General features: G+C 38.8%; 7 protein-coding genes and 1 pseudogene across 15 annotated transcripts; 5 read left to right on the top strand and 3 right to left on the bottom strand.

The window, feature by feature from the left end:
* The first annotated feature begins 6,375 nt into the window (after positions 1-6,375).
* On the top strand, positions 6,376-9,983 carry LOC121799612 (probable serine/threonine-protein kinase At1g54610). The gene is made up of 7 exons (XM_042199023.1): positions 6,376-7,365; positions 7,440-7,724; positions 7,818-8,135; positions 8,400-8,627; positions 8,758-8,858; positions 9,048-9,165; positions 9,392-9,983. Exons 1-7 carry the CDS (start codon positions 6,967-6,969, stop codon positions 9,665-9,667), a joined length of 1,725 nt encoding a protein of 574 aa, XP_042054957.1. The 5' UTR covers positions 6,376-6,966; the 3' UTR covers positions 9,668-9,983.
* A 5,046-nt stretch (positions 9,984-15,029) lies between these two features.
* On the top strand, positions 15,030-17,445 carry LOC121799615 (annotated as a pseudogene).
* Positions 17,090-25,343, bottom strand: LOC121799613. Of its 6 annotated transcripts, XM_042199027.1 has the most exons (16): positions 25,020-25,342; positions 23,833-23,945; positions 22,978-23,064; positions 22,725-22,771; positions 21,922-21,979; positions 21,580-21,693; positions 21,374-21,493; positions 20,818-20,926; positions 20,289-20,359; positions 19,702-19,907; positions 19,305-19,488; positions 18,562-18,644; positions 17,985-18,072; positions 17,708-17,837; positions 17,447-17,625; positions 17,090-17,230 (listed from the first exon to the last, which is right to left on the bottom strand). In XM_042199027.1, the coding sequence occupies exons 2-12, from the start codon at positions 23,885-23,887 to the stop codon at positions 18,637-18,639; spliced, it is 1,059 nt and encodes a 352-aa protein (XP_042054961.1). In that variant the 5' UTR covers positions 23,888-23,945; positions 25,020-25,342; the 3' UTR covers positions 17,090-17,230; positions 17,447-17,625; positions 17,708-17,837; positions 17,985-18,072; positions 18,562-18,636. The 6 variants fall into 6 exon arrangements, with proteins under 6 accessions (XP_042054961.1, XP_042054958.1, XP_042054959.1 ...); XM_042199024.1 differs by lacking the exon at positions 18,562-18,644 and having other exon boundaries at positions 25,020-25,338; XM_042199025.1 differs by lacking the exons at positions 17,090-17,230; positions 17,447-17,625; positions 17,708-17,837; positions 17,985-18,072 and having other exon boundaries at positions 18,629-18,748; positions 25,020-25,343.
* An 8,553-nt stretch (positions 25,344-33,896) lies between these two features.
* LOC121797672 (acyl carrier protein 1, chloroplastic-like) lies at positions 33,897-36,031 on the top strand. The gene is made up of 4 exons (XM_042196318.1): positions 33,897-34,116; positions 34,774-34,866; positions 34,980-35,102; positions 35,621-36,031. The coding sequence occupies exons 1-4, from the start codon at positions 34,051-34,053 to the stop codon at positions 35,741-35,743; spliced, it is 405 nt and encodes a 134-aa protein (XP_042052252.1). The 5' UTR covers positions 33,897-34,050; the 3' UTR covers positions 35,744-36,031.
* Positions 36,032-42,688: 6,657 nt separating this feature from the next.
* On the bottom strand, positions 42,689-43,832 carry LOC121801039. Its single transcript, XM_042200510.1, has 2 exons — positions 43,218-43,832; positions 42,689-43,138 (listed from the first exon to the last, which is right to left on the bottom strand). Exons 1-2 carry the CDS (start codon positions 43,830-43,832, stop codon positions 42,689-42,691), a joined length of 1,065 nt encoding a protein of 354 aa, XP_042056444.1.
* A 4,294-nt stretch (positions 43,833-48,126) lies between these two features.
* Positions 48,127-51,110, top strand: LOC121799610 (superoxide dismutase [Cu-Zn]-like). 3 transcript variants are annotated; one of them, XM_042199019.1, is made up of 8 exons: positions 48,127-48,284; positions 49,004-49,098; positions 49,183-49,284; positions 49,401-49,496; positions 49,826-49,857; positions 49,946-50,021; positions 50,454-50,507; positions 50,889-51,110. In XM_042199019.1, the coding sequence occupies exons 2-8, from the start codon at positions 49,023-49,025 to the stop codon at positions 50,909-50,911; spliced, it is 459 nt and encodes a 152-aa protein (XP_042054953.1). In that variant the 5' UTR covers positions 48,127-48,284; positions 49,004-49,022; the 3' UTR covers positions 50,912-51,110. The 3 variants fall into 3 exon arrangements, with proteins under 3 accessions (XP_042054953.1, XP_042054954.1, XP_042054955.1); XM_042199020.1 differs by having other exon boundaries at positions 48,179-48,324; XM_042199021.1 differs by having other exon boundaries at positions 48,185-48,385.
* Positions 51,111-51,974: 864 nt separating this feature from the next.
* Positions 51,975-54,586, top strand: LOC121799608 (pentatricopeptide repeat-containing protein At2g36980, mitochondrial). The gene is made up of 2 exons (XM_042199015.1): positions 51,975-54,095; positions 54,445-54,586. The coding sequence occupies exon 1, from the start codon at positions 52,139-52,141 to the stop codon at positions 54,020-54,022; it is 1,884 nt and encodes a 627-aa protein (XP_042054949.1). The 5' UTR covers positions 51,975-52,138; the 3' UTR covers positions 54,023-54,095; positions 54,445-54,586.
* Positions 54,227-58,084, bottom strand: LOC121799609. Of its 2 annotated transcripts, XM_042199017.1 has the most exons (8): positions 57,854-58,084; positions 56,643-56,978; positions 56,254-56,374; positions 55,821-56,115; positions 55,634-55,706; positions 55,355-55,445; positions 55,196-55,275; positions 54,227-54,658 (listed from the first exon to the last, which is right to left on the bottom strand). In XM_042199017.1, the coding sequence occupies exons 1-8, from the start codon at positions 57,938-57,940 to the stop codon at positions 54,524-54,526; spliced, it is 1,218 nt and encodes a 405-aa protein (XP_042054951.1). In that variant the 5' UTR covers positions 57,941-58,084; the 3' UTR covers positions 54,227-54,523. The 2 variants fall into 2 exon arrangements, with proteins under 2 accessions (XP_042054951.1, XP_042054952.1); XM_042199018.1 differs by lacking the exon at positions 56,643-56,978.
* Between the last annotated feature and the right edge of the window lie 8,934 nt (positions 58,085-67,018).

Genomic DNA, 67,018 nt, shown 5'->3' with positions numbered 1-67,018 from the left:
CATATGTGAGTTCTATTACGTTCATCCAACGTACAGTGATGGTTGTAGGGGCGTGGAAATAGGAGGCCCATTGCTGCCCATAACTGACGATGTACATCTGGGTCCTTTTCTCGAAGTCGCGGCTACTACCACAAAGCTAGTTCACATTTATGTTGTGGAGATAACACAGGCGGCCGCCTTGCTGAAGAAGCGAAAGGAAAAAGCGGAGGAGTTGTTAAAATTTGTGAATGCTAGTAAAAAACCCACTGTGGTCATTGAAGAACTTGACGAACCGAACCCAATTGTGCCGAAGAGTAAACCGAAAAGGAAGAAACAACAGCACGAGGAGCAGAGGAAACCATCGGCACCATTATTGTTGCTTGAGTGGTACCCTAGGGATGTTGAGTTTGAAGAGTATTTGACCAAAAGTTTAGAGACAAACGTCGCGAATGGAAGAGGGAAGAGGAGGCTGCCCGTAAGAATTTGATGGATGCATTTGCATCATGTAGTGCAGAGCAAGCAGAAGCTGTTGTGGTGGATGTTGAAGAGAATGAAGCAGTCGTTAGTGTTGTTTGACAAGGAGATGTCCATGCATGCGAATGTGGAGTTGAGGTTGAACACGGTATACAACCTGAGGTTGAGGTTGAAGCAGTTATAGACCACGCAGAGGTTAGTACACCACTGTGGTATATGTTTGTGATTTGTTTTTTATTGTTTGGTATTCATATGTGATTCATCCTTTGTTCAGATTGGGCATCATGAAAACGAAGCAATTGTAGACCCTGTTGATAGCGTGGCAGAGGTTAGTGCACACCTTTTGTAATAGAGTTGTGATTTATGATTGTATGCATGGTGTTAATTTGTGATTTTATGTTAAAGCAGATGGGACAATCTTCTTATAGTGAAGATGTTCAACATGTTGACGATAATGTGTACAAACCGACCCTGGATTTTCAGCCGAACCTCAACATCAAGTGCAGTCGGAAGTACCCATTATCGAGGAGATTCCGGATGAATTGCTAATGTCCGGACTTGAACCTCCGTCCATGGAACACGCTGGACAGGAAGTGCATGATGTGCCTGAAGTGCATGGTGGACCGGAAGTGCCATCTGGACCCGAAGTACAAGGTGGTCTGGAAATACATGATGGTCCTGGAGTAGAACCTCAGGAGCCGGTTTGCTAACCCTCACATTCCACTTGCAGCTATACGGCAGTGTGTAGATGAAGATTTTGGCCTGAAGATAGGTAGGATGAAGGCATATCGGGCCAGAGAGCAAGCACTGGACGGCATTTTCGGCTCTGCAGCGACCCAATACAGAAACTTGTTCTACTATAAAGCCGAATTGGAGCGGACGCACCCTGAATCCAGCATTCATATACATTATGAGAGTATGGGGGATTCTGGCGCCGTTGGTCCGAGATTCATGAGGTTCTACTGCTGTCTAGGGCCATTGAAAAAGGGATGGATGGAGTTATGTCGCCCGATTATCTTCTTCGACGCTTGTTTCTTGCGAGGCATGCTATCGCAACAATCAACAAGAATGGCGACGACGTGACGCGATTCGTTTCCCGATATTATTTGAAGTCAACAATGATCATGCTGTACGAGAATGTCCTCTACCCCATCAATGGGGTAGCCAGTTGGCCGAAGAGTACTGCGGATGGTTCAGTGGAATTGGCGCCCCCGAGGTCAAAGCGACAGCGTGGTAGGCCGAAGAAACTGAGACGTGAGGAGCCTCAGATTCGTCTTCATGCAGATGGAGGTGAGTCATTGCGTCGCACCTTCGTGATGAAATGTCGTCGGTGCGGTCAAGAAGGTCATAATAGGAGGACATGCAGCAATGATCCTCGGACAGATGCCCGTTCTCAGGTTGGGGAGACTTCGCGTGAACATGGTGACAGTACTTTACCTGAATCGTCAAACAATCCCCAACGCCAAGAGGTACTATGCAATAAGCATATGCAACTATATTATGTAATTGTACACAGTGCTTAAGCATGTATACTTACTACACTATTAATTGTTGCAGCCTAATGTTTCGAATCCGAGACCAAGCACTCGGAAAAGGACTCAGCCTCAGAGATGCGGCCACCGCGGTGATCAAGATTGATGGCCTTTACTTAATCTTAAAACGTTGTGTTTGTTTGAGATGGGTGAACAATTTGTGGCAGTGATGATGATATGATATGTATGTTTTGTATGGTACAGACTATTTTGTAACAGACTAGTATTTTGGCGGAAGTATAGTTCGGTGGAAAAATATCAGGAAAAATTTTGGTGGTATTTTTGTAGATAGCGTACTTCGTCGGTTTGTGATTTCAATCATATTTCAGTAACTTCATTCGTGTTTTCAGGCATAGATAAAAACAGAACGCTTTCATTCAATCAACATCAGGCGTTTGTGATTTCAATCATAGTCGGGTAGTATTCATTTGTGTACATGGTTTGTGATTTCAGTCATAGTTGTGTAACCTCATGCGTGATTTCAGACATAAATGAAAAATTTTGGTGGTATTTTTGTGGATAGCGTACTTCGTCGGTTTGTGATTTCAATCATATTTGAGTAACTTCATTCGTGTTTTCAGGCATAGATAAAAACAAAACGCTTTCATTCAATCAGCATCAGGCATTTGTGATTTCAGTCATAGTCGGGTATGACTCAACTTATTTTAACACAAGAAAATCCCGCAAGTGTACGGGGCTAGTGTAGCACAAAGCAAGCAAGAGTATCGTATCCCACAGAGACAAAATGTATAAACTCAAGTACCACCAACCGATTTTAACTACTATCTAGATGATTCAAAGGTTTGGTTTGAATCTTGGAAAAACAATTAAACATAAATAAGTTAAAAGCACGGGACAAAGGATAGGTTTCAAATAAGAGAAAGAAGTAGTGCTTTAGGTCCAACTACAACGAACACAATGTGAACAATTCAACAACTTCGATTACCCAATTGAAGTCTCTAGGATTACTAGGAAAGCCGCTAGCCTAGGCTAAGCCCTCTCTCGAGTGCACGGGCGAGCTTTCGAGAATAACGATTCCTTCACATCGCCCGGTCGGGCGATTCTGTCGTGGAAAAATGCCCGGTCGGGCGAATTCTCTGGACTCCGTCCCTCCATTGCACAAACGCCCGGTCGAGCGTTTATCTTAAGCACAAAAGTCCGGTCGGGCGATGTCTCTGTAATCCAGCTTCGAGCTCGTTTTCAAGTCATTTTCACCTATTTTATCTCCAAACACTCGACAAACTCATCAAAACACTTAAGTAGTGGATAATGGATGCAAACTCAAGTAATATGCTACAAAACACTGAAATATTCACGTTAAACATCCAAAATACTTGCTAAACCACGAGTTTATCAGGGTAGTATTCATTTGTGTACATGGTTTGTGATTTCAGTCATAGTTGTGTAACCTCATGCGTGATTTCAGACATAAATGAAAAACAACAAAGCAAAGCGTAGTCGGCCAGGATCAGAAATGAATGACGGAGTGAACACGACATTGCATTGTTATAACAGTAGAAAAATTACAATACATAACAACAAGATTGTGATTTTTAAGCGTCGGAGAGTTGTTGCCATCTGACCAATTTTCACCGCCAATGCGTCACACTCTTCAGTTTTCATACCCAGTTGTAGCTTCAAGTCTTCAAACTCCACGGTTTTCAAGCGCAATTTCTCGTGCAGCACACCTTCGAGTAGAGATTTGCTTCGAAGTTCAGCTTCGAATTGGTCTCGCTCAAGTTTCACTCTCTGAAAATAACTGTCTTGACTTGGGGATAGACTCGCATCAAACCATCGAAAAAACTTGCAGTCATCGTCCTGCATAATAATTTCTCATTAATCTTTATGCCAACAAAATTAATGGACAACACGATCAAAATACATGGTTTTAACCTTCCATACAGGGCAGCGATAGTAACGTCTACCCGGGTTAGCAGTCGTCCTAGATGTCACGAGCTCAGCCTCAAGATCGTGATTACACTTCACAATTTCGGGACGAGGCCAATTCCAATTGAAGCTTGAGCCGAACGATTGAGAAGAAGAAGAAGACATTGCGTAACGACCTGAAATCAATTGGACAGTACAAAATTCAAATCAGCAATGCAATTTCGCCGAAATATAGCAGATAGAACCTAGCACATTGCACAAAAACTAAAATCATTCTTCCACCCAAATGCATACTTCAACCAAGTAGGCGCAAAATTTTCCACACTTAAAATTCCATCTGAAATCGACCAAGAATTGCAAAATACTTTTTCAGATGTCCGACAGTAACCATACAACAAAAAAAATCAACCAACAATTGCAAAATCCTCGTTGATACCCTAAATTCAGCAAAATCCAAATGAAATACCCTAAATTCCAGATCCCGAACAGCTGGCGAAGATATGAAATCCCCTAAATTGCCTGATGCCGAAGAAGTCAAAATCGCCTATTATGTTTTGAGAGGGAAATATGAATCCAGTAGAAATTGAAAACGGTAGATGAAACAGAAATGGAGGGAAGAAATAATGAAACGGAATTGAAAACTATAAATGGAATTATGATTACAATTCAGCTTGACAAGACAGCACATGCAAATGCAGGCATAGGGGTGCAGTCTAATGCAATCAAAAGGTCTAAACTGCCCTTCAGCCCATTAGGGCATTTTCGTCCGAAAAAGGTAAAATATACACGATTTGTGATTATATGTTTTGCCAGATCCCTGTGGTGGTATTTTTAAAAGTTAGGGGCCTCTGATGTTACAAGGCGAAAAGTTAGGGCCCTTTAGTGCGGTTCACTCTCTTTCATTTTTATAAATCTCATACTCTATTAATTTTAAGAATCACATCTCATTATAAAATTAATTATATAAAAATAAGATCTACTTTCCATAAATATTTTATATCCACTTTCAATTTTAAGAATCAAATCTCATTATAAAATTAATCATACGAAGATCTATTTTCCAAAAAAAAATTTATATCCACTTTCCTTCGTTAGTCAAATACTATTTTTCTTAAAATATACCTTGAATCAAGTAAACTAATAATGTAAAATGAGACTCATATTTCACAAATTTTTTCATTTAACTTTTTATAGAGTCAAATAATTTTTTTAAATTATGACTAATAGCATCTCCAACCATTTACAACTTTACTTTCTTGTGTTTGGTAAATTATAAAGATTTTAAATTTTATATTTAATTTAAATACTAAACTAAAATTTTATAATTTAAATTTTTATTAAATATTACTCCCTCCGTCCCCCAATTTGAGTCACTCTTTTCCATTTTGGGTCGTCCCCCAATAAGAGTCACTCTTCCCACTTACCATTTTTGGACATCAAAATTACCCTTCATTACACCAAAAGTCAAAGGGGCCCCACATTTCACTACCTAACTCCATTTATTACACCACACATTCAAACTTTTCCTTAAAACTCGTGCCGAGTCAAAGAGTGACTCAAATTGGGGGACGGAGGGAGTAATTATTAATAATAATCATATATTCAATAAATATAAAATTATAATAAGATTTACTTATAAATTTAATACTAAAAAATATACGGGTGATAATCAATTATCATATTACTATTATAAGCATAATATAAATAACTAGATTAAGATTTTCTTAATAAGTTATGGAGTATTAGTTTGTAATATCATAATAGTAACATAAATATTATTATAATTATAATTATTTATTGATATTATAATTGAATATAATTTATACTTTCAAAATTTCATTTAGACTGATTAGTTATTAATTTAAAATAAAATAGTAGTAATAATAATTATTATTTAATATTATAAATTCATATTAAATAGTTATATTATAATTACTTAATAAATTATAAGTTATTAGGAGTATAATAATAATAATAATAATTACTAAATATAATTATTAGTACTATGATTCATAATTTTAAATTATGTAGTATTAAAAAGTAATTAATTATTATTTTATTACATAACAATAATAATAATAATAATAATTATTATTATTATTATAGTGGTTTAAATGATATAAATTATAGCATTTCAGTAAATACTTAAATATATACAAATTTTAAAATGGGAAAAAAGAATATCTAGAGTAAGTTGCAAATTAAAATCCTGGATAATTGTACTCATTTCCTTATTTTTCAGGATTCTGATAATTTTTTAAATTTAATTAAAAATTAAAACTTTTAATTAAAAGAAACACAGATTCTAAAAATTAAGGAATCAAATGCCTTTTTCAAACAAAATTCTGGCAAATAAACGCCAAAATAGGAGACGTAAACGTAGTTAATTTTAGATTTGGTGTAAATCAGAATGAAATTACAAATCGTGGACAAATATAGTTTTCAAAAAAATTATATATGTATATATATATATATATCCACAGCAGTGACAAACAGTGTTGACTAACTGCAAACGTAATCATTTTTCATTTCGATTCCTTCCAAAAAGTGTGTCTGCTTCAAGATCTGTTGTTTGATCGTTATTTCCACTTCATATTTTGATCAAACAGTAAACACTGACGAGTTTTCCTTCTTCCATAAGCTGCCTCTGATCTTTTCTTCAATCCAACACAAAGCAAAGCAGCGCAATCAAACTATTACAGATATTCTTCTACTCTATAGTAGTACTATAATATCACTGTCTTTGCTTTTGCTTGTTTGATTATTCTTGTTGGTTCCATAATCTGTGGGCTTTGTTCCAATCATAATTGTTGCTTCTGCTTTTTCGGCAGCAACCTAAGTAAGTTTCCTATTCCCTTTCCAAATACACTTCTAACTTTTCAATTTTATTCAATTTAGGACTCCCCATTTTTTCTCAAATTTGAAGTGTAATGTAGTGTCTCGTGATCAATTTCTTTCACCGATGCTAGATTGTGAATGTTCTATTTGATTGATCTGCGTTGAGAAATGAATACTTCTAGTTTTCTGTGAAACATTTGTGGGTTTTAAATGCTTATGTTATGTGATGAGATATGAGAGTTAGGGTTATTGCGAAATGGGGTGTGTATTCGGGAAACAGGAATCGTCGTCTGAGCGAGCCAGAGGCTATGTAGCTGGTAAAGGGGAAGGCAGAGATTCTAGGAGGAGAGATAAAGTAGTTGTTGGATCAGTAAATACTAGTAAGTCAGAAGGAGAGGCTGTTAGTGTTGTTGTTGATGGAAGTCAAGTTCCGAATGGCCGGGATAAGAATGATGAGAGGAAGGAAGAGAATGCTCGGCAGCCTAGAGGCGAGAGGAGACGTTCTTGGCCGAATCCGAGGCTGAGCAATCCTCCTAAGAATATCCATGGTGAGCAAGTGGCTGCTGGATGGCCTTCTTGGCTATCTTCTGTGGCAGGTGAGGCGATCAATGGGTGGACGCCTCGTCGTGCTGATTCATTTGTAAAGATTGATAAGGCAAGTGATTGCTGCTTTCAGTTTTTGTGTTACTTCATTTGATGTCTTAATTGTTTTGGTATTTCTGTCTTTAGATTGGGCAAGGTACTTATAGTAATGTGTATAAAGCGAAAGATGCCATAACGGGGAAAGTTGTAGCTCTAAAAAAGGTTAGATTTGATAAATTGGAGCCCGAGAGTGTGAGGTTCATGGCTAGGGAGATTTTGATCCTGCGCCGCCTGGATCATCCCAATGTGGTGAAGCTGCAAGGATTAGCGACATCAAGGATGTCGTGTAGTCTGTACCTTGTTTTTGATTATATGGAGCATGATCTGGCCGGTCTTGTTGCAAGCCCCGGAATTAAGTTTACAGAACCTCAGGTGTGATGATCTCTGTTTGTTTCTATATTTTGACTATTCGGAGGTTTGGAACTGTTTTCCCCTTATGTTTCCATAGTTTGATTGATCTGTTAGGTCAAGTGCTACATGAACCAGCTATTGTCCGGCCTTGAACACTGTCACAACCGCCACGTCCTGCATAGAGATATTAAGGGTTCGAATCTACTCATTGATGATGGAGGAGTTCTTAAGATAGCTGATTTTGGATTGGCTTCCACCTTTGATCCCAACAGCAAGCAGCCCATGACTAGCCGTGTGGTCACTCTGTGGTATAGGCCGCCCGAGCTGCTTCTTGGGGCCACCCATTATGGGGAAGGTATTGATTTGTGGAGTGCCGGCTGCATTTTAGCTGAGCTATTTGCCGGGAAGCCAATTATAACTGGCCGGACAGAGGTAACGTTTTCTTTAATCAATGTTTAAATGGATCATTCAAAACCATGCCTATTAACTGCTTGTTCAGTTGATCATCTGTGTGACTGATTGTTGTCTCCGGGAAATATATTGCTTTGATATTTTACGCAGGTTTTTGCATATGCAGAAACTATTATTGAATTTTGAATGTGATGAGTTTAGTTGTATTTCTTGAATCTGTAGATGAAATTTTGGAACCCCTATCTGTTTGAATAGCGATAACAACACATTATTTATTGTGCGTAGGTGGAACAACTTCACAGGATCTTCAAGCTATGCGGTTCTCCATCTGAAGAATATTGGAAGAAGTCGAAGCTTCCTCATGCGACCACATTCAAACCGCAGCAGTCTTACAAAAGATGCATAAGGGAAACGTTTAAGGATTTCCCTCAGTCAGCATTGTCTTTAATAGATACTCTACTGGCAATTGACCCGAGCGAACGTCAAACTGCTACAGCTGCTCTAAAGAGTGAAGTGAGCTCTCTGCCTCCCTATCTTCTCTCCACACATAATTTTCTTCTCAATGAAATTTAGAAACACTTCTCTGTTACTACTCAATGAAATTAAAGACAATAACATGGATTATCCATTTGCTTCCTTGCAGTTTTTCACAGCCAAGCCTTATGCGTGTGAGCCTTCCAGCCTTCCAAAGTACCCACCGAGTAAGGAGATGGATGCTAGGCGCCGTGATGAAGAAGCTCGAAGGTCTGGAAAACTAGCATTCTATACAAAATGTGGTCCTACCATTGTAGTTATCTTTTTATCTTCATTGAAGGGTCAAACTCGAGGATTTGATTTTGCTCAATTTGTTTAACTTTTATCCATGGAGAAGGTCAGTGTGATCTGTTAGAAAGGGCTTTCTCAAACCTAACAGTATGAGTTGCACGATTGTAGGCTGCGAGCTGCTGGTAAAACTCAAGCTGACGGGGCAAAGAAACCTCGGGCACGTGAAAGGGCAACGCGGGGTGCTCCTGCTCCTGAAGCCAATGCTGAGCTTCAGGCTAATATTGATGTAAGTTGTTAAATATTTATATATGTAATACCGTACCATCTGTTTCGTGATGCTGGATTGCATCGCTCTGATGTGATTTATAACCTTCTGTATATTTACATGGTTCTTCGACTTTTGTCAAATTTCTGTTGAACGCATCTTTATTTCTATTCGAGTGTGCCTCGTTCTGTTTCCAACGCATAGCTAAACTCCGATTTGGGAGTAACTTTGGGCTTTGTTGAAGCAGAGACGGCGTCTGATTTCCTACGCCAATGCAAAGAGCAAGAGCGAGAAGTTCCCCCCTCCGCACCAAGATGGCGGACTTGGCTACCCTGTGGGGGCGTCTCAGCACCTCGATCCGACCTATAATCCTCCCAACGTACCCTTGAGCTCAACTAACTTCTCTTACCCTAAAGACCCAATGCAGGCTTGGTCTGGGCCATTGGCCGATCCTGCTGCCGTGGGAGCCCCAAGAAGGAGGCCGAAGCCGACTAAGAAGGATAGCAGGGAAGACAAGGATTAGAGTGGGAATAAGGAGAGATGACTTGTAATGTAGTACACACTCTCACTCTCTCCTCACATACAAGAAGAAGTTGTGTTATAGCATCATATTTGGCGGGAAATATGTCCAATTTAAGAGGCACTTTTCATCTGTTTTCTTGTTGCTGTCATTTCTTTTTTGTAAACACAAGAAATTTTATTTTGAATTTCTTTGTTAAAATTTTCTTTTTTTCCTTTTTTAATTGATCAACTGTAGTTTCTATGTTTGAAACTTTTGCGACATCGCATTTCTTGATGAGGAAATTGATACTAGTACACTTGTGTTACATGGTTTAAAAGGATGTTTGTTTGTTTGAGCTTGATAGTATAATATAATCTCATTTATGTGTAACCAATTAACAAACAAACCAATGCAATTACTACTGACATGAAACGATAATGTTGTAGGACTTTTAACCCTAGACAACTATTTAAATTAATAAATTTATTCACGATTATTATATCTATTTTAATTATGTTAACTATTAGTACGATTAATTATCAACACGAATAAAGCTATCAAGTAGTCCATCAACTATTGAACCTCTATGACCCAACCCCCAACATAAGTAAATTATCCTTGGAGTAATCGGTAACTGATGATAATTAATGTTATACTACTACTATATAGTCCCATTTTAATACTCCTATGTAGTACTACTATGAAATTGCACGTTGAGATTTTGGACACCAATTGTTTTGATGATGTGACTTTGCCCAAATAAAATGATATCAACTTTCAACACGAATGTGTGGCGTGAAATAACTACGAATATTACATATTGGCAACTTGATGATAACGGGCCCACCTTAAACACAATTTTACAATTTGATGAAACATTTCATGTTTCCGTCCATGTATTAAAACCAAATATGTTCTATATTTTGAAATAATTACATCATACTTATTAATATAGGAGTATAATATATTAATTAAAATATTAGGCGGGACCATAACATTACACAGATAGAAAAAAACTACTCCACAAAAGTAGGTTCAGTTAAACTTGAGACTAAGGCCACCCGCAACGCGTCACGCGGGTGGCCCGTATTCCGTTATGAAGGGACAAGACGGCGGCGTGACGCGTTGCAGGGCCCCGTCTCGTCCCCAGCCCGTTCCGCGTTCCGTTCCGCCGCGACGAATGGTGAGACGTCTCGCCACACGCCGACGCGAAGTGGCCTGCTCCGGCGCCATGCGTGACGCCCACTCGCCGGCCCGCGAGTAGGCATCGTCACGCTGACGCAATAATTCATTTTTTTAAAAAAAATAGAATTAAATAAAAAAAAATTTAAAAATGAAAAACGGTAATATTAACGTTATATTACCGTTTTTTCAATTTTTTTATTTTTTTACTCTATAAATACTCATAATCCATCCTCATTTCACACACAAATACACATCTATTCTTCCCAAATCATCTCCATTTCCTCTCCAATTTTCATCTAACCTCCCATCACAAAATGTCCGGCGACGGAAACTCTGGCGGTGGCGGCTCTGGCGGGTTCGACATCAACGCGTTCGGCACTGGAGGCATGTACAATGTCCTCGGTGGTGGTTCCGGTTCGTCGACGCCGAGGGGTACCAACCACCCCATTTTGATGTGGATGCATACGTCTGTCCCTCCGCCCCGAGGTATGCGCAGGGATTATCCCAGATTCGGGAGGATTATTCTGTTGATCCCACTCCGGAAGAAGGCCGAGGCGGTGGAAGCTCCAGGGCGGAGGCGGACGAGGAGGAGGAGGATCTAGGCCGGCATCCATACGGCCCCAAAGAAACGCTGGCGGTGTACAACGCCTGGATCAGCGTCTCGTACGATCCCATCGTCGGAAATCAACAACCCCGGAAGTGCTTCTGGGAAAAGGTCACCGAGGCCTACCACGAGATTAAGCCGAAGGGGTCCCGCCGCCGCACATATAAGATGCTCCGCGCTACCTTTGACCGAGTCGACAAAGAGGTCAAAAGATTCTGCACCATCCACAAGAATGAAGCGGCTCATTACCAAAGCGGAGCCACGGGAGCCGACATTCTGTGGTCGGCTTTGCGAGTCTACTTCGACGACACTGGCAAACAATTCAAATATGTCGATGTTTGGGAGGTCGTCAAAGACGAGGAAAGGTGAGCCGCAGGTGTCCGGTCCAGCTCGGGCTCGACCTCGAAGCGCACGAAGCACACGGCGAGTGGCCAATACTCGTCTAGTGAGGGCGGTTCGGGCAGCGCCCCAAAAGAGTTTGCCTCGCAGGAGGTTGAGGCCGCGGTAGACGATGCCGGGGGGGTCCTCCCGTGGGTGCCGTCGGCCGCAAGGGAGAAATGCGGCGAAGGCGGCTAGAGGGAGGAGGGGCCGAGCCGAATCAAGCCAGGCGGGCTCGGGCTCGGGGGACCCTCGAACTCCCTTATGTCCATGTACATGACCGCCACAATGGCGAACACTTCGAGGGATGATTCGCCGGCGAAGTAGTTTTTTTTATTTTCTTTAAAATTGTTTTTTAAATTATGTCATTTTTATTTTTTAGGATTTTAATTAAGTATTTTTTTGTTTTTTTAATTTTAAGTTGTATTTTTATTTTATGTTGTAATTTTATTTTATTTTTAATGAAGTGTGTTTTTTAAATTAAATTTGGTTGTAAATAAAAATAAAAAATAAAATTGAATGAATAGTAATTTAAGGGACGGACGGTTGTAGGTTTCGTCCCTTAGTTGAGAGATTGAGTAAAAAAGTATAGTAGGGCCATGAATAGTAATTGAATGGACAGTTAAGGGATGAATAAGTGACAACATTATGGATGGAGGAGAATATTGCGGTGTCCCGAATTTACACGCAAATTATTTGAATAGCTTCAAAAGTGAATAAAATAACACTGAAACCATCAAGTATATCCAAACTCTAGCCGAATCAAAATCTAAATACTGAAAAATAACTAAATAAAACTAATTCAACACCTCCACATACTGAAAAATTACAAGCTGCAAGAATTTGAGGTTTACAATTCTTTTGTGTTTCCGTGGTGTGAAATATTTTAAATAAAACGATTAAAGATGTATTGATCGACGTGGAGCAATAAAAAACTCGGGCGTTTAAATTGGTTGTCACAACTAAGAACATCTCCAGTGGACGGATGTCCCACTCGGACATCCACTAGAACTTCCCAAAAACAGTTCCTGCCTCGTCACTAGGACTTCCCATCCCACTGCCACGTCACTAGGACATCCCTTTCACAATCCACCCTTCCCATCGCCCTTCCCACTAGGACTTCCCGCAATAAAAAAAATCACAAATTCACAAATAAAACAATTTACGTTTACGGAAATAAATTTTCAACACGAATACGAACGGGAAAAATTAACCACTTCATTTAAAAAAAACATACATGATTTGAAAAAAAAAATTACATAATAATAAAACAAAAAAAGTACTAACATCAACGTCAACCCTTCCGCGTCCAAACCTCTTCGATAATATCGTTCTGAAGTCGAACATGGGCATCTGTTTGCCGCATGTCGGCAAATGCACGCATCCGCTCGACCTCTCCATGAGGTACCCCCATATTCACATTCGCGGTGGCCACGCCGTGACTTGGACCTGCACCCGTATCATCTTCATTGGTCCACTGAGTCAGTTCTGCAGCTTCATTTTCGACAATCATGTTGTGCATTATGATACAGGCGTACATGACATCGCCGATGTTGGGAATATACCACTGCCGTGCAGGACCCTTGACTACCGCCCATCGACTCTAGAGCACACCAAATGCCCGCTCCACATCCTTGTGCGCTGCTTCCTGACGGCTCGCAAAGTATGACTTCTTTTGTCCGAGCGGATGCTTGATTGTCTTCACAAAGACGGGCCAGTTTGGGTATATCCCATCTGCCAAATAGTATCCCATATTGTGCTGGTTGCCGTTGGCAACGAAACTGATGGCGGGACCAACGCCATTGCACTGAGCATTGAACAGGGGCGACGACTGGAGAACGTTGATGTCGTTGTTCGACCCGGCGACTCCAAAATAAGCATGTCATATCCACAGCCGGTAGTCAGCTACAGCTTCAAGGATCATCGTTGGATGCTTGGCTTTGAAGCCAGTAGTGTACATCCCCTTCCAGGCGGCGGGGCAGTTCTTCCACTCCCAATGCATACAATCTATGCTGCCCAACATCCCAGGGAACCCGTGCACCGACCCATGCATATCTATCAGACTTTGGCAGTCTTCGGGGCTCGGACTTCGAAGATACCACTCACCGAATATCGCTCTCACGCCCGCGCAAAAATTCTACAGACACTCGACGGCTGTCGACTCGCCAATGTGGAGGTACTCGTCGAACATGTCGGCCGCGCCTCCGTACGCCAGTTGTCTGATTGCGACAGTGCACTTCTGTAAGGGCGTGAGTCCGGGTTTGCCAGCTGCATCCTCCCTGATCCTAAAATACAGGTATCTTCTCTCTAAAGCACCCACGATATGCATAAACAGCGGACGATGCATCCTAAAATGTCGCCGGAATAAGGCATCCCCAAAACGTGGCTGCGGAGCGAAGTAGTCCTGATACAACCGAATATGTGCAGCAATGTGGTCACGGGGTATTATAGTTCGACGACGGATCGGCCGATGTACCGCCGCCTGCTGCCGCCGCTGCTCCCTCTGGTGTAGCAGCCTATCTATCGCACCTTCCACAGCGACCTCCAATTCATCCTCGCTATCACTGTCACTAGTCATTGTAGATATACTTGAAAATAGAGATGTAGAGAGAGAAACTTGTTAACACAAGTGGTGCGAATGAAATGAAGTTCAACGAGCCGTATATATAGAGTTTTAAAAAAAAATTAATATACCGGACGTCCGACCCACACCACAATGGCGGACGTCCGCCCGCCCGTCGCCCGCACGTCCGAGGACATCTGACGTCCTTACGGGACGTCCGTAGCCGAGTTGAAACGCCACAATAGCGAACGTCCCGGTCGCCCGTCGCGGATGTCCGACCGGACGTCCGCCATTGGAGATGCTCTAAATCCAATTTTTTTGGGTATTCCTTTTCTAAATTTACATGTCACCCTTGTTTCGCTTTTTATTATCTCACTAATAATAATCTAGTCATCCAAAGTTGAATTATTTGAATTTTTTATGTGACCTCGCGCGTTATCTGGTGACATTTCAAAATCAAATTCTCACAAATTTGAAACATACGTACATGCGATATTAGGTCAATGGTTGGATTGATTTATAATTTATTCATTTCCCATTTTCAATTTAAAAAAAATATATTAACTCTTTGTATTGCATTATGACATTATCTATCTGATAATCTGCATGATGTATGTGGCATTACTTTTTTTCAGTTTTTAGTCTACCTTTTATTTCCTTCTTCCTACATAACATTCAAACTAAATTGGATCAAAATATATCTAGGGATGAATCATGGTGTACTAATTTTGACTAGGGATCAAACTTAATATCAGATCACAAGAAGCGAAGAAGATGATGAAACAAGAAAAAACCTTTTTCGATTTGTGTGATTTTCCTTTTCCCTTTTACTCTTCTAGATGGATTGGTGCCCATCTTTGCTTTTTGCCTCATACAAAAAAATTCTATATAATCCTCACATTTCCACTCCCATTTCTCACAATTCCTGATTTTGATCGAAACCCATCATAGAAAAATTCAACCTTTGTGGGATTGCATCCATTTTCTTGGATCAAATTCACCTAAAATGTTTTGTCATTTGGCACTTTGGCATAAAATTCGAATATTGTTGTTGGTCCAAAATTTTGCAAATACATTTAATTCCTCTTCTCTCTTCCTTATTTGGGATATTTGCAAGTATGGAGGTGTCTGTGATTGGGAGCTCACAGCTTAATCTTGGAAGGATTGACAATATTGGATTGTGTAATCTTAGAAGAAATTTGAGTGCTAACATCTTGAATTTCAAGTATAACAATTATTCAAAGGGATACAATCTTGTTCAGAGCCCAAGATTTTTATGGCCTTCAAGATCTGCAGTTCTCAGTCTTAGGGCTTCTTCTTCTGCTCAAAATCAACCTCTTGTTTATGACAAACCTTCAAATATTACAACAAACATAGTTGTAAGTCCTATGTTTCTCAGCTTGTTATCTTCTTCCATTTTGTTGATTTTTATATGTTATTGCTGTTTATTGTTTCATGGCTTGGGCTTTTTCTTATGTAATCCATGAATAGTTTGTTATGTTAGAGTAACTTGAAAGAAATAATAAGGGATATAACATTATTTCAATTTAAAATTTACTAGTATTTTTTTAGTATTTTAGTCTAGGATTAGTAGAGTTGTTTTTGAATCTGCTGTATCTAGTTATGCTCGCATCTTCAAAGTTTATTATCAACTCTATTCCCAATCCATGTTGCTTAGATGCATTTCTTTTGCTATTATATGTGTTGATTAGCAAATGGAAGAAGAGACAAAATGGGCTAAGTTTTCATTTCAATGTGCTTGCAGATTGATAGCAAAAAGCTGTACGTCGGTTTGCCACTTGACACCGTCTCCAGCTGCAACTCGATAAACCATGCTCGAGCCATTGCTGCTGGGCTTAAGGCTCTGAAGTTGTTAGGGGTAGATGGTGTGGAGCTCCCAGTGTGGTGGGGAGTAGCTGAGAAGGAATGAAGAGGGAATTACAACTGGTCGAGCTACCTAGCCATAGTCGAAATGGTGAAAAGTTTGGATCTCGAGCTTCATGTATCTCTTTGCTTCCATGCCTCCGAAGATCCCAAGTTGCCTCTTTCGCGGATTGGAGAATCGAACCCGAGCATTTACTTCACGGACAAATCTGGTCAGCAGTATAAAGACTTGTCTTTCATTAGGTGTGGATGATGTTCCTGTTTTAGATCGAAAGACTCCACTTGAAGTGTACTCAAAATTTCTTGAGAGCTTCAAATCCTCGTTTTCGCCTTTCATGGGCTCCACGATCACGGTAGGCTCATTTACTTCGATACAATTAGGGCTACATCTAGAAAATTTACCCATGCTGTCTTGGTTGCTGATATGTCTGAGTTTCTCTGTATTCATGGCTTGACAATTGGTCTCGGACCGGATGGCGAGTTACGGTATCCATCCCAATGAGCAACGAGCACGAGTCTCATTGGGGCCGGGGAGTTCCAATGCTATGACGTGAATATGCTCAGCCAGCTGAAGCAGCACGCAGAAGCACACGGGAACCCTCTGTGGGGGCTCAGTGGCCCCCATGATGCTCCCGGCTACAACGAGTCTCCTATGACAGAAGGGTTCTTTGCAGAGAACGGCGGGGCTTGGGAGAATCAGTATGGAGATTTCTTCCTCTCTTGGTATTCAAGCCAACTGTTATCAGACGGGGATCGAGTTCTCTCTCTGGCTGCCTTGACCTTCAGAGACGTCCCAGTAGCATTGTCGGGGAAAACCCCTCTGATGCACCGGTGGAGCAAAGTGTGATCGCACCCTTCAGAGTTAACCGCAGGATTCTGCAACACGGCCAGCAGAGACGGATACGGGGCCGTTGCTGAGATGTTCTCGAGAAACTCATGCCAGATGATACTATGCATTCTTCTTGGACATCTACAAGTAATCACGGATTCAAGTTATTATGGTAGAACACTAAAGCTACGATAGATGGTTTGACGTGTCAAGATCCGGAGCCATGTGTAATTCTAATGGTTTTTGGATATGATCTTGACCCATACGAGTCTCTATCCGTCGTACCATCTTACACGAAACTTCCCACAATGTTAACAACAAAAAATTTCAGTAATTGCAAAGAGAACTTAGTTTTACCTGGATCCCAACCCATTCAACTCATATGAGATGGAGCTAACGTATAGTTGCCGGCAGGAGGCTTAGGCGAAATCTGTTTTGAGCCGACCATGTGGGTGGACCAGCTTTTTACCATCTTGGCTCCAGAATGGGGAAGAAGAGCATCAAAGACGACTAACTTCGTTCCAAGAAAATTGGATCTGAGAGAATAATAGTAATAAATCAGCCTCTTTTTTGTTGCCACGTTAGTAAAAAAAATTGGCAGCTGAAACGGGCATTCACCTTAATTTTCCTACACAAGTCTCACTTCCCTTTGAAGTATCATCTGCATGTAGAGAGATCATGTAATCTGTACATGTCGGCCGCCTACACTTACGAGCAGAAAGAAGAAACTTGCCATCATCAGCAAGTGCTGCCATGGACAACAACATAGGATGTTAAAGAGAAATAAAAAGAAATGTCTACAACAACAGGTCCAGCAGTAGAGGCTAACAAAATCAAGAACAAAGCTTTCACGAAAATGATTTGGCAGAAAAGCAGCTAAGAGAATGCATTTCACCTTGACTTAAGCCCATAAAAAGATAATATGTTTGATTTGATCGATTCCTTCTTATAAAGCATTGCATAAGAGATTCTCGTGGGCCAGGCTGCAGAAACATGAAGATTTCTTAGTGGAAATCGAAACATTATAATGATAAAAGAAGCTCCAATCACAAGCTTAGCCGTGGAATATCCATTTAACAAAAGAGAATTCTTGATTGCATATACATGAATATGCCAAATACTGGTGAATTTCCAAAAAAAAATAAGATCCAGGAGAGAAGGTAGTTCGAAACCGAACCAATGTGAACTAAGATTGCCTATGAATTAATTAATGAGCAACGCTCTATAAGAGGATCATCCTCCAAGAATATATCATCACGATTTAGTTGCTACTGATCAGTCGATTTCCCAAGAGCCATATCAGTATTCAGGAACTAAATATACTCCATGGTACTTTGTATACAAACTTTTTCTAGATCTAGAAAGCTTAATAAAATGCGAGAGGAAGTCCAAGCAGTGAGAAGAGCCAGACGTTGTCACAAAACACTAAATTTTCTTTTAAAAGTGAGCAACATTATGTATACCATACATACAATTTGTTTGGATGGGCCTTGCTGGAGAAAACCTTTAATCAAATCATTCTTCTCCCTCTTTTACATTCTCAAAAATCAAACACCTACATTACAAGGCAAAACTGATTTATCTCCGGTGCACTTCATCCTACTGCACGTTATCCTTCTCCCAATACTAGAAGAAAAATATAATCCTTTCTGCATTCAGCTGAACATGAATCACTTAACCACATTATCACTAGCCGCCTTACGAACAATCTGAGAAACAATGCTAATCGCTGATCTAGCTATATCACAGACTTGAGTTGGCCAGCGAATGTCGACAGTCTAAGTTGAAAAAACAGAAAGAGAAACACTTGATTGTTGAAGCTTATGCACTTCATGGAGTCAAAACTCAAATTGTTTGAGGTGAAGACCTAAAATTGCAATTTTGTACTCTGGATTCAGTTTCTTGTTTGTATGAAAATGTAAGAGAATATATCGAGAACAAAACTGCCACCCATAGACAATTTGACGTCTCCATTTATGAAATAGACACTTCTAATTACTCACAAAAACAGTTCTTCTATAAACTTCACCAGATAAAATTTGACATCTACAGTGGAAGTGCTCTTCCCTGCTTTTGAAACAAATACCAATTCTTACTATTAATCAAAACAAACTCCTAGTAACATTGAAATTGTCAAATTTTATAAACTGAAAAGAAGGTAGCATTTGGCAGTTCAGAAAGAAGCACAGACCAGAAACTACAGACAAGAGCTTACCAGGTCTGTCAGAAAATGAATAAGAATTCACTATGCAATGAGGTCCTAGAGTATTATTCACAGGGAGTTGAGAAGCTGAGGTCATGGATGGTTCAAATGCTCCTGACTCGCCCATGTAGATGTTTGACCTTGCTGAAAGAACGTGATCAAGAGTTCGAGCAAAGAGCAAAATTTTGTTGTCTCTCTGTGCCAACAAAGAATTAAGTTTAAGTTCTTGTTCCCACTAATTCATGTTCCAGTAACACGTACCCATCTTTAGAACTTCTACAAGGATAAATATTTGCTTCCATCAGTTAACATGTATATCATGAGCGAGAACTTTAACCATAGCACCTAGGACGTCATGAACGTCAACATAACTATAGGCGAAAAATAAATGAGAGGCGGGCACAGTAACCTGCTGATGTGCAACTTGTTCATTGCAAAAAGTTCGACGATATGAAGTTTGTCCAAGAGTAGCATTTACTTGATAATCTTCTGAAGATGGTACATCATTGCTCAACTGTTTGTCTGGTTCCTCAAAGAACATATGAGAAATGGCTCTTCGGAGATTATGATTTCTTTGGGAATAGTATATTTTGGTTGTAAGGGGAGCTGGTACATCTGAGATTGTCACACGTATTACCAACATCAACTTCTGAGAAATTAAGGATGACTAGGAGGATATGCAGGAGAATCTTTATTTATCCATGTCGTGAGTAAATGAGGCAGTTAGAGACCAGTAGTTCAACAGGTAAGAAACTATTTAGGACAGAAAGGGATCAAGAACACTTTGCTTCGAACAGTTATTGGTGAAGGATTCAGATTTTTGAATTCGTAATATATTATCTCAAAACGTAATAAGTACTTCTCTAAATAGAATAACACCACAAAATTGTAGAATTTATGTTTCGTGAATCTCATGCCAAAACATGACATATTCCAAAGGATAGGAAGACTTAATTACATGCCAAATTAGTAACGTCAATGATTGAGTGAACTTACATGGAAGAACCTCGGCAGCTGGCTTGCACAAATTCTGGGTACCTTGATTTGATGAATTCTCAGTTGATGTCCTACATTACAGAAACAAAATAACCCTAACCATTTGATTAAAGATGTGCGCAGAAAACTATGTATTGCTAAGGGCACAAACACATCAAAATTACTCATAGTGATTCCTTGAGTTAGAAGTAACATTCTAAGCTACCTATTTGGTCACATGTATAATTATCATTTCATATGCAACATAAGTTCGAATTTATTATGATACCATATAATGGCCAATGAAGCTAAAACCAGCCAAGTAAGTGTAATGACACAAATATATGATTTTGGAATTTATCAGCCAAGAATTTAAATCATGAAGTTATTGTTGGTGATTTCTGTTGAGAAATAATAAGACAGCAAAAGCTCCAGGCAACCCAACTTTTGAACATCAGGAGCAGAATAGTAGTTGCAATGCAAGCAAACAAGTGAAATGACAGGACAGAAAAAGACTTTACAATAGGTACAACCATTGTGAGTCACGTGCCTTTTTAGCGGTTTCGATGAGCGTTTAGTTACATCTTTGAAACAGTCCAAGCTGTAAGGGTTCACTGTTGAACCATTCATTTTGTCAGTTGAGTTCAAATGTGTTTCTCCTGAAATAAAGAGCCATACAATATCATGGATGGGAACAAAAATCCAAGTCCTCAAGGATATAAGCACACGTTAGCATATTATACAGTATCTACTACATTTAAATTGCAATGCGAAAAGGTGTTTGACATGCCACTTGAAGACTAGCTAAATGAGTTAAAAAGTACTTAGGAGCCAATCGGTTTCCATGACTAATTATCTTAAAATAATCCATCTAGGATTAAGTTGTGAGATTATTTTAGTTTGAGAGGGGTGACTGACTAATTATCACATGATTATCCATCTAGCATTAAGTTGTGAGATTCAATCTTATGAACAAAACATAATACGTACTACATATTTAATCATGAGATATAATATTGCCAACCAAATAGCCCTTAGTGTACATGATTGATTACATAATGATATCAGACAATGGCCAAAACTTGAAAAGAAAATCAGAACAGTACGTCGAGCTTCAGGCAAGAGACTCATTTGAATATTCTCATCTATACGACATCCTGGTGCAGCTAGATCACCAGAGTCTACAGAATCAAATTTTTTGGACTCTCTGAGTGATTTAGCCTTTTCTGTTAAGAGATTAAGAAAATTAAGCTTTGCTGGGTACAACAAAACAAACAACTAGCAAAATGGGCCATTTAAACCAAAAGGATACTGCTCTGAGTAATCTGTGACTTTTTCCTCTCCTTCCTTGGAGGTTTCTTAGTCACTGCAGGGCCATTAAGTTCCACATTGATTTCCACTCTAGAACCTAGAGACTTACAGAGCTCTGCAAAGACAGAAAACAATTAGCTCGATAGGTTATGTAGATATCAGTTTACTGAAAAAACCATCATCAATACTAATGTGCTGGCAAAACATACAACAAATTAGGTTATACTGTTGCATATTAGTGAAAAAAACATCGATACTTGAAAGCTGTGAAACAACATTTCACATTCAACTATGGAAAGTCATAAAACAACAATACCAATGAACAACAAAAACTAAATAAAACCTGCATGTGTAGTATAATGACTGGCCTTGATTGGCTTCTTGCAAGCGTTGCAGCATACCTCCAATACATATAGAAACACACTGGGATTGTTAGAGATGAAGATCTAATGGATAGCTGCAGTATTCATAACAGGTAAATGATTTTCTACATTTCTATTTCATAAGGAAAATATTTAATTGTACAGCATAAATCATTAATTTAATATGACAAACATCTTCAAGATATGAGCAGAATGAATCCATTTACTTAATTTTATGTAAACTCACTATATAGACCTCAAGCACAATTATTTGAATTTTCTACTTTACTGGGAGTAACCATGCATATTAAATTACATGCCTTGTGATTTCTGAACCAACTCGTCCTATTAATTCATGTGATTCAAGTGATTCCATTTTGCCTGTAAACAAGGCAGGCCCTTTCACCGTTGTAAGGGCTTGGACTTAGTTTTTTAACCAATATAACTGCAATGAGCGGTTACTGTACAGTATATTAAATGTCTTCCCAAACCATTTATTTATGATTGATTGATGTATTGGGTGCTTCCACAACAGCTATCAACCATAGAAGTCCATAGGCCACATAATGTACTTCACATCTTTGCACTACCTTTTCTTCTTCTCTAATTATTCGGAGTATGAATAAATAAATTTCTACAGTTAAGTTTTCTTTGACGACTCTAGCAAATGTGGGCCAATATCATTACTGTAATAATAGAGCTTACACAATCTGTAAGTATAACACTGTAATGCCATACAAGTAGAAATTGATGATAAATACTATTGTAAGTTACCAAGCCTTACCAAATCCAAAGGATCTGTCATTGGTCTCAAACCAAAAATACGCATATCTACAAGAGAAATCAACCAGAAAAAACATTGAAGAATCAGAAGCCAAAATTGTACATAAAGGATCCTAGGACAAGATAGTGCAACACAATTATGCCAGCGCATGAAAAAGAGTGGCACCTTCATGTGACTTGCCATAACTCAGACTGTATTAAGGGACCTTACGAAAATAATTGACATCTATACTTAGACACAAATAGATATATACCTTCTTCATCAATCAAATTTGCTTCATCTGCATCTTGTAATTCTCTCCCTATGGATTGTGCAGCCAACTTTTGGAAACTCACTTCCTCTGTAAAAGAGAAAGAAAGGAGCAGAAGTTGCACTTTGAATATCATACTTCACAATCTAAATTTGGTCTTTCCTAGCTAGATAAAACATACATAAATAAAATAATAAGGGTGTATGACAGAAGCTTATGGTTCAGTTAATGATAATTAGGTTAAGCACATTGTACATGCATAGAAAGCACATTGTACATGCATAGCAAACATAGGAAATAGGAGTGTTTGTGCGTGCAACAGATGGAAGGGAGAAGATCAAAACATGGCAACATGACATGAAATAAATAATTACGTCACACTTCCCCAAGGGGTTCTGGTCGGATGATGCTTAGACTAATACAGATTGGGAGGACCTTTTAAATGATAAAGGACAAAATAAAAAGGCTATTATATGCCGCCTAGCTGAGGAATAATGAAAAATGGAGAGCCCCGTAACTCCTCCAGTTGAGTACTCTCACTCACAGAGCTTATTCAGTACCTAAGTTAAAATCACATTTTACCATGTATTCCTGTCAGATCTACCTCCAATCATTTCATTGAACATGGGTTTTAGCTAAAAACATTACATTGGCAAGCCTATCATCAATTAAATCAGAGACCATATTATCCAGCTATATTTATATTCACATATAGAATTTCATAGGGTTCCATCCTAAAACCATCAGGTGATAGAAGGGGTGGCCACTGAAACTTATATAGTGGTTCCAGTTCTCTCTTTACACCGATGTGAGATATTGTTATAATTATTTTTTGTTTCATTTGCCAACATCCATTACCTGTTGCAGCTCTTGAGACACTTCCAGCATCCACAAGCCTCACCAAGGCTGTCATTTTCCCACTCCAGATAGAGCATTACCATCAAATAGGGGGAAACATGTAACCCGGCAAGCTGCAGGTTAGAGAACATAAAAGTTGAAGGAACAAAAGAAGAAAAAAGAAAGCATATGCTGAACTGATGTCAAATATTCAGTCAACATAAAATCAAGACAACCAATAAGTCCAAGTCACATTTTCAACTGTTACTATTGCTTTCCAACTACAAATAATAGTATAAGCATCCGATTCTTTACTACGACTAGAACCTAAAAAAAATCTAAAATCCGGAGAGTCATAACATCAACTTGACTGCATGAGAAGGTCAATTTTGGAAAATGTACCAGAATTTCACAAATCATATGCACTTTAGTGCGAAAAAATAACATCAACTCGACTACGATGATACTTCCAAATCCAATACCAGGATGGGAGAGCATATGTTGAGAAAAAAAATGAATCAATCAAGGTCGAGGCGAGGTTATTCCAAAAACTACCATCATGTATCACCAGACTACGATGAGAAACAAATACTCCCTTATCCAGGAATAAAAGCAATAAAATAACTACTATGCCACACTAATTCAAAGGGCAAGTGAAAGTACAAACAGGCAACTAAAAATCAAAATTCTCAGTTTACACACCGTTATACGAGCATACTATTTCTCATACATTATACTGAACTCAAATGTACCTTTTACCCCAGGAAAAACAACAGCACTTAAATAGATCATGACACATGAACTAAAGAGGAAGGTGAGCGCCTAAAATTCTGTTTTCCCTTTATAGCACACTTTCTGGAATTAAGTTTCGCAGACATTGTATAAACTCTAATCAACACCCCAATTTTCTTATTAAAAATGTTGTGTACAAAAAAAGATCATTAAACGAAATTACACATGATCTTAATTCCCCAGCTCGAGAGCGGCGAAACGTCAGCAACACAATGTACCACCAGACAAATCTATCTTCACATGCACAATGCCTTACACTTCGCTCTAGGCAAAACACAACCGGGTTTGTCATTATATCAACAAAATACATAAAACTGAATCAAAACGTGAAGAAATACTTGCATTTGGGATTTCATCTCGTCAACGAGAAAAGGTACCTACGAAAATCAAAACTTCAAAATTAAAAGCGGCATTACCTCGCTTTAAATTCCTGATTCCAATTTTTTTTTTCTCCTGACAAGTATTTTTCACCGAATCATTCGAAAACTCTGAAACAAATTTGAAATTCGAGCAGTTCTCATCATGATCAAGAAAAAATTGCAATGCAGAAACCCGAAAATTCTGATAATTTTAGTTGAGGAATTTCTCTCTCCGAAAAAAGAAAATACTCTATAATAGTAGTACAAAGAAATTATGCATATAATTGAATTTCTCAGTCTCATTTAGATTTTAGAGTTGGAGATGGAACGACTGTACGAAACTCTGCAGTTCCGTTTGCTTCGATTTTCTGCAGTGCCTTATTTTGAAATAAAGTCGTGGTTATGCTTCGCAAAGATTGGAAACATACCCCGTAGCAATAATTGGTTTTGCAAAGCCTTACAAAAATTGTTTTTGAAATTTTATTCTTTTTTCGTTAAATAATTATTTTATTAAAATCTATTTAGATTAAATGCGTGATTTTACGAGTTTTATTATGTTCCTTTCGATTTTTTTTTGTGTTACTAAGTCACTAATACCTTTCTTTGTACTCCATTTTATTTCACCTTTTGATTGAATATCTCAATGCAATAATAATTTAATATACTCAGATGCTTCATTTATAAAACTGATACAGCTGATTATTCATTGATAGTACTAATTATACTTATAGATTTTACTACTAGCAGTATTTATGGTCTTCAATTATTGTTGCTTGTTGCTTAAGAGTTAAGAATTAAGATGAACTTAGAATCAAAATAAAGTAAGTAAACTTTTTATAAGGTACTACTAGTATATACTACCATGTATTATATAGAGAGAGTTGTGATAAAATAAAATAAAAATTCCATTCGTTCTAACTAAGTTGAGTCATTTTTTTTTGCACTCGTTTTGAAAAAATCGTAATAAATAGTTAGAGTGGATATATAGTAAAGTAAAAGCGAGAATAATGTGGCGAAGCGTTTTATCTACATTATTCTTGTGTTTACTTTACTATATACCCACTTAATTATTTTTTACGATTTTTTCAAAACGAGTGCAAAAAATAAGTGACTTAACTTTCTTGGGACAGAGGGAGTATTTCATTTGTAACAGAGACTTTTATTTACGGCACGGAGTTTCAAAAATAAACGTATTAAATATTTTATAAAATCAAAACTAAGAAATGTGACGCAAAATTTATGTGGTTTGATCGAGATTGATCTACATCCTCGGATAGAAAACTGAAACTCATATCTTAATCAATAGACAACAACAAACTACGATAAATGAACTTAGACAGATGAATAAAACTCAATACTAACTCTAGCTTGAAGTTTCGATGATCAACTCACTATCTATCTATCTCGCTCTCTTTCTCTTATCCCTTTTGCACTTAGTTTTTTATATGATCCTTGTCACTTGATGAGTGTGTTGGGCCTTTGGTGCCCTTCATAGCAAGAGACTTGCATACATAATTAGATTGCATACATAGTTAGATTAATAGGTCTATTTGACCGATTACGAGATTAAATAGTGCGCATGTTAAACAATTAATTGCATTCAAGAATGCATATAATTCATGCTAAAGTAATTAAAACCTAATTCATGAATTCCTACAGGTTATAATTACGATTTGATTCTCCAAAGAATCATCGATTGCTTTTTACATCTCTATTTGAAATTCTTCGTACTCAACCACAAATCATCTAATCTGTTTTCGAACTCAGATTATGCCATTTCGGTGGGCAAAACTTGTCAGAATAAAAAAGACTTAACTAGAAAAAAAATAGAACTTCGGGTATGTGGAGAACTGAATTTTCTTTCACCACTGAAGGGGGGAGCGAAAATTTATGAGGATTAAGTCATATGTCTCATATTTAGTCTCATTTATATAGAGTTATAGTGAGTCAGATTAAGGATCCATAGAGATTGGACTTGACCCAAGTCTCTTGGTATTTTACTAATTAAATTGAGCCTCAATTTAATACAAGTCCAACAAATATTATTATCAACAACTATAATAATATAATATTGATTGCTCGTTCAATCCAAAATTACTAGTAATTTGTGCTTTTCTCTTTCATCTAGTATTTCCTATGTATAAGATATAAATATACATTTATTAATTGAAGTCTACTATTTGACTTTAATAAATTAATACTCCATCCCTTATTCAAAAAAACAGAAACATTTGAAATGACACGGGTTTTAATGCACAATGGTAAAATAAGTGAGAAAAATTGATAAAGTAAGAGAGAAAAAAAGAAAAATGAGTAAAGTAAGAGAGATGAAAAGAAAAAGTAGTGAAAATAGAGTTAGTGGATTGTAGGGTCCATGTATCCTAAAATAGAAAGATTCTAAAGTTTCTATTTATAGGAACAACCCAAAATAGAAATAGTTGCTATTTTAAAAAAACGGAGTGATAGGAGTAAAGGCTGCCGACTGATTCGAGCACGAGAGATGCTCGGCAAAATGATTCACTGAACACTTACACACCAACGTTTGATAAAATGCCACAAAAAAATAACACTAACTTTGGAAAAGGAAAACTCTAGGCTTTATTATAAACTGGAATGAGAAATAACAAAAGCAAAAGAACTCCTCACAAAGAGGCCTACGAATCGTCCCCAAAATGATCTCCCAAAGATGCTTCTAAATGTCTACTAGAGCTCCTATTTATAGACTAATTGGAAATTCAAATAAACAAAGAAAACAAACTTCCTAACTAAGCTGCCGAGATATTTGCTGCCAAGATATTTGCTGCCGAGATATTTGCGCCCCATCACAACTTCCAAATCTTCCTTGCTATTCTTCCGGATTCGAAGGCCAAACAACCTCCCGACTTCCTCTCTTGTAGACCTGCCACTCCGTATCAACTGCACCGCCCGCCGAAACAGCCTTGTCCTCAAGGCGGAAGTAAGGAAATTGGCCCCGTACATCCGTGACGTCCATCCACGTGGCCTCGTCCACTTCTTGTCCCTCCCATTTGAGCAACACTTGTTGGACTTGCTCTCCGTCGCGTGTAATATGTCGGCGTTTCAGAACGCTCTCCGGCAAGACTGGGGGGTCTGCATCGAACAAGATCTCCGGCAAGTCTTGCTCCGACACCTCCTCGCCGATCGCCTTCTTAAGCAAGGACACATGAAACACTGGGTGGATACGGGAACCGCTGGGCAATGCCAAACGGTAAGCCGTCTTGCCAATTTGCCGCTGTGAACAGAGTGGACTGCCGGTAGGGTCTGAATTTCAAGTATACCAGCTCGCCTATCTCAAACTCCACATCCCGACGGTGTTTGTTTGCCGAGACCGCCATCCTCTGCTGCGCGCGAAGCAAATGGTGCCTCAAGTGGAGCAATGCCTCGTCTCTTGACCTCAGCGACTCCACGACGGTCTGTGCGCGAATCTCCCCGGGTAAATAATTATGTATAGTAGGAGGCGGGCGACCATACACAACCTCGAAGGGAGTGGTGTCGGACGCCGAGTGGGCACTGGTGTTGTAGCAATATTCAGCCCACGCTAACCACTTGCTCCATTGCTTAGGTCGCTCAGAGGAGAAACAACGTAAGTATGTTTGCAAACAGCGATTCAAGACCTCCGTCTGGCCGTCCGTCTCGGGGTGGTAGGCCGGACTCATCCGTAATTTCGTTCCTATTGCCCGGAACAACTCACGCCAGAAAGAACTCAAGAAAACCAGATCACAGTCTGACACAATTGAGCGTGGAATTCCATGAAGTCTCACTACTTCCTTGGTAAATAAGTTGGTCACTTGCTTGGCTGAAAACGGGTGACGAAGGCCCAAGAAATGGGCATACTTTGATAGACGATCAACCACCACGAAAATGCAGTCCATGCCACCCGATTTAGGTAGTCCCGACAAGAAGTCCATGTTGATATCTTCCCAAACGCGCTCCGGAATGGGTAACGGTACTAGCAGCCCGGCCGGTGCTTGGGTGTCCACCTTAAGCTTCTGGCAGGTGGCGCATGCGGCGATGAAATTTGTGATATGCTTCATCATCCCGGGCCAATACACATTCGTCACGATACGCCGGTATGTGCGATATGCCCCAGCGTGGCCGCCCGTTGGGGTAAGGTGATATTCGGCCAAAAGCTTTTGAATCCAAGGCGAGTGAGTGGGCACCACGATACGCCCTTTATAAAGTAAAACGTCGTGGATCAGCTCGTAGTGTAACGGGGCCGGCTTACCCAACGCCAAGTCTGACTTTATTTTCGCCAGTGTCGTGTCTGACCCGATGGAGGCCTGAATCTCGGCCCAATCCGGCCAAGTTGGGCGAGATATTGCGGTGAGTTCGACGGAGTCCTCGTCCCGCCGTGACAATGCGCCGGCCGCGCGATTGAGCTTTCCATCTTTGTACACTATCAAAAATTCATAGCCAAGCAACTTGGCTGCCCAATTCAGCTGCGCCGGCATTAAGAGAGGCTGGGCGAGCAGCTGCCTTAAGCTCCGCTGGTCAGTGTGCACTACGAACCGTCGACCCAGGAGGTACGGGCGCCAATGCTGGATGGCCAAGACCAAAGCCATCAGTTCATTTTCATACGCCGATTTTGCAAGCCTTCGTGTGGACAAGGTCTTGCTGAAATACGCCACCGGTTGTCGATTCTGCATTAGGACTGCCCCCAACCCGCGGCCGGATGCATCGCATTCGATCACGAAGTCTTGTGAGAAATCCGCCATTCGAAGCAGGGGAGCCGTCGTCAAAGCCTTTTTTAGTGCAGTGAAAGCCAACTCCGCATCGGCCGACCAACTCCATGTCTTTTTGGGTGCCTCCTGCCCGGCCTTCTTAAGCAAGGAAGTGAGTGGAGCTGCAATCTTGCCATAATCCCGAATGAATCGTCTGTAATATCCGGTTAGCCCGAGGAAACCCTTCACGCCTTTAAGAGAGGTTGGTTTCGGCCAACGCACCACGGCGGCTACCTTGGTCGGATCCATGCTTACACCCTCGGAAGAGACGACGTGGCCTAGGTACTCCACACTTTCACGACCCAAAAGGCATTTCTTAGGATTCACGACGAGGGAATGAGCCTCCAGTACCTCAAAAACTAGTCGAAGGTGGCTCATATGGGCGTCCCAGGAGGTGCTATAGACGAGAATATCGTCAAAGAAGACGAGGACGAATTTCCGTAGGAAAGGCCGAAAGATGTCATTCATGAGGCTCTGAAATGTGGCGGGGGCATTGGTGAGACCGAACGGCATGACAATGAATTCGTAGTGGCCGGAGTGCGTACGAAATGCTGTTTTGGGCACGTCGGCTGGGGCCACACGAATTTGATGGTAACCGGCCTTGAGATCCAATTTGCTAAACCAACATAACCCATGTAACTCATCCAATAATTCCTGAATAATCGGGATAGGGTACTTATCCGGCACTGTACGTTTGTTTAGTTCGCGGTAGTTGACGCAAAATCGCCATGAGCCGTCCTTTTTCCGGACGAGGAGGACCGGGCTGGAGTAAGGGCTCGTGCTAGTTTGAATGATGCCCGAGGCCAGCATCTCCGTGACGAGTCGCTCCATTTCGTCTTTCTGCAGATGGTTGTATCGATACGTCCGGACTGAGACAGGCTGAGCGTCTGGCTGGAGCGGGATCTGGTGGTCCGTGCGGCGTGCTGGCGGTAGTCCGGTGGCTGGGCGGGTGACCTGCGGAAATTGGGCCACGACCCGCTGGATTTGGGAACGGGCAGCTGCTGTGAGCGAGTCGCTCAGGCCGAATTCATCATTGGTCGTGCCAGTCTCCATCGATCGCAGGACCCAACACGAGTCTCCTGCCTCCAATTGGTGAATGTCGTGGGACGAACAAGCTCGGCGAGTAAGAGTGGGGTCGCCCTGGATCGTCAATGGGAGGCCATTGATTGAGAACTTCATGGTCAAACGCTGCCAATTTGCCTTGACATCGCCCAAAGAGGCCAACCATGTGATTCCCAAAATGACGTCAATGCTGCGTAGAGGAAAAACGTAGCAGGAGAGTTGGAAGACCTCGGATGCCAGTTGCAGAGGTACGACGTGGCATATCCCTGCCGCCCGAACCCTTGACCCATCGCCGAGCATCACGGAGTAGGGCGTTGTTGGAGTCAATGGTAACTGCAGTAGGGTGGCGAGGTGGTCTGAGATAAAACAATGGCTTGCCCCACTATCCACCATAACCTTCACCTTGTGGTCGCCTATTGCTCCGAACAGTTTCAGAGTATAGGATGAGTCGAGGCCGTTGGACGAGAGTTCTGAGAGTTGTAGTTCTACTTCTGAGTCTTGATCAAGGAGGTCGTCCGAGTGTGGGCCCTCGAGCGCAGCTTCCTCGTCATCCCAGAAGAGTACATTCAGGGTTTTTGGGGGGCACCGATGGGCGGGGCCGAACTTTAGGCCACATCTGAAACAAGTGCCCGCGGCGATGTGCTTCCTATACTCTTCCGATGAAATACTCCTGAAGCGTTTGGACACCGGGTGGGAGGACCCGGTGGACGAGAAGTGAGAGGGGGAGTTCGAGTCCCCTTTGGAGAATGAGCGTCTCTGCTGACCCGTATAGTTGGTTGGGGCTGACCGCGGAGGGGGCTGGGACGCTAACATGTCGATATCCAAGGCCAGTTCGACGGCGTCCTCATATGACGTAATCTTGGCGGCCTTCATTTGGAGGCGGACTTCAGGGCGGAGGGCTGCCATAAAGAATCCGAGATACTGGTGGCAAGCTATATCCGGTACTTGCGCGAGGCGCTTCATCAGCTCCCGTGCGAACCGAGCCCAGGACAGGTCTGGAACCCGTTTCCGCAGCAGCTGATACCAGGGAAGGGCGGCGCCCGCTAGGGCCACCATGGCCACGCCCATCCGCTACTCCGGCGCCGTATCTGAAATCAAGAAATATTGCTCCGCCCTTGCTAGCCACACGAGGGCGTCAGTGCCATCGAAAGTTGGCATAGGGGACGTTGAATTGTTGCCAGCTGAGACCGACTTTGATTCTCGATTTTCAGAGGAAGCGTCGTCCTCCGGTGGTACTTTGGAACCGGGAGTGAGGGATGCGAAACCCGCTCGCATCTCGACTAGTAAGGAGTCGAGTTTTGATTCCAACGCCGTGACTCGCTCATCCTTCCGTTGGCACTGGGCTTTGAGCTCCTCGGTAGCCTTCTCCACACCGTCGAGGCGTGAATCGCCCCTAGAGTTCACCATCGTTCACCGCACCAATTGATAGGAGTAAAGGCTGCCGACTGATTCGAGCACGAGAGATGCTCGGCGAAATGATTCACTGAACACTTACACACTAACGTTTGATAAAATGCCACAAAGAAATAACACTAACTTTGGAAAAGGAAAACTCTAGGCTTTATTATAAACTGGAATGAGAAATAACAAAAGCAAAAGAACTCCTCACAAATAGGCCTACGAGCTGAAATCGTCCCCAAAATGATCTCCCAAAGATGCTTCTAAATGTCCACTAGAGCTCCTATTTATAGACTAATTGGAAATTCAAATAAACAAAGAAAACAAACTTCCTAACTAAGCTGCCGAGATATTTGCTGCCGAGATATTTGCGCCCCATCACAACTTCCAAATCTTCCTTGCTATTCTTCCGGATTCGAAGGCCAAACAACCTCCCGACTTCCTCTCTTGTAGACCTGCCACTCCGTATCACGGAGGGAGTAGTGTCTTTTTTTCAAGAATTGTCTAGTTCATAATCTTTAATTATTATTCTGAAACAAATTCAAACCTGTCAAGTTTCTGAATAATAAAACTTTTTGAAACACATCTTCAAGATATTAATATCAAACTGGACTCACTCAACACACGATAGTAGTTATGCACTACGATATTGCATTATTGCTACATAATGATATAGTTATATATAGAATGACATGTTTGTATTATAGAATGACATAATTATTGAAGGGCATGTTTTAAATATCGTGCTGTTAATGAGTTCTTGTTATACAATGGTAGCACGCTGGGTTTGTATTTTAATTAAGATTTTTCTTTAAAGGTCATGTTAAAATTAAACTAATCATTTTGAATTGTTATTAAATTTACATGATAATAATGTAATGCACACAATTTGTCAATTCTATGTATAATTACTAATTAGCACTTCACGAACACCTTCACAAACATAAGGGGTATTTTGCTATTGTTATTTAGCTCTTATTTAAAAGGTGAAATGTATTTTCATAAATTCTAACAAACATTTTAGCTGTGACAAATTTCGAATACTTTAATAACGACTCATGGATTGATATACTAAGTTTTTTTTTTACTGAAATGCCCATTATGTCACCAACGTATAAATCTCCTTTTAAACTACTCGAAGTTAGCTGTCATTGTAGACATATGTTGGAATATTTATTTTATTCCCCTTGTATTAGTTGTATATGCTCCTAGAGATACACGTTTAACCAAAAGAATTAACATTCGTACGTATCGATTTTTATAGGTATCAAAAATTTAAAATGATGACATGTTATTCCACCGTCATCGTCTAGAACACCATAACACATATTACTCCTTTTGTCTAAATATAAATGTAACATTTTCCATCTCAATTTGTTTACAAAGATGTCATATATCTTGAATTTTTTTTGTCTCACATTAATATACAATATAAAATATAATTTGTTTAACAAAGATGTTTGAATATTTTTTTGTCCCACTTAACATAGTAAACCATATGTTCTAAAATCATGTGTCATCACCAAGTGTCCGCAGGGGCGTAGCGCAGTTGGCAACGGAGAGACAGATCTTATTGCAATGTGTCATCAACAAGTGTGACATGGAAGGACTATTATAATTTTTTTGAATTCAAACCTATGCTTATAAATTTCTTGATGACAGGTGAAACAAAAAATACTAATTCCAACCTAAAACCCAACAACCAAACAAAGCCCATATCGATACAATCGAACAGAGCCAGCTGCTAATTCTAATTAAACAGTCTCATCCATATTAATCACAACTATCTATACACATTTATAATCTCACGCTTAACACTCTTCGTGCTCTTGGCCACCCCTCCCTCTTTCTCTCAAATTTCAGATCCATTCTCTTTGATCCCATAAAAAATGGCCTCTGTTACTGCTTCCAGTGTTAAGTTCTCATCGGTTTCTTGCCTAATCAAGCAAAATCAGGTTAAATTCTCATCGATTCTATTAGTTTGTACGAGTTTTTTTTTTCTGTTAATAGGTTGCATTTTATAAAACTATGGGAGTATTTTTTTTATTGGTGATATGTGCTAGGAATATATGAGATCTTGAAGCGACAAAATCTGATCTGTGCCTATTACCAGAGTTATTGTAAATTTGCAACGAATAGTATGACATCGTTGAGTATTTTTGTAAAAAAATGGATCTTTATAATGAGTTTGATATTGACCTTTTCAGTGTTAACTTATCGATCCATCGCCTTTTCTTTTGCCTTTACTATCTATTGGTTTATAGGTTAGAAAGAAATAAATTTTAAGAAAGGGGCTTAAGCTTCTTGACTTTGGCCTTCAGATCTAGCACTTTTAAGCTTGAAGATGTGCAAATTGATTATTTTTAGGATTTTGACTTCGATGCCTAATGTTTGAGTGCATGTGTGTGTTTTGTCTAGTTGCTTGTTTAAACTGTCTAGAATTATTTTTTGATATAACTTTGAGCATGATTTGAATGAGCTTTTACAAGAATTATGAAATAAATATATTTAACAAAAGAATGTCGAATTCAATAATTTCTTTCAATTAGTTTGCTTGTTCCTAAGCGGGAATTGAATCTCGATTTCCCCTGATTTTGTTGCATTTTCTTCAGCTTTCAAATCTGAAGAAAGCTTCACTGTCATTCACCGGGAATGGCTTCCAATCTCGCAGATTGCCTGTTCTTCGCTTCCGTGTTGCATGTGCTGTAAGTATTTTTTTGTCATCTATTGCTTCTAGACATATCTGCTTTCCCTTAGCGTCTGTTTGTAGCCAAGCTTGATGATATTACAAATAATTTCGGATTGTTCTATGGTGCAGGCCAAACCAGAGACCGTAATGAAAGTAGTAGACATAGTGAGGAAACAGCTGGCTCTTCCTGAAGATCGTGATGTCTGTGGAGAATCAAAATTTTCTGTACTCGGTGCTGACTCTCTTGACACGGTAAAGTCTCTTCCGTTACAACTATTGAGTGTTATGAAGTGTTTGTTGCTTCCTAATCTCTTCGCGTTATGATAACAAAAAAACCTTTTTTCTCTGGTCCACTTTTAGCTATTGTTAAGCATTTTGCCTACATTCCTTGATCCCATAGATGGTTTGGCATTTGAAAAGTTTTAGTTATTGTGTATAGAGATATCTTTTACTCCTTCAGTATGTTATGTGAACTGCATTTGCCATTAAATTCATTGTGTATAGAGATATCTTTTACTTCTTCAGTTGATACAAGAATGGTTGCATCAATTTTTCTATCATCTAATTTTGTTTATGGGCATTCCCTGTTTTTCAAATTACATTCTTCCTTTCTGATTGCTTGAGCAATAGTAGTGAAATGAATATGATCTTCTTACATTTTACATTTATTCATTTGCAACGTCTATGTTACATAGTACTAATTGATATATTTCTCAGTAAAAAACAACAAATCAATATCTTTTCCAATAATTGTTTAAACGTCCGTTCAGGTTGAGATTGTGATGGGACTCGAGGAGGAGTTTGGAATCTGTGTGGAGGAAGAGAGCGCCCAGAGCATCAGCACTGTCCAAGAAGCAGCTGATCTCATTGAGGAGCTCTTGGAAAAGAAATGAAGAACCATATAATTTCGATGAATGTTTGTTGCTGCAATCGGACGACCAACCCTCACCTTGAGTTCTTTGGTGCTGGTATTTTTGTTTATGCTGAAGCATGTAGCTCGTCTTTGTTGTTTGGATTCTAGTATTTATTTTTAACTGAGTTTCTCTTTTCTCTTCCTACCTTTTTTGCTTTGTCATAGTATATGTCAAGGAATTGGTGTCCGACTGTAAATCATGTATGGGTCTAAAATTTCTGATGAACCTATGAATTGAGTTTCAAATAATTAGCTTCATTGATGTGTCGTTCTAGTTTGCAGAAAAATTGTTCCATTTATCTAAGTGCAGGTCCTAAGTTCACTTATTAGAATTTATGGTTTGCAAAATAAATGATTTTACACTTACGGACTAGTGTTTACATTTTCTTCAACTTCGGTTTCACGTGATTAATTTTATTAATTTCAACATTTGTTTATATATATGTACTACTCCTATATGTTAATTATGATCCATTATATTTTAATTTAAAAATAGATCTGATAAAGTAACGAATTTGATGGTTAGAGTCAGACACGAGTGATACAGAAAAATATGTTGGACATTGATGTGAGCCAAAATAAAAGCACTCTAATCAGATGTCAAAATATTAGATGTAAGGGCACCCACGATGGAGCGCCCGATGGCGGCCATCGTCCTCGGGCGCGGACGATGCCTCCATTGTGGGTGCCCGTCATCGTCCGCGCTCTACGCCCACGCCCGATGCATCGTCCGCGGAAAAAGCGCGACGATGGCCTATCGTCTGCGCCATCGGGCGCCCTATTGTGGGCTCGGCGGACGATGGGCGCAGACGATGGCATGCGTTTTTTATTTTTTGTATAAATACCCCTACCCACCTTCATTTGTAACATTTCATTTCACGATTCCACTCTCGAAACTCACATTTACTACGAAATGGATTCAAGTCCCAATAGTCCGATGTTTGGTGAGGCGCGTTGGCCTGGTACAGAACCCGACGAATATTGGCCGTTCGACGCCAACACGCAGTACGATCCCGAATTCAGTACGGAATCGTACGGTTTGGATGACATGGAGCCGTCAACCTGTTCGCGGCGGAGTACGAGAAGTGCTCGAGGGAGCAGGGGAGCGGCGAGAGCTTGAGCGACGTGCACACTAAAGCGCTGTTGTCGTACCAGTCCCTGTACGGCGACTTCAAGCATGAGGCCATCTGGGCGCTCTTGAGGGTCAAGCAGAAGTTACAAGACGGGATTCTGCACACCAGTGCGACAAAGAGGACGAAGACCACCGGAGCTGGTGGTTACACGAGCAGCGAAAGCGGAACTCGTCCGGTGGACCTCAACCGGACGTACAAGGACATTGAGAGTTCCGGCACACCGATGTCCTCCCTGCGTCCCATAGGCGTCAAGGCTGCGAAGGCAAAGGGGAAGGCGGCGGCGACATCATCCTCGACCGCCGCCGCCCCATCGGTGATCCCGGTCCCGACCCCGACCCCGAGCCGGACGGCCGCCGCGTATGAGTCGTTGGCAACAACCTCGATGGCAAAAACGTTGTTGCAGACGCACAAGGCCCTCAAGAAGTGTACGGACCCCCGCCGAAGCTGAATATCTCCAGGGGTTGATCGATGAGCTGCGCTGGAAGTTGGGAATTGCGTAGATTAGCCAACTTGAATCGTGTAACTTTTGTGTAATTAATGCAATCTTTGCCGGTTTTTAGTTACTCGTTCTGTTTTTTAATTAGTTTGCATTATATATTTGAAAATATTTAAATTAATTAACAAAATAATAGTAAAACATATAGGGCGTGCCTTAGGGCCCCATTGCAGGTGGGGGGTAGGATGATAAAACTGATGATGTGGCGCGCGCCTTAGGGCGCCCATTGTGGATGGCCTAAGAGCATCTCCAATAACCGGCGTCACCACCGCGACGCCGATTTTTCGCCGACGCCGGTTTGACGCCGAACCATTGGAACCGGCGTCGGCGAAATCGGCGTCAAAATCGGCGTCGCCATGCCGATTCCCGCGCTGACGCCGGTTCCGACGCCGATCCTCACGGGCGCCATTGTGCGTCCCGGATCGGCGCCAAACCGGCGTCGGATTAAAATTTTTTTTTTCGAAAACACTATATATAATGTCGACTGCATTGCTGATATAATGTACGCCTGTATTATCATGCACAACATGATCGTCGAAGATGAAGGTGTACAACTGACTGATTGGGCCACCGACGATAATGAAGGAGGTCCAAGCCACGGCGTCACCACCGCCAACGTACGAGGTGGGGTACCGCACGATGAAGAAGCCCTCCTCCAAGCACATGCCGACATGCGTCAGACGGAGGCTCATATTCGACTGCAAAAGGATTTAGTTGAAGAGTTGTGGGCGCGGAGGATTGCAAGGCGTTAGTTTTTATGCAAATTTATGTAATTTTTTAAATGTAATTTTTTTAATTATTGTACTTTTTTTTTAAATTAATGTACTTTTTAAATTTTATTATTATTATTTGAATTTTCCGTATTTGTCTCGTAAATTAAATTCCGTATGTTGATACGAGTGTAAATTAATTTATATAATTGTTATTAGTGATGTGGATAGGTAGTGTGAATGCTATGTGAGGGCTATTTGATGTCCAGTTGATGTGGCAGGAGAATTGTAGTGCTGATGATGTGGCAGTGTGAAGGCTATTTGAGGGCTATTTGACGTCCTAACCTATTGGAGATGCTCTAATGTAACTAACAAACGCAATATGGAGACACTCAATTTCAAAGATGAGTTCACAGATATGTAAAGACAACTTTTATGTATGTAAAAGAATTCAACGAAGAAAATTACTCCCTTTTAATGTAAAGGCATAAATGTTTGTGCATATGGAGTAATGTAATTACAAATGATGAAAATTTGAAAAGGTGGCTAATTATCTTTTGACATTTCTTACCACAAGACAAAAAGTCAGGTCACAATGGCACCAAAAGAGAAGACTTATTACACCAAAAGAAGTTTACATATTTAAAATGACGAACATATCCTTTCTCCAACTATAGTCTATAAATATGCCCAATCTTCTCTCTTCTTCCATCCACCTTCTTTTCATATTTTCTTTTTTATTTCATCAAAACACGTCGCCATGCTGTTAATTTTCTCCTCTAAAGGTGCATTTTGTCGGAGTTGATGATCCCTTCTTAATTAGCCGGTGGCATCCACGACATTCCTCACGAGTTACCTTGTTGGTGGCTATGCCGAGCCTCTTGTAGACTCGCATTTTGTCGGAGTTGATGATCTCATCCTTCAAATTGGGCTGCTTATCTGACTTGGTGGCCTGATTTTAACGGAGAGATCGTCAATTCTGACAAACTGCAGGTCTACTAGAGCATTGAAAAGACATGTCGCATTTACATCTTTTTCTTCCTATAGTGGGCTTCGTAATGTTTTACCCTATTTTATTTCAGTGTTTTTATATTGTCTTTTTCACATCAAAGTAAATAAATTAGTTATAAAATTGATTTTGTCTGCTTTATTTCGAAGTGGCGTTTTATCTAATTTTCAATTTCAATTATTAGATAGTCATCGTCTTCAAAGTTTAAATAATTTATTTAGATCACTGGTCGTAGGTAATTCAATCTTAGATCTTGTTGAAGAAACGGGTGGTTTGGTCGGTAGGGGCGGGGACATTTTGACATGTTCTTTTACCTTTTTGAAATTGGGTACAAGACTTTTCTGTTACATGGAGTCTATTATATATAATCATTATAAGTATGATTTACATATTTTAACTTTTTTTCCGTGTTATGTAATTAAAGGTTATCTGCATTTATACTAAATCGGTGATTTTTGATTCACACTAATGATTTATAAATTCCACCAAGTTTGACCGTTTGAGTAAGGTTCATTTTTGTAATCAATGCATTACGAGTTGAATATAATTAGTAGAGACCACAAAGGTCCACTAAGTTTGAATGCTTGCAAAATACTTGCAATTGTTGCGAAGTTACGATTGGGTTCGCAAGGACACTGGCGAGCACATTTTGTGCTTGATGTGTTTATTTCCAGCCGGAAATAACAGGGATGAATGCCTAAAGAAAATAATAAACGAATATAAATCTAGATTTATAATAATAATAATAATAATAATAATAATAGTTTATGTTGAATAGTAAATCATAACAAAAAGAAATCATTTATTTGTTGTGTTGTTCGATTCCAATGATTGATCTGATTGTGTAGTCTTTCACCACATCCATATCGACTTATATTCTAATTCAGTGTAGGAACCATTCTTCGTAGAGTGAACTGTCCTAAATATCTCTAACTTTTTGACTTCTTGCATCAGTGACCCATAATAAAAAAAAAATAGCACAGAAGATCCTAACGTTAAATATAATCACGAATCATGCTTTTTCGGACCAAAACACCCTCAGGCCCTAAAAAGACATTTTTGTCACTCTATTATATTGCTGACATGTGATTTTTGCCACATTTCTGTCATGAACTTTTTATGTAATTTTCTAATAAGTTCTTGTACTTCATACATAATTAAAATTTTGTCATTATTTACACTTTCTAATTTTTTTATAATATACATATTTATCATTATTTTCATTAATTAATATGAACATAATACAACGAGACTCTTTCTTCCTTATAAAACTCATTTTTTGGTATTTTTATGTGTTTTTATCTCCCCTTATTTGTTTTATTTACATTGATTTATGGATTAATTTTATTTATTATGAAAATATCCTAATTTTGCAGTATTAATTTAAAAATTTACATTGTTTTAATTTCAAATACTATTATTAATAAAAAAAACTCCAAGGATTAAATAGCTGATATCACATGCTTGAACTTTTTCAAAATATTACTCACGGTCAATTTGATCATGAATGACAACAAACTATGCAAATTTATATCTAAAGATTGAATGTTCATATAATGTAAAAAATTTCAGTTTGAGCTAAATTAAAATTCTCAATAAAATATCAATCATAAAAATCGTCTTAAAGTTAGGTTTAGAGTAACAAATTCGTTCGATGATATATAATGAAATACTTCCTCCGTCCCCGAATAAGAGTCGCTAATTTCCTTTTCGGGATGTCCCCCAATAAGAGTCACTCTACTCACTTACCATTTTTGGACATCAAAATCACCCTTAATGTTTAGCAAATTTACTGAGAATGCCATTATTTACACTTAAAAAAAAAAATGCAAACCCATTAGGGTTTGCAGTTAACCCCTCATTCTCGATTAATCTCACCCACTCTCAACTCTCTCTCTCACTGTCGGCCCTCTCTCTCATGAATCCTCTCCCCCTCCGCCTCAATCAGTCTCCCCTCCGCCTCCCTCCGACGCGATGGACACCGTCGTGACTGAAACACCGTCGGACTGGGTAGATTACGACGCAAGTTGTCCTCGGTCTGTGGTTCATGGTGTTCCACCGTTCATAGGCGACGACGGGGCTGAAGGGCCGACACCTCCCGATCTGGTCCTTTACGGATCTGAAACTGAAGCTCCGTCCGAGGGATTCTACGTTTCTGAAACCCTAGATCCGTCCCCATTTGAAGTCGGATCTGAAACTGAAGCGCCGGTTAAGGGTTTCGACGGATCTGAAACTCAGCCTCCGTCCGATGGCTTCTACGTTTCTGACAGTCTATCTCCGTCCCCATTAACCTCCGGCTCTGAAACCGAAGATCCGGATAAGGGTTTTGACGGATATGAAACTCAGCCTCCGGCCGAGGGCTTCTACGTTTCTGACACTCTATCTCCGTCCCCATTAACCTCCAGCTCTGAAACCGAAGATCCGGATAAGGGTTTTGACGGATCTGAAACTCAGCCTCCGTTTGCCCCCTTTGACGGATCTGATACCAAGCCGCCTTCACGTTTTGTGAACTTGCTGGAAAGCGAATCACCTTCCATTGGTTTGGATGACATCGAGGAAGGAGCAATGTAGCCGGCAGTTGAGCCAAATAGAGAGTACACCGACAATGAAAAAACTATGTTATTAATCATGTTTCCTTGTATGAAGGATATCTTCTGATTTGTGAGTTTCTTTCTAATTCAGAGCCACCCCTTTTTAGGGTTTGGAGGCTTTTGACTTTAGGAAAATGCAGCCTATTTCTGATGTAATCTATGCTTATGTGCATTGCTCCATGTTAATGCGATATTGGTCCATGTTCATGTGATATTGAGGCTGGGGGAAATGTTGATGAGTGTGAATGTGATATTGGTCCATGTTTATGTGTATTGAGGCTGGGGGAAATGTTGATGACTGTGAATGTGATATTGGTCCATGTTTATGTGATATTGAGCCACCCCCTATGAAGGGTTTGGAGGCTGATTTGAAGTGGTATTGGTCCATGTTATGAGATATTCAGGCTGGGGGAAATGTTTATGACTACCTTGTGTGATATTGAGGCTGGGGGAAATGTTGATGAATGTGAATGTGTATTTGTGTGGCTGTTGTATTTATACTCTGATGTCCCTATGCATTTGTGTGGCTGTTGCAACTATCCTCTGATGTCCCTATGCATTGTGTTGTTGTTTGTATGCCCTAGGATGAACTCTTTGTGAGGGAAATGCAAAAAAAGCCACCCCCTATGAAGGGCTTGGAGGTTGATTTGAAGTGATAATACAAAAAATATTCACCAATTACTTACTAAGGTCTACAGTGATGATGTTTATACAAAATGCAGCCTATTTAACAAAAAAAGCCACCCCCTATGAAGGGTTTGGAGGCTGATGCCATGTGATGAAACTTTTCTGATGGCAGTAGCAAAAAATGCAGCCTATGCACAAAAAAAGAGTTTACATCTTAAACACAAACATATGTTGGTGCTTATACTGTAAACTCCAGCCCCTAAACTTATGTCTAGTACCCTAAAGCATGGTTAAGCCGCCCTATGTCATATGTGTCCCCAGTGTTGTTTCAGGCAGCTTTAGGTACTCCAAGCTCTCTCTCACCAAACCCTCTTCAACCTAAAGTTGTAAAGGCAGCCCTCTGTTCTGTGTAATCTGTCCTTGTTTAAATGAGGGATCTTGTAGTCATTCTTCCCTTGCACTTGTAATATTGCTGTCAAACAGCTTTGCAATGTGATGAATACTCTATTCAGAGTCTGTGGTGAGAGTTCTTCAAATGAGGTAAACACATTCCTAAGCAAGTCATCTACACTTGTGGTCATCTTGTCATCTTGAAGTGACTGTATTGCCCTGAAATACCCAAGGTCTAACACATTTGTGTCGGGGGAGTTGGGTGGTTGGCTAATTAGATGGAATTCAAACCCATCAGTATTAGCAAGTGACTTAAACTGTTGATCAGCAGCTCTAAGGTGAGGTTTGACATTATCTTGCTGTATGAAAATCTTCTTGCTTGCATTGGCTGGCCATTTGGCCTTGATTGTTGGTATAATCTAGCAATGATATGTGTATGTGACTAAGTGATGACATGATTAATGTCTGATAGCTTTATTAACAGAAAAATAGGCATACCTGGCTTAGGAGACAAGCTGTCATGACTTCCTTGGTAATTGATTGAATAGGCTTTGTCTCAAGTGTCCATTTTGGCCTGTTCTTTGAACTTCTTTGGGCTGGTATTTGTTCTGTGAATGGGAATAAGCCTATTTTACCATCGAATATGATTTCTCCATCAGGCCCACAAAGTGGCCTACTGACAACAGCCATGAACATCACTTTAGTGATGAATCTCTTGGACTTACAGGACCTGTATGGCACATCTTCATCCGGCAAAAGGTAGTATCTATCTGATGTCTTTGTCATGTAGAACCATTTCTCGTCAATATGAACAATGTTGTGCATTGAATGGTAAAGAAGTTTACCTTCAGCTAGTGTTGGCTGAATATGAGAAAGACACCATTTCATCCTTGCAATTTTGTTGGTTTCAGTAAGTGTAGGCTTGATAGCACTTGTGCGAGGTTTCAACTGATTACTCTTAAGAAATCTACCAATTGTTGTATTGCTTACTTCCATCTTAGAAGCAACCTTCCTTATGGTTGATCTCTCAAGCATGGACAGGTTTCTAAACTTGTCTTCATCTAACATAAGTTTATCTTTGTGTTGATATCCTGTTGCTTTGCCTTGCATCATGACAGGTTCCCCTCTGTCCATCTGCTGCTTACTGATGTGCCAAATTCTCTCTGCTGTCCTTTTGTGGATGTTGAATCTTTTGGCTGCCTCTGCAGAAGAACCTCTTGGCAGCACTCCAGCCGTACTTCGCTGTAGAAGAAACTGCTCAATGAGGTTTTTTGTTGGCTAGTCAATGCTAATGTAGGCCGCTGCCATCCACCCTGCCCCTGCTGCTCCTGATCAGGGTCCAACACCCGGACCACCACATTCTCCATTACCCAGTGATGAAAATTTTCTGAGGGTATAATACAAAACCAATAGCTTTTCATTTTTTTGTTTTGGTTGGTGGAAGTAACTGAAGAGTAGAAATGGGTGAATTTATAGGAGTTGGTGAACACTTTGAAATTCCTTGTACATTTTCCCTCCTTGCTTGTAAAAATTCCCTCCACTAAATGAAATTGGCTTTCCCTCTCTATTTTTGGGAGGAAGTTGAATTACAGTGCAACGTGCCCTCTCTATTTCCATCCTTGCTTTAATTTTTGCAATTACAGCGCAACTTGCACCTTTTTTTCCATTCAATTTTGGGGCAGTTAACATTGACTTTAGTTAATGACTACACAATTAAATTTAATTGAATTGTTTGAGGCAGTGAACATTGAATTTAAATTGAACATTAAATTTAAATTGAACATTGAATTGATTCAATTAAATTTATTACACCAAAAGTCAAAGAGGTCCCACATTCCACTACCTCCATTTACTACACCAACCATTCAAACACTTCCTTAAAATCTGTGCCGAGTCAAACAACGACTCCTAATCGGGGATGGAGGGAGTAATATTTTAAATATCAGTTTCAAAATAATTATTGTATCATTTAATTAAATGTGAAATATTTTTTATTTTGTGTATTATTGATTCGGATTTTATTGCAAAAATAACTTCACTTTTCCATACTTTTGTTTCTCAATGAATTTCCTACATGATATAACTAGCAGTATACTGTTACCACTAACTAGAAACAGAGGTATATAAGAATTTTTTTTTGTACAAATACTGACAAAACTTTAATCACGTATGAAGTACCAGAACTTATTAGGAAATCAGATAAGAAGCTGCTAACAGAAATGTAACAGAATTCATATGTCAGCGAATTTAGGGATTGCCAAAAATGCCCTTCAAGCTATTTGGGCATTTTCGTCCAAAAAATGGCTAAAAAAGCTTCATTCATGATTATATTTAACGTTAGGGTCTTTCGACGCTATTTTTTTTTGTTAGGGGTCACTGGTGCAAGAAGTCAAAAAGTTAGGGATATTTGGTGCAATTCACTCTTCTTGATATAATAATTCTACATAAGAAACCTATAAAATCTATGTATAACATGTATGACAATTCCGAAGAGGCCATTGCTCGCTCAAAAGTAGGAGGCAGCTCGTAAAGACGTGGAACGTGTTGTTCGCCTATAAATTTCAAGAGTTTGCAATTCGCCGTGCTTCTATGCGCGAAGAACAAATTCATGCTCTGTCCCAAGAAGACCTTATTGAAGAATTTTGGACATATTAACATTTTCAATGTAATAAGAGTAAGACGTGGAGCTTGCTTGAAGAGAGGAAAAACAGAAAAAAATAAAAAAATGAAAAAGAGTACCAAACATGTAAAGGAGAGGTACATTTAATTTATTATTTTGCCAAGGGAGAGAAAATTTCATAGAGCCACCAATTACTGGATATACTAAGGGTGTCCACTATAAGACGGACACCCCAATAGCCCCACCCCCGTTTTTGTCCATAGCCCCAGTTTTTTTATCCATAGTCCCAAAATTTTGTTTTCGCCACTATGGTGGATACTTCAAATAGCCCCAATCAATTTTATTTTAAAATGTTTTTAGTTTCAATCCAGTATAATTAGATAGTGAATGGAGGGAATGTGTGAAAATGGTCAAAAAATAGATGGTGGAGAGTGGTATTTATAGAGGTAATTAAAAAAAAATTAAAAATTCGACTGAGGACCGCCGGCGCGCCGATCGCCGGCTACTATGGCTGGCGCGTCTATAGGAGCAGATAAAGGATGCCCGGTGCGTCCTCGCCCTCGTTTCGCCTATTCGTCGTCCGCCGCCTACCGCCCCCATTTCCTCGTCCGCCCCGGGGGCGGACATCTCCTTCACTATAAACCGCTCCGGGACCGTCCCCGCCGGGGCTATAGGCGCGGCGATCCCATAGTGGATGCTCTAAATATACGTATTTTTGGCAATTTTTTTTATATTGGAATTAGTCCGGGGCTAGATAGGGAATTAATTTATTTTAGTGTAGACCATAGCGTCAGTCGATATTGGAGAGGATACTGTTGGCTATTTTGAAATAATTTTTTATCGAAAGAATGTGGCAAGTAAAATGGGGAGTGAAGAGTAGTGAGATCCAAATCAAAATTAAATTCAAAGAGAGTGTTCGCCGGTAACCAATTGCTTCCTCGTGGCAGGTTTTGCTAGTCAAAACCCGCAAGCCCACGCGCAGCTGATATCCACTCCTTATTAAACAATGCTTTTAAATATAAAAATGTATTTTGTTCATGAAAATTTTCATGCTTATTCGAATGTAATGGAGTATCAATTATAATTAAATTCAGTAACAGTTTATTATTTATCAATTACAATTTATTAATCACAACAAAATTTATACATCATTCATCAACATCAGAGTAAGTACGTCTATTCGATCATATATACAGTACATAGCATGATATCTTGAAAAAAAACAATATGTTAATCTTTCTAAATACTACTCCTAGTAGTAAAATAGTTTTGGTTGGATTATATTAATTTCATTTCAAAAATAAATGCTAAAAATAGATGATAACGATTATCAAATACTCATTCTATACCTAAAAATAGGTCTCTTTTGCAATTTCAATCTGTCTATTAAAATTATTCTCTTTCTCTTTCATACATTATCAATTTCGCATTAAAATTCTAAAGTTTCTAATTTTGGGGGAGGGAATATTTGAAGTGGTTGTGATTTTAGTTGGAGCGAGACACTAATGTTCGCTTATACCTGAAATGTGATCCGCTTTTTATAGGATTTTCGGATAAAGGTATCTCATATGTGAACAATACTCCCTCTACTCCATTTTAAGTGGATCATTTTCTATTCGACACAAAATTTTGTGTAGTTTTATTTTATGACTTGAGTGGAGAAGGATTAAAGTAAAGATGATGATATTTCTATTTTAAGAGACGTGTCACTTCAATGGGATGGATAGATTACAATATAGCTTATACTAATTTTAAAAATCAAAGAAATACATTTTGGATTATCGACCTTAATTTAAATTTAAATACGATCCATAAATTTGAATTATGAACAAGTAGGAGTAGTAAATAACTAAATATAGATAGTAAACAAAGGTGGTGTTCGGTTTAATAGATTAAATAGTAGTGAGATACAATATATGATAAAATAATATGGGCCTTGTCTAGGACTATATTAGTATTGACTTTATCATATTGTTTGGTTGCTAGATTATATCTAAGATTATTCTAGTAATGTGTTTGCTTGAGGAGATTAATATTAATTTAGTTTATAAATTATAAAAATAGCAAGTTTAATTATTTTATTAACTAATGATATACATTTATTACAGTGGTATTTAATAAAATTAAATATTAATTAAAATTTAAATTATTGTAAAGAAAAAAAATTGTGCGCTCCACAACCCCACTAAAGAAAAACATCCATTAGCCCAAAATATGCCTATAAAATCATTTTGTACAAACAAAAATAGAGAGAAATATATGTATGCCTATATAGTGAGAGAAAGATGTGGATTTTAGTGAAAAGTTTAAATTTCTCTCTCTTCTCTGCGCACAGAAACAAAAAGTTGTTTTCTCCCTTCTCATATCTAATTCAGCGGCGGCGCCATGTGAGGAAGTGAGTGGGGGAGGAAGATAAAAAGATAGGTCCGACTAATATTGTCGGAGGGGTAAGGGTCAAATGGCTTGTCATGGGATAACACTCAGAAACATCACTGTGGAGGCGGGCCGAGACGGGCCTAGATACTTTTGTCATGGGCCGAGTTGTGCGGGAAAAGCAATCCGAACGATAGATTAGTGGGTATCAATGTTTTAAAAACCGGACCGGCAAACGAACCGACGACGTTACTGGTTCACGATTTAACCGGTCCAACCGATCGAACCGGCCAGTCCGGTCCGGTTTTTAAAACATTGGTGGGTATGGATAGAAGCATGGCGCGTGAAGTAAGATGGGGGTTACAATTTACAAATAGAATCGGCACATTAATTGATGACCATACATTGGTCATTATTGACTTCAAATTAAAATGACGGTATTTTAAATCGAATTAAATACGTAATTTTATGGTCTTCACCTACCCGCTCTCTGAATTTTAACTAGAATCTTCCATTTCTCAGTCTCGCTCTCAGATTCTCAGCTCTATTACTTCAATCAGGGGTGTTCTGAGGTAAAATTTATTCAATACCAAACTAGAAGAAATCTGTCAGGTGTTTCATCCATTTTCATTACTGTTTATCAATCCATTGTTCGGATTTTTTTAATTAAAACGTGAGTTTGACTTGATCTGTTGTTTATTTTCTGCTTATCATTCAATCTATTTTTGATCTGGCCAGGGTCTGACTATGCTAGTTCGTTTTTACTCCTTTTGTTTGTCGTTTGTTGTATGTAGGTTGGTTTAGTTTTCAGCACGTCCTCCTATTTGTGTGATTCACTCTGAGTTTTCAATTGTATATGGATGGTGGAATAATCTGGATCTTTCATCTTATGGCTCAGTATTTATGTATTCGAGTCTGGTTTATATTTTGCTTAGTCTGGATTGCCTGGAATTGATTCTTTCTGTTTAATTGAAGTTGGCAACAAATAAACAAATTTTAATGTATGAAATGAAGTTCTTAAGAGTAGCGAGATATTTTCTTAGTTTTAACACCTGAAAGGTGCTATAAGTGTTAGCAATAGATTTATCGTCTTTCATAGCCTGGGGTTGATCTTTTCTGAGGCATTTGGTGACATTTCTATGTCAGATAACCAATCTGATCTGAATCTTCTCTACTTTTCGCTATGTTTTGTGATATGCTCTCTATTGACCATTTAACTGGATGCTTGGTATTGTGATGATATTTTCTTTTGCACAAGATGGATTGAGGTGTTTCCTTCTGAATTTTGTAGATCACACAAGTAGATAATCATGGTGAAGGCTGTCGTAGTTCTTAACAGCAGCGAGGGTGTTAGCGGCACGGTCAGCTTCACCCAGGAGGGAGATGGTATTTATCATTGTCATGTAATCAGTTGATGTAACTACATGTTTGTGTTATAGATGCTTAGTTTCTTTTTTCTTTTCTGTTCAGGCCCAACTACTGTCACCGGAAACCTTTCTGGCCTTAAGCCCGGACTTCATGGCTTTCACGTGCATGCCCTTGGTGACACCACCAATGGTTGCATGTCGACTGGTAATTTTTTGCACTATTTGTGATGGCTCTATTGTACATTAAATAAATTTATAATTTTTTTTATCACTTGCCAAAAATTGTTTGATTGAAATTGGTCACGTGTATCCAAATCTTAGGTCCTCACTTCAATCCTAATGGCAAAGAGCATGGTGCTCCCGAGGATGAGGTTCGCCATGCTGGTGATCTTGGGAATATCACAGCTGGAGAAGATGGTATTAACCCATGATTTTTCTTGAAAAGTCTTTAATGCTATCTTTCTTAGGTATCCATGTTAACTTTAGTGCTTATTCACTAGACTGTCTCACATTGGTAAGAGTAATAAGTTCCTGATCTCCAAACTTAGTGACACTTGTTAATTGTTACTATGGATTATAACATATTTTATTGATAAAACAACTTGAAAGCCACATCTATTTTGATTTTGCCATTTTCTCTTTCTTGATTTGCTTGGGCTCTTTGATGCTATGATTTATTGTGAATCTGACATTTTGTAATCTCGAACCCACTCTGACTCCAACACCCTTCTGATATCTTGTTTCAGGCACTGCATCTTTCACCATTGTTGACAAGCAGGTGTTTTTCTTCCCCACAATATCTTATAAATACCTAAGATTATATTGTTGCTCAAGTGTATTAAGATTCCTGTTATTTTTTCTGTCAGATCCCTCTGAGTGGACCACATTCCATCATTGGAAGAGCAGTTGTTGTTCATGGTGATCCTGATGATCTTGGAAAGGGTATGCGTTTCTGCTACTTTCTGTTCTTAGTAATTTGCTAGAAGTTGACATGTTCTTTAATAAAGGAAACATGAAGTGTACACTTAAAGCTATCCAATCCTCTCATCCTCCTGGATGGGACTTACTGGAGTACAAAAACCATTTGTTAACATAGTTCTGTGTGGGACATCATTGTAAGCATTAACTTGTTATTCTTGCTACAAATCTGAACACAATCGCATGAAGTTAATTTGAGTAATTTTTGCTCTCCAATTGATGACTCTACCCTACCCACTGATGTAGCATTGTAAGCTGTAACTGTATTCCTGTTGAGCCACTAGTATAGCACCACAGGGTCCACTAGTATTTTCCTTTGGTTATTTTTATGCCCCCATAATCCCATTTCTGTCTAACTATATCCTATCTCCTTACTTTGTCACTATGTTATCTCAGGTGGACATGAATTGAGCAAGAGCACTGGCAATGCTGGTGGTAGAATTGCTTGTGGTAAGTGTAATCATCTTTCTGCACTAATCAACAAGAATAGTCATTTGTGACAGATAGATAGATCAAACCACCTATTTCAAGGTTAAATGCATCCACACGTCAAAGTCAAAGTATTCAATAATGAGCCAGTTATTTTTCGCTCAACCAACTGTTGCAGAATGAGTAGATCCTTGGTATTGTCACCATTTGAATTGTGTGTGTAGTTCGTTCCACCCCAACAAACAGATAACTTCAAAACTGCTTGGTGCAAAAGCCAATGACAGTTCCACCCCAATAAACAGATAACTTCAAAACTGCTTAGTGCAAAAGCCAATGACAAAAATGGATTCTGATGAAGAAGCATAAGGCATTCATCCACTAATTTTGTTTGTTTTGTTGCAGGTATTATTGGCCTTCAGGGCTGAGCAAACTTGGTTGTGCACTCTACTTAATCATGGCTTGCACTGCGTTTCCTGCATTTACTTGTTAGAATTACCCTATATCATTTCCAATTTCCTAATAAAAGTTCCTTGTTGAATTGGACTACATTTCCATCGTTTGTGTTTTGTACTTAAATTTAAGCAAGAAATTAGAGTGGCGTATAAAAAAGTTGTGTTCACTGCATATTGTGGATTAGCACATATCAATTGCTTTCTTCAGTAGTACTACTATATTTTGATCGGGATGGAGATGGTGTAAGTATCGAGAGTAATATTTTTGTGGGTCTTTTAACTCAGAATGACTGATAGCTGGTCCGAGGCACCATAGACTCAACTTTAGATATTTGGTCTTGGGCATTATCCACTATTCGTTGGGCCAATTCACACCCACACAAGAAGACCATGACTTTAGATTTATATTGGACGATTCAACTAGTACACCTAAACATTGGTTAGATTAGATTGTGAATTCGTAAGATTTTAGTCTATATTCACCTATTAATCTATTTTAAGTTGTACTCCCTCTATCATGCGAATAATTTTCGCGTTTTTCTATTTTGGTCCGTCCGCGAATAGTAGTTCCGGTTCATAACTACCATGAATAGTAAAAAGAAAAGACCTCACATTCCATCAATTTATTTCATTTACATATCATTTAAAACTAATATATAAAACTAAGATTCATATTCTACTCATTTTCTTACACTCATTTTTTTAACATTTCTTATAATCCGTGTCGGAAAGAAATGAAACTCCTGTTCACGGATGGATGGAGTAAATGATTGCAAATTTGGAAATGTGAATTTAAAAACATCAACAATTTGAAGATTTTTTCTATAATCACAATTAATCTATTTTAAGATGTAAATTATATCAGATTTGGAATTGTTAATTTAAACAAATGATTGCAAATTTGTAATTGTGAATTTAAACAAATGATTGCAAATTTGTAATTGTGAATTTAAACAAATCAACAATTCGAAAATAAAAAAAGTTATCATCCCAACGCGAAGTTATTACAAATAGAGCCTAATTCATGTCCGAGTAATACCTTACGGTAAATATGAGAACCTAAATGAAAAAATATTCAGGTTCAGTAATGGATTTTAAGTTCATCAACCAAGAGCATTTACATGGTTTCACTCCTGTAACTTCAAGAATTCCAACAGTTCCCGAAATATTTTCATGGATTGACCTCTAAATTCAGGTTCAATGCGCTCACACTTGGTTGAAGTCACTTCCAAGATTACGGCCATGGCGAAATCAGGCAACATATCGCGCGCTCGCAAACTGTTCGATGAATTGCCCGACAGAGATACCATTGCATGGAACGCAATGGTGAGCGGATATTTGCATCTGGGCCTCTACCAAGAAGCTCGATCGTTATTTAATTCCATGAGATCGAGCAATGTGAAGCCCGATCACTTCACGGGCACTGCAGTGCTAAGCACATGTGCCGCGTTGAAAGATAACAAATCCGGCCAAATGATTCATGCTCTTGTCGTTGTTTCAGGGTGCAATCTGTTCATGCCTGTGAATAATGCACTTATCGATATGTACGGGAAATGCCTAAGAGCTCGAGAGGCTAATGCAGTGTTTTCAGAGATGGGGCGTAGGAATGAGGTCTCGTGGTGCTCGTTGCTCTTTGCTTATTCGAATGCCGGTCTTCTTGAAGAATCACACAGTGTTTTTCATGATATGCCGGTAAAAGTGGTTATAGCGTGGAATACTATCATTGCTGGTTATGCAAAGTGGGGTGAACTACAATGGTGTTTGTGTTTCTTCAAGATGATGTTAGAGGACTCTTTCAGGCCTGATCAGTGGACTTTGAGCGCAGTTTTAAATGCTTGCGCTGTAACAAGTGAGCCGTGTTATGGTCATATGCTGCACGGATTTATCATAAAAAGTGGATGGAGTTCTGCAGTGGAGGTTAACAATTCGGCTCTTAGTTTCTATACCAACTTCGGTGAAAAACATGAGGTTCTTGAAGTAGTCCGGGCTGTGGGGATGTGTAGTGATGTTTCGTGGAATGCAATTATCGATGCTTATATGAAGATAGGTGATCTTCAAGAAGCTCATCTTGTGTTTCAGCGTATGCCTGAAAAGAATCTTATCTCATGGACATCAATGATCACTGGATACATGAGAAACGGGCGTGGAGAGTGTGCTTTAACCTATTTTATTGATATGATGAGGAATCGGATCAGGCCAGATGATATTGCAGTAGGAGCTACTTTACATGCTTGCTCGAACTTGGCAACGCTAGGCCATGGTAGAATGGTCCATGGCTGTGTAATTCGATATGGTTTTCATGCTCACGCATACGTTGGCAATGGCCTTGTGAACATGTACGGCAAATGTGGGGACATTTGCAGCTCGTACAGAGCTTTTGCTGATATTTCTGAAAAGGATTTGATCTCCTGGAACACGATGTTGTTTGCATTTGGATTGCACGGGCACTCTAGCGAAGCTCTAGGCGTTCTTGAAGAAATGGTGGCTTCTGGGATGAAGCCAGACAATATCACCTTCATAGGTTTATTGATGACTTGCAACCACTTGGGTTTGATTAATCAGGGCCTCTTCTTTTTCGAGTCAATGACTTCGCACTATGGCGTTTCTCCTGAAATCGAGCATGTGGCTTGTGTGGTGGATATGTTAGGAAGAGCCGGACAGTTGGAGAGAGCAAAAGAAATAGCAGATGAATATGCAGAGTCGAAGAATGTGAGTGTTGGCTCATTGGAGGCTCTTTTTGGGTCATACTCGTCTCAGGGTTGTGTTAAGATGGGTGCGGAGATAGCAGAACAGCTGCAGCTGGTGAAGCCCGGTGATGAGATGAGCTATGTGGTGCTGTCTAATATGTATTCAGCTAGCGGGCAGTGGAGACGAGCAGAGACTTTGAGGAAGGCAATGGCTGACCGCAGCATTAAGAAAATGCCCGGCTGCAGCTGGGTCGAAGTGAGGAATGAGGTTGCGGCTTTCGTTGCTGGGAGCAACTCTTGCTTGCGCAAGGAAGATGTGCATATGATGCTATCTGTTCTTGGATATGAAATGAGATTCCCCATATCTTTTCCTTCTATCTGGGATGGGATTACATAGCATTTCTTGCCACAAAAAAGACTCTTGAAATTCAGCTTTCTTTATCCTTTCAGAAAATCAGCAGACTCGAAAAGTAAGTTATGTCAGCTATTGATTTATCCCTTCAAGAAAACTAATTTCATTGCTCGACTGTGATTGCCTTCCATTTTACACACATTATATTCTAATTTCCTACATCACTATATACATATAAAGGGAAAAGAGTTATATGTAACTCAAATAATAACAGATAATATCAACTCCCTTTTGTTTATACAGCAACACAAAAAATGACAATACCACTTGCTACTACATGTAAAACTAATTTCAGTACAAATTTTCACTACCCTGTAGGCCACTTGATAGAGCGGAAAATCTCGAAGTTTCAGTATGCAATTGAGCTTCTGCAGTAACCCTCATTTAGCCTCTTCGTTTTACTGCAGGGCGACGTTCCTGATACATCATGCAGGGTACAAGGAAATACACGGCGTGTTTCTCTGATTTCATCTCTCTCGGCTGGTGTCACACTAGCTCGGAGGTCTGTGCTTCTCGAGACCACCACCAGCAAATCTGTATGTATATAGTGTGGAGGAGCATAGCCGTCCCAAGCCCTAAGAACGACGCGATCAAGATGGCGTAAATTGCTGACAAGTGAAGCTGCCAGATCAAGAACATGCCATCATGTACTAATTTTTCCGGGGGGATAAAATACTTCATATACAGGATTAATTGGTTTATAATACACGAACTTTGCCTTGATTTTGGTTTTTGCACACAACTTTTGGATCTTCTTCTCAGATACACAAACTTTACATTGTTTGCAATTTTTTTCTTGATTTCACTTTCCAGACAAATTAAATGTGGGAAATGTGCCCATGCTTTCTAGCTGCCAAGTCAGCTTCAATCTCGCCGGAAAGTGAAATCATGAGAAATTTTCAAACAATATAAAAGTCTGTGAATTCAAGAACAAAATATAACAAATCGGTGCATAACCAAATTCTGGGCAACTTCGTGAATTATAAACCAATTAGCCATTTTATATAAGCCTATGCAAATGACTCAGTTTCATAAACCACCATTCTGTTACAAATCCTAAGTTCCGTGATTCATAACGAAACTATTGCTTGAAAAATAAATACCCAAGAAGTTAGAAACTTAGAAGTAGAAAAAAAGCAAAATTTGAGTGATTCTCACCAAATTGTAGAAAATGTGGAGAATCAAGGCCACAAGAGCAAATTCAAGCCCCGCATAAGTCCATGCATGCTCTTTTAGTGCTGCATAAGAAATAAACTATGTTTGGATCCATATTCTCCCACACAAAAAAAAACAGTTTGAGCTTTATCGAGCACAAACCAAGAACCACAGCAAAAATCGACGACGTAAGACCCAAGGTGAAAGCGAATGGAGCTGAAATCATAAGTGCTTGGCTTTTCATATCCTCGGTCTGCAGATAGAAAAACATCCCTCATTACTAAAATTACATGACTATGGGAGACGTTTATTGTGAGTTATAAAATTAGATCGACAATCATAGGATTGCGTGTTAAAGGTTCACATGCTCATGCATCCCCCCCCCTAAGCAATCGGAAAATGCAAAAATTTAAACTAGCATCTTATTGTCTAATATCTCACCAGTAGCTGCTCGAAGAAGAAGAAGTAGCATATCGTAGTAATCAACACGAGCACCACAAAATCTTGCCAGGCACTGAGTAAATACAGTTTCAGAAGTTGATCAATAACAAATTCAAGAAATCTGTAGAATGAAACATCAATATCCAGTGAAGTTCACTGTTTAGTTTAACTAACATAAAGAGATCACCTTATTGACTGATTTATGGGCATTTCTCCAGTCTCTCTTTGAGCAGGTGGAGCTACTCGAAGCAAAGTGACGGGTAGATTCACAACCTCGTTACGGCAGACATCACAGTATCTGTTACCTTTGATGCTAAACCATTGCATTGCACATTCTCGATGTAAAAGTCTGAGTGCTCCTTTACAAAGGCACTCCAGCTTGAATGTATCTCTTTCTTCACAGGTGTCCAAACAGATCCTGCACACCACTTCTTCTTCGGGAATCTCTTGCTCCTCGTGGACAGGAGCAGGGCTTAGTTGATCTATCTTGCAACAAGCAATACTCAGAGGTAAAAAAAACTCATGCAGCATGATAAATTACCAGGCTTATTACATTAGTATTGCATACACCTCGTCAATATATATTGGAGAACATAAAAAAAGATGAATGAATAACATACCGCTATTACTACGTGAAGCTTGATTTTCACCGGAGTTTGATGATAAAGATCTCACAATGAAGTAACTCCTCCTCCCTGGCACAGAGAGTGACCTCGACACAGCAACTCTAGCGGCAGCTTCCTGTGATAAGTTACAGAGTATGACATTTAGAAATAAATGCAAATGCAAATTCGTTGTATTGTAGTAGTCTGTGGCGACAGTCGCCTAACAATAAGGTAGGATAACAAATACTATTCATTAGTTTTAATGCAGCATAGATAGTAGAGAGAAACATAAATAAAAGGCAAATCTAGGCCTTAGACACACATGGCTCCACCAAAATTTCTATCACACAACAACAGGTTTTAACAAAATTGAATAAGTAAACAGAGTTGAGAGGCAAAAGTACATGTGATCTGTGTCTTTCACTGAGTGTCTTTGGCGACAAGTACGAGGCAGGTGTTACTGGAAGGGAAGCACACTTTTGCCAAGGCAAGATATTTGAAAAGGCGGGGCTCTCGGGGAGAGGTGCCTTAGAATCTGAACTGAGAAGAGGGCTTCTTTCACCCTCCAAAGGAGCTTTCTTCTTCTTAAAGCTGAGCGAGTGAAGGAAACCCTTGATACTGCGACTTTTGGAGAAAATACCCGGTCTTGGAGGTATTTGAAGAGTTAGGTGATCTGAACGCTGTGTACTTGGATCTAGATTAGCAGCTGTATTTGTAGAGTTTCTACTAACTGATTCAGCCTATGTGCAGAGGTAATCGCATTGTCAAAAAAAATGTTCGTATCATAAGCTAATACTATCATACAACTACAGAGTTTGGGGAACATAGAATGTGACTGAAAAAACAGCAGCCAGTCACCCTTTCCCTCTAAAAAATAAAGGGGCTGAAGGGAACTTCAGCAAGCAACAAAATCGAGGAAGACTCAATCATATTAACTACACAAGCCATACAAACTTAGAATACAGTAAGTCATCAAATATACATCAAAATACTGTAATTGGAGAGTTGAGAAAAATTGGGAATATGCAAATTATTCACAAAGTGGATATCTAGCACATCTTCCACATTAATTCAATTATACTATACCAACATTTTGTCTGTGCAACGAAGTGAATATATAACCCGAAGATGGGAAAAAAGCAATGACAAAGTTCTTGGTACTAAATAATTAGCACAATTACATTTTACAAGTTAGAGAAAAACATAAAATGAGAGGCAAGTATTGGATTTGAAACCAAGAGTACAACAATTACCAAATCACTCAAATAAGAGAAATACATGAGCAGAAGATTTCCTAAATTACTTAAACATCTAAAAAAAGTAACTACTGTTTCTGTTCTTGTTGCCTCTTGAGATGAATATGCATATTATAAGTAAGTACTATTTTGACTACTAAAACATGATAAGAAGCCAATTCAGCACCATACAGCAAGTTCTGTTTTTTCTTGTTTCTAATCTAGCTTTAGGGAGTAAAACCACTCACACACACACAGATAAAGTATTCTCTTTACAAATTATTTATTGTTTCAGCTACACTTGTTTTCTCAAGCAAGACAAGGCTACAAACTCCATCACCAGAAAAAAAACTCAACAGCGCATTAATTAGATGAACAACCTGTGATTCTAATCTTGGAAGGCTCTGAGTTAAAAGATGATCAGCAAATTGGTTGTTCACCTCACTACCTGCTCCTGAATTTTCCATACTGAACCACAAAAATGCAGACTTACACCGAGAAAGATCAAATTCTTCTCCCAAGAATCAACTTTTTTTTTTCCTGGAAATTTCGTGGGATCAAGTGTTTTCTAAGAGATGGATGAATGAATGATTACAAGGAGTGATGAGGTCAGTAGGGTGTCTCTAATTGCTTCGTATATTATCACCCTTATATTAAATGTTTATTACTCAATCTACCCTTATCAAGAAAACTAATTTTACCAATTATTTAAATAATATATGTCCCATAAAAATAAATGGATGCTAGGATTATGGAGTACTATTAATTAGTAAAATAGAAAAAGAGACAGTTAAAAAAAAGTGAATGAATTACTACTAGCGATAAATGAGACGGATTTTATTTTTACTAGAAAGGAAAAATATTATTAAAAATAGAGGACAACTATTTTGAACTAAAATAGAAAAAATGTCTCTTTTTTTTAATGAGATCGGATGAAATATATTTTAACATGTTAATTTTTGATAGAAATCCATGAATTTCATCTTAAAACCAATTGGTGGTAGGAGGAGAGGCTCATGAGACTTATATAGTGGATTAAGCTATTTGTGTACACCTCTGTGAGATATTATTATATTTATTTTTATGTTTCAATTGACAACACCTTCCCTCAAACCCTTCAAGGTATTATTATATTCATTTTTATATTCAATTGCTAACACCTTCCCTCAAACCCTTCAAAACCCTTCAATGTATTATTATATTCATTTTTATATTTCAATTACCAACACCCTCCCTCAAACCTTTCAAGGTAAATCTTGGAGGGGTTGGACTTTTTTATGATTGATTGGACAATCGGCCCAATTTTTTTCGATCGGTTAGACCACTGGCCCAAATTTTCAGCTCAGTTATACTGCTGGGTCAGTCATTTTTTTCGGTTTCAGCCCAGATATACTGCTGGATCAATTAAATATGACCCATAGTCGGCGACCCGCTCTGATACCATGATAGAAATCCATGAGTTTCATCTTAAAACCAATTAGTGGTAAGAGGAGAGACCCATGAGACTTATATAGTGGAATAAACTCTTTATGTACACCGATGTGAAATATTATTATATTCATTTTTATGTTTCAATTCCCAGCCATTTTTAAATTCTTGAATCAACTGATCCATTAATTAAGATGTCTACGAATTAGTGTGGGAATAGTCATTATAAGTAGTGCATTTTTCATATGCATCACTGATTTCGCAATCCCAAACAATTCCAAAAAATTTGAGAAACTACATACATACATAATCAAGGGGCCACCGCCAATTGCGTCCCACTTTCACATGCAAGAAATGAAAATTTGGTTGCGTCAATATCTCAAATATATTTGTTGTCTATCATTTTTATTGTTTATGTCATACTGTATTATTTATATTTTGGACACATCTCATTGAACATGCATATTTTCTTCTTTTTTCCCCCCCGGAAATTTGCATTGTGGTTTTGGATTTTAACTCTTATAAATTCAACCGATAATATAAAAGAATGAGAGTATCCATATATTCCATGACAGTGGCCATTTTTCAATCCCAAAAAGATAAATATACATAAATTGTACATATACATAATATCTTTAATTTTTTAAATTTAAGTGAATTTAATTAAAACTAATTTTATTATTTATTGTAGTATACTATGTAGCAATAAGAAAGAAATGATATAGAAAATTTATGTCGAATCGCAACATGATTTCGAGCTTGATTCGAATTAATTATACAATTTTTAGTAATAAAATATTATTTTTGCTTAAATAGTATATAAATATTAAGTTAAAATTTCATATATTTTTTTCAAAGTGTTACAAAATGATTAGTATGAATTTTCTTTTAAATAAATTAATATTTATAAAACTATTTTCAATATAAATGTTAAAAAAAAATAGATTATGTAAGTAATTATGTACATTTATCACTAGGCAAAATCATTTTTTGCTTGCCACATCATCCGGTCCTAAATTCAAAATACTAAAATATTTAGTCACAGATTACATAAGTAAACTTCGTAAGTTATATACGTAGTTCATAAATTACAAAATAAAATCACATAATCTAAATTCCTAATTTTTTTTGTAGAGGAGCTTGATTAGTAATTCATTGTAAATCATCTTGCTATAATTCCTAATCAACATTGCATTTTCGATTTGTCTAATGCGGGATCCGACTTTGTAAAATACGCAAAAGAATTTTAAAAAATATAAAATTTAACCGATCACAAAATAAAGGAAAAATCAACTCAGGTGCCCGGAACTTCATAACAGAGCCATGGAATGGCCGCACAACCCGATTAACCCCCAAATGGGGCTTGGGGCCTGGCCCACAGTAGTCAGTAGGCCCCAATTTTGCCTTGTTTGAGGCCGCTCGAATGGGGACCTTGTTGTGGATGCTCTAATTACTATTTAAATAATAAAATTTGGTTAAATTTTGATAAATTTTATGATGTTTGAAAACATAATACTATTATTAAATCATGAAGTATTAATTTTTCTCAATTGCCTCATTCATATACAAATTATATCTTTGATGATGCTCAAAACGATGTTTTTAATTAGAGGTGAAAAAAAAATACTTAATTGATCTAATTAACGTCATTACTAGCATCACCAAAAGACGTTGTTTTGTATACGAATGAGATCATTGACAGAAATTGAAACTTCGTACTTTTATATTTTATTTCTAAATTTTATGAGATTGATTAGAATTTATTTAAATTTCATAATTTAATTGGCTATTATTCCTAAAAGAATGGAAGTAAAAGAAAAATAGAAAAGTAGCATGACTGAAAGAGGAAAAAACATTGGATGAAGTCTGCAAGTAGTTTTTGGGCCTAGAGGCCCTCGTTAGTAAATTGATTGGCCCAAATATTAATAATCTTTGGCCCATTATGCGGCTAATATAGTGTTACGTACGTTGTCCGTGATGGATCATGGAATTACCAATATTTCACTTCAGAATTTAGATCATTTTTTTTTTGAAATACTCAATATTATCGATTTCTGTGAAAAGAGAAGTGAGACAGTTTTTACGAATGGAATTAGTTTCCTTTTGACAAAAACAATGAAAATATCATTGTCGATTTGTCTATAAGAAAGAGTAGAAAGACAAAATAAGAATTTTATAAGATTCTAATCACGATATAAGTTGTCATAATAACATGACAAATTATGTCAAATTAAGTAGTAATACTTACAGAAAATGATATGCTTATATGAACACCATTTTCATATAATACGTTTAGTGTTATTTTATTTTATACATATAGTTTGATTCAAATACATTATAAATTATTATCATAAAAAGCGAACTTGGATTTATTATTTTTTTCATTATTTTAAGTTACAGAGATCAAAGAAAAATGATACTTACATAAAGATTAGTACTCCATCATATCATTTCCCCACTCAAATGTTAAAATCTTTTAAAACGTAAAGCTTAGAATAATGTGGTGTAATCGACTCTTTCAAACTGGATTCTTTCACCGGTTTTCTAATAATATCAAGTTGGGATTTTTTTATTCAGTATTGAAATTCTAGGTTTGGTGCAAATTATAAATTATATTGGTACTGAAAAACAAATCACCAACGTTCAACTTAATTTCTACTAAATCAACTTGATCCAGGAATCAAGGGACGCAGGTATGAATGCCATTCAAAGATCTAACTTATCAAACATACATATTTTTTAAAATCCAAATCACAATAATACTAAAAGGTGTAAACAACGGAAAATTAGACAAACCGTTTAAATGTAATTTTCTTCTTTATTTGACTAATTCAATTCTTTCATCGTATGAGCTATTTGGTAATCAGAAGCACAAGCAACATGGTTTATTAGGTGATAGCAACTAAGTTAGTCATTCAATCATGTGTACGGCGATTTGAAATTTAAAGTACATGTCACGGTATACTCAAATCCGGGATATTTGGTGTCAGACATTAACCACTAGACCAACTCAAAAATAGTTGAGGTAGTAGCTAGGAATGGATTAAAGCTACGTACAGCTAACATTTTATTTAATTCCTCCAAAATATTAAACATATTGTACATACTTGAAAACTTTATTTGAAGAGACTCGTGTGAAGTACTACTCCTATATTGTGAAAAATATCCCAATTAGGAGTATTTAACATAAGAGTGCTAAATTTCACAAGATTGTGTACAAACTAAATGGATCGATGCCTAGAAGAAACAGTGAAATCGAGTCCTAACTTTAATTTCCTTAAAGAAGCCCTTTATAGGGGCATTTTCCCCCAGATAAAACATTCATTAATTTTTTGGGGTGGTTAATAGGTACGGAGGTAAAACGGTTTTTGGGTATGTTTCCGCAATGCATAATCCTTTTATCGCTACTCTTTTCTTCATAAGGAAATGGGTAGGTTTTTAAGCTTCATTTGTAGTAATAACATTTCTTGTAACTTGAGGATTGGTTATACAACAATCTTGCCTACAAAATTTGTACATATATAGTGCCTAATTCGTTAGACACCCACATACAAAATTACTACAAATAATGGGAAATTTTAAATTTTCATACACCGTATTCTTGTTTTGCTTTCTAACATTTGAATTATGTAATTGTGGGGAGTTAAGGAAGAACTTTTATCGTACGAGTTGTCCACATGCCGAGCAAATCGTGCGAAACATAACTTGGAAAAATGCAGCAAGCAATGCTGCATTGCCTGCTAAGTTACTGCGGATGCATTTCCATGACTGTTTTGTTAGGGTGAGAATTTGAAGAGATCAAGTTAATCAGTTTTATGATTGATTTATAAGTTTTTTTATGCATATATAGGGTTGTGATGGCTTGATTTTGATAGGTTCAAATACAAATAACACAGCAGAGAAAGATGCGGTCCCAAATAGGTCGTTGGTGGGATTTGAAGTCATCGACGAAATCAAGACTCAGCTCGAGCATACTTGCCCTGGGAAAGTATCGTGCGCTGATATTATCGCCCTAGCGGCCCGAGATTCGGTTTCATTTCAAGTAAGTTAGTAGTGCTTACTAAATAAGTGACGAAGTCAAAAATTTTTAAATGAATTGATGTTGCGACCACAGTTGGATATGTCGATGTGGGAAGTGCTAACTGTAAGACGTGACGGTAACGTGTCACGTGATTCAGAGGTTGTGCCAGTAAAAACCTCACCGTAAAAGATCTCATTGTACTCTTAGGTAAATTTTTAAACCATCATAGTATCACTACTATGACTGATATTATTACCAATTTCATTGTACCTAATATATATTCCACTTATTTATTTTCATTATAAAGGATGATGTAATTCTCATAAGATTTGAAAACGAAATATTAGATCACAAAATTTCAATTTTTTACTACGGTCCCATGATATCAGGTAATTTAATAAGGTTTGACACTTAAGAGCATCCGCAACGGTGGCGCTGCTCGCCACCGCCGTCCGCGCCGCTGGCACGGACGCCACCCTCCGCCGCTGCTCTCGCGCCGCTGGCACGGCGCTGCTCGATGCAGCGAGCAGCTGACGTGGCGCGCCCTCATTCTTCAACGGCATAGCCGTTGGGTTTAAATAATTTTTTTTTAAAAAAAATCGGTTTTTAATTAAAAAACCGATAAAATTTTTTTTTTCACTTCCCAAAAAAATTATATCCGTTTATAACCGTTTTTTCCCACTTTTTATTTTTTTTTAATTTTTTTAACCCCAAAAATACACACTTTCATCTATAAATGCCCCCAATTTCACTCCCAAAAATTCACATCAAACTACACAATTCACATCATCATTCTCTCATCTCCATTCTCATCTTCAATCTCTCATATCCATTTTCATTTTCATTCTCTCATACCCTACAACATCACTATGTCCGGCCAAGGCGATAACCCTACGGGCTCCCACGGTTGGAACCCCGAATGGTTCGGTTCACAACCGTTTCCTAGTACGGAAATGGAATATTCGGCCCCTCCTCAAACCCAAGATTCGGCCATTCCGGGTGGCTACCGTCCATACCCAATCGACGACCAAGGTGCCTCCGAAGGACGATACAGGTGGACACCGGAGCCTAGGCCGACCGCCCCCTCCTAACCTCCGCAAGCTCCTACTCGCGGCAGCGATGTCCGCACACCGTACACGCCGGCGGAGATGGATAAATTGTTCAAGGCGTACTTCGAAATCTCTGAAGATGCGACGGTTGGCACGAACCAATCAGGCGATCACTTTTGGTGGCGCGTATCTCGCCGGTACAATGCTAACCGGCCGCCGGGAACGATCGAGCGCAACGAGAGTATGGTGCGCAACTGCATCGGCCGAGCCAACGACGAAATTGGCAAGTTCAATGGCTATTTCCTCCAGGAGTCGCGGAATGCCGAGAGCGGCCGGAGCGAGGTCGACATCATCACTGCGGCGCTGAGCACATACCAATCCATGAACGGTAAGTCGTTCAAGTACCTCAACGTTTGGCAGGAAACGCGGTTCCACCCGAGGTATCTGGGAGGCGTAACATCCTCCTCTAGCGGCTCCTCCAAACGGTCAAGATCGGTATCCCTATCCAACATCCTCCTCTAGCGGCTCCTCCAAACGGTCACGTGCAACCGATGTGGGCTCAGGAATTAAACCTGCCAATGTACATGTTTTTTTTACTTATATTAGTTGGTTCTATCACGTTGGGACAATACTTTAAGATTTTAATCATATAATAAAATTATAGTCACATTGGTTATGTATGCCCAACATACTAAAATTCTAACTATCATGCTTTTGAATTTTTTTTCCATTTTACTCGTGTTGTTTTATTGTATCTAAGTTCAAGTATATCATCATCATGTCAATATAGGACATGAGGGCTCCATATTCCATGTATATAGAGCTTTGGATCGAGCACATGCTTTCCCTTACATAGATTGCTTCTGAGTCATGCCCACCGGGGAAGTGGGCTGAACTTCTTTTTATAAATTCAGACCCAACCAAGCCTAGGACCACCGGTGAATTGGGCTGAGCCAGGATATATATATATAGGGATGTATTCATTTCCTTTTTGTATCTTTTGTTCTATTGTTCTTTTTAATCTCAGCCCCACGATTTTGTCATCCAACGGTAAGATTGATGCCACGTGTCATTTAATAATGCAAATTTTTAGTTGAATAATGCACACCGACTAATAATGCACCATTATAGTTTAATAATGCAGATCATTACAACCATCCAATTCAAGGATCCAAGGGCTATGATTAAAAAGAAGCTTGGACTGAAAAGCTGCGAAGGACCTTAACACACCCAATACATATCTTATTTTTTTTACGTATCTTCAAATACATAGTGTTTTATACATAAAATCAAGATCCTAACTAATTTCTTCCGAATTGCGATTTGATTCCGCATTGCCTCAATCGGTTTAACATTCAATAAATGCCTAATCATCATTTTGAATTATACAGGACTATCAATGGTATAACTATTCGATCGAAGTTGAAGTCTCAAGAAGGTAACTTTAGAATCAATTCACCGTCTCAAGTATATACATTCAGCCATCTCAAGACTGATACATTTATTGAGCCAATACTACATGTGCGTGAGTCCAAATAGTACGTGTGTTTCCATATGTTTCCCTATGTAATACACGCTCTTTTAATTATCATAATTCTAGAACTTTTATTGAACTAAGGAACGCATGTTGGGTATAATTACCTTTTAATTCAATGAATGTTTATTGCTTTATGGTCATTGACTTGCTTAAGTAATGATTTTTGCTTAGTTAAGAACTACGAACAAAAGTTGAGAAGAATATAAAGATTTCATTTTCGAACTTAGTGTGTTCGCTTACATCTCGAACTACGTGCTAATTTACAAAATTAAGTGCATGAATTTATGAGTTTGAGAAAAAAACATGACTACAATCACAAGACTTTAAACAATGGGCCTAATCTATGTGAACCGCATCACGCCCTTTTGAAGCCCGATAAGTCGGCCCTATCTGATCAGCCCGTTGGGCCCGAGGCAGCGTGCCCGTCTCGGACAGCAGCTTGGCAGCCCAAGTCCTCTCCCAACCTGCAAAGTAGAGACAAACTTTAGTTACTAAAGAACAAAAGAAATTAAAAGGAACTTGCCATGAGGAAGGAGACAACCTCTCTTTAGTTGGAAGACCAAAGACTTACCCAAAGGGGTAAGTCAATCCTGCAAATCCATGCTTATGTACCAGCCACAAACAAACAAGATCAATTAAAATGACTTGTAAGGTGTTGTACTAGGTAGTCATGTAGGAACAAGAAGAAATAAATGGCAAAGTGCATAGTACTACAAGTAACACCAAAACTTAGTCCTACAAGTGAATCAACTAAAGAGATATGCTTCAGGTGGAGACAAAACTACAATATCAGCCATTTAATTCATCAAAGTACACCAAAGTCCTCCTACAAAAACTCCTCCATACCACCTTCGGATCCCTTCCCATACCCCAAAAATTCAACAAATTTAGAGAGAGTTAGAGAGCTTGGTGTTCTAGGAGCAGAATTCAAGGCAATAACTACTTCAAGAGGTAATACACCTTCATCCTCTTCCAAGTTAAAATGTCATCATGTAGTAACTAAAACCTCAGGCATAGTATAATGAAAATAGTGGAAGGACAATAGAATGCAAATCTCAAGGATGCTTTTGTTTTTTTTTCAGTGTTGAGTTAAAACAGAGAAACAAAACCTAACTCCTCTCAAACTTTAGAGCACATAACAGTAGCATACAAGTCATGGCTGTAAATGTTGCCTTCCTACCGACAAGTTCACACTTCAACTATTTTTTTGTTTCCCCTTTCCACCCACACTTAGCAAAATAACAAATCCAACATCAACCACATAAGTTTTCCAAACTCTAAGCTTCAACGTGTTTACCTAAAAACAAGTTAGAGGAGAAATGAAAGGGGGAAACTTAGCTTTAGGGCCGAGGAGCTGCCTCGGAGACCACCGGCGACGGCGAGGCTGCGAAGGCAGCCGCGGAAACCCCATGGTACGGCAGCGGCCCCGACGAGTAGTGGCGGCGCAACGGCAGCTGTTAGAAATGGACCACTCACCCCTTATAAGGGAGAGGATTATCCACACTTATAT

Source organism: Salvia splendens, chromosome 4 (assembly GCF_004379255.2).
Source record: "Salvia splendens isolate huo1 chromosome 4, SspV2, whole genome shotgun sequence".
Classification (NCBI taxonomy): domain Eukaryota; kingdom Viridiplantae; phylum Streptophyta; class Magnoliopsida; order Lamiales; family Lamiaceae; genus Salvia; species Salvia splendens.
The sequence above is the reverse complement of the archived record's forward strand: the minus strand, read 5'-3'. Positions and strand labels throughout refer to the sequence as shown.

What these genes read in the sequence shown, in the direction of transcription:
- LOC121799608 (XM_042199015.1), top strand. Translation starts at nt 52,139, where the DNA reads ATGCGCTCACACTTGGTTGAAGTCACTTCCAAGATTACGGCCATGGCG.
- LOC121801039 (XM_042200510.1), bottom strand. Translation starts at nt 43,832, where the DNA reads ATGATGCAAGGCAAAGCAACAGGATATCAACACAAAGATAAACTTATG. An exon ending in CAGCTTGTCTCCTAAGCCAG is followed by an intron (nt 43,139 to 43,217) that starts GTATGCCTATTT and finishes TATCATTGCTAG; the next exon opens with ATTATACCAACAATCAAGGC.
- LOC121799610 (XM_042199019.1), top strand. Translation starts at nt 49,023, where the DNA reads ATGGTGAAGGCTGTCGTAGTTCTTAACAGCAGCGAGGGTGTTAGCGGC. An exon ending in TATCACAGCTGGAGAAGATG is followed by an intron (nt 49,497 to 49,825) that starts GTATTAACCCAT and finishes ATCTTGTTTCAG; the next exon opens with GCACTGCATCTTTCACCATT. An exon ending in TCCTGATGATCTTGGAAAGG is followed by an intron (nt 50,022 to 50,453) that starts GTATGCGTTTCT and finishes ATGTTATCTCAG; the next exon opens with GTGGACATGAATTGAGCAAG.
- LOC121797672 (XM_042196318.1), top strand. Translation starts at nt 34,051, where the DNA reads ATGGCCTCTGTTACTGCTTCCAGTGTTAAGTTCTCATCGGTTTCTTGC. An exon ending in GCCTAATCAAGCAAAATCAG is followed by an intron (nt 34,117 to 34,773) that starts GTTAAATTCTCA and finishes CATTTTCTTCAG; the next exon opens with CTTTCAAATCTGAAGAAAGC. An exon ending in GTGCTGACTCTCTTGACACG is followed by an intron (nt 35,103 to 35,620) that starts GTAAAGTCTCTT and finishes ACGTCCGTTCAG; the next exon opens with GTTGAGATTGTGATGGGACT.
- LOC121799612 (XM_042199023.1), top strand. Translation starts at nt 6,967, where the DNA reads ATGGGGTGTGTATTCGGGAAACAGGAATCGTCGTCTGAGCGAGCCAGA. An exon ending in TTAAGTTTACAGAACCTCAG is followed by an intron (nt 7,725 to 7,817) that starts GTGTGATGATCT and finishes TTGATCTGTTAG; the next exon opens with GTCAAGTGCTACATGAACCA. An exon ending in CGTGATGAAGAAGCTCGAAG is followed by an intron (nt 8,859 to 9,047) that starts GTCTGGAAAACT and finishes GCACGATTGTAG; the next exon opens with GCTGCGAGCTGCTGGTAAAA.
- LOC121799609 (XM_042199017.1), bottom strand. Translation starts at nt 57,940, where the DNA reads ATGGAAAATTCAGGAGCAGGTAGTGAGGTGAACAACCAATTTGCTGAT. An exon ending in TCTTCTTCGAGCAGCTACTG is followed by an intron (nt 55,446 to 55,633) that starts GTGAGATATTAG and finishes TTCTATCTGCAG; the next exon opens with ACCGAGGATATGAAAAGCCA. An exon ending in TCCACATTTTCTACAATTTG is followed by an intron (nt 54,659 to 55,195) that starts GTGAGAATCACT and finishes TTGATCTGGCAG; the next exon opens with CTTCACTTGTCAGCAATTTA.
- LOC121799613 (XM_042199024.1), bottom strand. Translation starts at nt 23,887, where the DNA reads ATGACAGCCTTGGTGAGGCTTGTGGATGCTGGAAGTGTCTCAAGAGCT. An exon ending in TCATTATACTACACATGCAG is followed by an intron (nt 21,694 to 21,921) that starts GTTTTATTTAGT and finishes CTGTCTTTGCAG; the next exon opens with AGCTCTGTAAGTCTCTAGGT. An exon ending in TCTCTTGCCTGAAGCTCGAC is followed by an intron (nt 20,927 to 21,373) that starts GTACTGTTCTGA and finishes TCTTTATTTCAG; the next exon opens with GAGAAACACATTTGAACTCA.